The sequence below is a fragment of the Panthera leo genome, chromosome A2 (genome assembly GCF_018350215.1).
Source record: "Panthera leo isolate Ple1 chromosome A2, P.leo_Ple1_pat1.1, whole genome shotgun sequence".
Taxonomy (NCBI): Eukaryota; Metazoa; Chordata; class Mammalia; order Carnivora; family Felidae; genus Panthera; species Panthera leo.
In genome coordinates this window covers 2149196-2221284 of record NC_056680.1, presented here as the reverse complement: position 1 = coordinate 2221284, position 72089 = coordinate 2149196, and the positions used below count along the sequence as shown (strand labels likewise).

At 46.5% G+C, this 72089-nt stretch overlaps 1 protein-coding gene across 1 annotated transcript; it reads left to right on the top strand.

Annotated features, from left to right (window-relative positions):
* The first annotated feature begins 15222 nt into the window (after positions 1 to 15222).
* Positions 15223 to 61740, top strand: LOC122213773 (zinc finger protein 77-like). The gene is made up of 5 exons (XM_042928008.1): positions 15223 to 15300; positions 20817 to 20943; positions 23935 to 23992; positions 57407 to 58041; positions 61715 to 61740. Exons 1-5 carry the CDS (start codon positions 15298 to 15300, stop codon positions 61738 to 61740), a joined length of 849 nt encoding a protein of 282 aa, XP_042783942.1. The 5' UTR covers positions 15223 to 15297.
* Positions 61741 to 72089: the final 10349 nt, after the last annotated feature.

Here is a 72089-nt window from a genome sequence, read left to right as displayed (position 1 = left end):
CGCTGGGTCATGAGACCTCCCCAAGATCGTTCTTCAAAGGCATTTCTGACCAAGAGACCGGCTTTACGTTGTTAGTGGTTTTGTCCCTCGGTGCTGGGGAGGATGTGTCTTGGTTCTGTGTCTCACGTTAGAGAGGGAAGGTGCACGGCAGTGGAAACCAGTTAGGGCCCCGCGAAGGAAAGCTGGAGAAACTCTCTAGCACTTCCCACCCCGTCTGTATCTATCAAGCTGATAAGCATCGGAGGGGCGGCCGGCTGGCTCGGTCAGTAGAGCACACAGCTCTTGATCTCAGGGTTGTGAGTTCAAGCCCCACGTTGGGTGTAGCGATTACTTAAAAATAAAATCTTAAGAGACAGAGAGAGATGGTAAGTATGGGGAATCATCTAATTATTAGGTACATCATTTTCACAAAAGTTTGACAGGCAACAATATAGACACCTTAGAATAAATATACAAAACTAAGTAGCTTAGCTTGGCAATTCTACATTATGTGAATAATATTCTTTTTTTAAATAATTATTTGTTTCTCTAATTTTTTTTTGAATCTTTATTTTTTATTTTTGAGAGAGAGACAGAGTGCCAGCGGGGGAGGGGCAGAGAGAGAGGAAGACACAGAATCCGAAGCAGCTCCAGGCTCTGAGCTGTCAGCACAGAACCCGACACGTGGCTCGAACCCATGGACTGTGAGATCACGACCTTAGCCGAAGACAGGCTCCCAACCGACTGAGCTACCCAGGAGCCTCAAAACGATTATTTGTTTTTGAGAGAGAGAGAAAGTGTGAGCAGGGGAGGGACAGAGAGAGAGGGAGAGCGAGAATCCCAAGCAGACTCTGTCCTGTCAGCACAGAGCCCAATGCTGGGATTGATCCCATAAACCATGAGATCATGACCTGTGCCGAAACCAGAGTCAGATGCTTAACTGACTGAATGAACCAGGCGCCCCAACAGGTGAATATTCTAAACCGGACCCTAGGTCTGAAAGTACTCAACTGAAGTGTTTATTGTCACTTACTCAGACTTCGGGGAGAAAGGTCTTATTTATAAAAGCAAACCCGGAGTCCTGGATGCATCCTGGAAGTCTCTTGGAGAAGCAGCATAGAAGGTAGGACAGTGGAGGGGTGCCGGGCATGTGACTCTTGATCCCAGGGTTGTGAGTTTGGGCCCCATATTGAGCATAGGAATTGCTTAAATTATTATTAAAAAGAAAACAATAGTGGGTCCTGTAGGAGCACAAGAACCAACTCAGGGGACTGGGGCAGATGTAGTGCAAATAATGCAAAGCAGTAGCTGATGAAATTGTTTGCGATAATGGCAAAACTTGAAAGTTTATTATTTATTTAAGTTCTCTCTGTCTCCAACGTGGCTCTCAAACTAATCACTCCAAGATCAAGAGTCCCATGGGGGTGCCTGGGTGGCTCAGTCAGTTAAGCATCCGACTTCGACTTGGGTCATGATCTCACGGTTCGTGGGTTCGAGCCCCGCATCGGGCTCTGTGCTGACAGCTCGGAGCCTGGAGCCTGCTTCGGATTCTGTGTCTCCCTCTCTCGCTGCCCCTCCCCTGCCTGCATTCTCTCTCTCTCAAAAGTAAATAAGCATTAAAATAAAATTCTTTCAAAAAAGAAAAAAAAAGGGTCCTGTGGCTGCTCCAACCCTGCCAGCCAGGCGCCCCAAAAGACATTTTAAAATGGTATTGTTAGCGGCGCCTGGGAGGCTCAGTCAGTTGAGTGTCCAACTCTTGATTTTGGCTCAGGTCATGGTCTCACAATTTCGTGAGTTCAGGCCCCACATCAGGCTCTGCACACCGACTGCACGAAGCCTGCTTGGCATCGTCTCTGTCTCTGTCTCTGTCTCGCCCCCACCCCCCATACCCTGCTCTCTCTGTCTCTCTCTCTGTCTCAAAATAAATAAACTTAAAAAAAAAGAAAGTGGTACTGTTATTCCAAAAGAACTGTTTGGAACCAAATGTGTTATCAAATGCAGCCTATAGAGCTGCATTTTTAGAAACTACTGCGTAAGAATCCCGTGTCAGTGAAGAGTTCAGATGAAAGAAAGACTTCTTTAAATTCTGAACGTCTTACCTCTTAGGAGAAAGCCCGTGAAAATGACTGTATCACAGGGCCGTGATGAGGGGGTTTCTGAAAGGCCACAACTCGAAGAAGAGATTCCCCTCTTTTGTAACAGTTTGGGAAAGGTGGACAAGGGCATGTTCTTTCCACGAAGGACAGAGAAGAAGCAACGATGAGAAAAAGGAACCCAGGCGAGGCTGAACGTCTCAGGAGGGCTGCGACCCAGATGTTGCCTGCTGCCTTTTGGGGAAAGCTGTACCAGCTATTGGTCTAAATGTGTGGTTTTACCCTTGGCTGAGGAGAGAGAGAAACAGTGTGAGTGGGGGAGGGGCAGAGAGAGAGGGAGACACAGGATCCGAAGCAGGTTCCAGGCTCCGAGCTGTCAGCACAGAGCCCGACGTGGGGCTCGAACTCACAGACTGTGAGATCGTGACCTGAGCTGAAGTGAGACGCTTAACCGACAGCCACCCGGGCGCCCCCACTTTGATCCTTTTTAAAACACCAATCAATAAGCTATGAAAAATCTTTATTGTGTAGAGGGGTGGCATGTTCAATGCCATAGGGCGTCCAAAGGATGTGTCGGCATTAACCAGCCATGAGGGGTTTTGTCTGGATCCAAATGTGGTCCAGTTCCAAGATCGAGTGCCCCGAGTATTGATCCTGAGTTTGAGCAGACTGCAGATTTTTGAGACTTTATGTCCCTTTAAACCCCAGAGCTTAACAGGTAGATAATGTCTTCCATTGGAGGGAAGCAGAGAATGGAATTCTCTCCATAGTGTAACAAAGGAGAGAGGCAGGAAACTGTCTATCCTCCAGATCAGCTTTAGGGGCTTAGGAAGTCAGACGCTCTGTGGGTCCCTGGGGCACGACTGTCCGGTGTATTTCTGTGCCTCCAAGTGAGAGCAAAAACTCGCTACACTTACCAACTGGAATACGAAAATCCACTGCATAGATAAGTCTCAGTGAAAAGTTTGCTCTCAGTGGCAGTGGGCGTCTATAGCCAATGGGGGTTGGGATCGACAGTGTGGAGGGAAGATGTTACTTATTGCCGAGACGTCTTGGACAGATGTCCAAGGTCAGCCACTGGATTTTCTGCTAAGTAAGATGGGTGTTACAGGGAGTGGTGCGGGGGGTCATGAGACACTGAGGCTTTCAGTCCGCCATCGGCTTGATGCCCGAGAGGGCTTCCTTATTTATAGGGTATGGACTAATTCTGGGAAGAGGTGTTTTTTTGTTGTTTTATTTTATTTTTTTTTGTTTTGTTTTTTGTTTTTGAGAGAGACTGCAAGTGGGCGAGGGGCAGAGAGAGGGAAACAGAGAGAGAGCGAGGCTTGAGCTCTCCTGATGTGGGACTCGAACTCACGAACAGTGAGATCATGACCCGAGTCAAAGTCAGATTCTGCGCCAATGACCGAGCCACCCAGGCAGCCTTTAAAAAAATTTTGTTTAATAAGACTTTCTTTTAAAATTTATTTACTTTTAAAATTTATTTTGAGGGGTGCCTGGGTGGCTCAGTCGGTTGAGTGTCCAACTTCGGCTCAGGTCATGATCTCGCTGTCTGTGAGTTGAAGCCCTGCGTCAGGCTCTGTGGGCACAGAGCCTGGAGCCGGTTTCAGATTCTGTGTCTCCCTCTCTCTCTGCCCCTTCCCCACTCATGCTGACGCACGCTCTCTTTCTCTCTGCAAAAATAAGTGAACTTAAAGAATGAAAAATAGAATAAAATTTATTTTGAGAGAGAGAGAGAGAGCATGAGCAGGGAGGGGCAGGGAGAGAATCCCAAGCAGGCTCCCCGCTGTCAGCACAGAGCTGGGTGTGGGGCTCCATCCCAAGAACTGAGATCATGACCTGAGCCAAAATCAAAAATCAAGAGTCAGACGCTTAAACGGCTGAACCACCGCCCCCCCCCCCCCCCCCCCCGCCCAGGCGCCCCTGGGAAGAGGTTTTGAAGGATCTGGTTGAGTCTTGATGGGAGGTCACTGGATTCTGCCAATGTCAGTTGAGGATTTTGCCCAGAAAGAGCATGGTAGCTGATCCACCGGGAACAAATGACCGGTGTTCTTAGACTCTGCTCTAGTGTCTCAGAGACAGAGCATAGAAGAGAGGACCTGGGCTCCCTTATTTCCTCTCATTGGCTATTTTGATTACTACTGCCCAATTCCAGAATTACTTGCCCATTTTGAGGAAATGAAATTCTGGGATTTTACCTTTCTTGGAAGACTCAGCCTAAGACGTGAATAGGGGAGGAGAAAGGAAGGAGAAGAGGGTATTTCTCAAAGCGCCTAGACAAGGAATAGGCTGACAGGCAGGAACCTGCTGAGATATTTTAGAGACGACACCCCCCCCCCCCTCCATAGTGGAGCTGTTTTTTAGCCCTTCCAGGCAGGGGCTGCGTTACAGCAGGGGGCTGGGCACCAAGAATGTACTGGTGTCGACAAGGATAGGGATCCCTTCCCAATGTGGAGGTGGTTCTGATGGGGGAGGATGGGGCAAGCTGAGGGCAAGGTACAGGTTGCCACATGCACACACACACACACACACACACACACACACACACACACCAGGTGAGATATGTGAGACATTCCTCGGACACTCCTGGCTACCCACGAACAAAGGAAAGGGGTTTAAGTGCTTGCCATGGCAATGTGGGAAACTAAGGCAAACGAAAAATTAAATTCCCTTACTGCCTACAGCTCATTGACAAGTCCTTGAAACTGGCAGAGCGACCTCCTTCTAGGAGCTCAGCTGCCTCCATGAGGACACTTTGCTGGGAGCAAAAGGGAATCTGGGCTTAACATTATCCCGACCTCGTGGACCCTGTCAGTCTACTCCCTTTATCTCACCTCCCCCAAGGTACATGCTGGCAATCGTCCGCCAAGCCTGTGGACCCCTGATATACATCTGAAGGGTCTCATGACTGAGGTTTTATTAAATGGTAATAAATGGTGTTTTCCCTAGCAGCAGCCAGCCCCTCAAGGTCCTGGAAACCTTGCTTCCAAAATACCTTAGAGACTTACTCTATCCCTGACCCCCTGCCAACCTGAGGGCGTATAATGAGTCACCCGTCACAACCCCAGTGTGGCTCTTCCTGCCCATGGGTCCTGTTCCCGTGCTTTAATAAAATCATCTTTTGACCCCAGAGATGTGTTCAGGAATTCTTTCTTCGCTGTCGGCTCCGGACCACCCCACCATCACCCCAAAACTTCAGTGCCACAAGCTGATTGAGAGGGAGGACTGAGAACAGCCCCTGTGGGAACCCTGGAGCCCCGTCGCTGGGAACGAGGAGGGTGTGGGAAGGGCTGGCTGGAGGGACACAGGGGGTGGAGTGCTTACATTTGTAACAAACTTTTTCCCCAACACCCTGGCTCTTTGCAATAATTGCAGAAAGCAGAGTTTTTTGTTTTCATCATTTTGTGTAGGGGCTTCCATTTGCCGTAAGTGGAAATTGAGAACGTATTCGTATTCGTCTTTCTTCAAGTGAGGAGCGTGTCCGTGAAATTACCTGAGTCTGGGATGGTCACAGTTTCTCATTCCACGCTGGTTTCTTTTGCCTAAATGAGAAAGAATTCAGTTGTGCTCATGCATAAACAGAGTTATGAGCTACCCAGGTACATTCAGTAACGAAAGTTCAACCAGAATTTTCTTGAAAGGCAATTTGGAGTCCATTGTAATCATCATGAAAAGGTTCATCAGGTTGTGATGTGCAAGGCTGAGTTTTGTTCCCCTCCCCAGGCTTAAGGGAAGAGGGCATCGCTCAGTATTTCCAGTGAATGTTCTAGCATCCTGGCCAACATGTAGGTGTCTGATTCCCCAGTACTCTTTAGGGTGTTCCCACTGGGCTAGCTTCATCCAGTGTTTGGCCTGGCCGTCTCCAGCAAGCATGTGATCCAACTGGTATAAATCTGAGAAACCAGGGTGGTGAGTTTGAATAACTGTTAAATTCTTCAGCAAACCACTGGGGATCCTCAGTCGCTTTGGGAAAGTCTAACTCTGGCTCCCTGTTCAGCCTCTGACCATCAGGCTTTACCTTAGGCTTTATTTGGACCCCCACGGGGGCATGTTTTAACAGGTTCAGGAGAGCAAGGACTGGGGAGAGAATCAGAGGAAAAGGACCTTCACTGAAAGGATTAGGAGGAGGGTGGGGGTACACAGGTGGCAGGGAGGGAGCAGAGGGAAGAGAGGAAGGGGGCACTGATGGCCTGGTCTGCACTGGAAGAGGCGCCCACGTGTCTGGAGACAAAGAAGATGGGGAAGGAGACGGAGACTCGGAAGCCATTTTGACACCTTTCAGTGGTTTGTCTCTGATCATTTAGAAACAGTGTTTTGCAGAGAAGGGAATTTACATCTTGGTAGTGTTTGGAAGCTTCCAAATACCCATTGAAGTAGACATCCCATCTTGATGGGGTTTTGGGGTGATGGTGGGGGTCCAGAGCCAATGGCCAAGAAAGAATTCTTGAGGCATCTTTGGTGCAAAAAGGTGCTATTAGTAAAGCACGGGGACAGGACCTGTGGGCAGAGGCACTGTGTCGTTAGTGTGGGGGGTGACCTGGGACTTGGGGGAGGTAGAGAAGGAAAGTTTCCAAAAGGACTTTAATATGCTAAAGAGGACTCCTAAGATAGCAGGGGCCTTGCTGTGGTCAAGCTAAGGTGGTTTTCCCTCTTGTAAGGCTTAACATGAAGACAAGACAGTTGAGAGTTAATTGGAGGAATGTTTTACTCTGCCTGTCTCAATATTTGCCAACGGGCCACAGGTTACAAAGAAATTTAATTAGAAAAAAAAATTTTTTTAATGTTCATTTATTTTTGAGAGAGAGAGTGTGAGCAGGGGAGGGATAAAGAGAGAGGGAGACACAGAATCTGAAGCAGACTCCAGGCTCCGAGCTGTCGGCACAACAGAGCCCCACGCAGGGCTTGAACCCACAAACCATGAGATCATGACCTGAGCCGAAGTCGGACATTTAACCGACTGAGCCACCCAGGCGCCCCAAGAGGTTTAATTTTATTTAAATTTTTATCTGGCGTTTGTTCCCCACATCACCATGGAGTGGGAGGGTGATGTTAGGGCTTCAGGAAATTGAGTCTATGGGTTTCTGCTGGTTAGACGCTATTGATAAGATTGCCTTGTTCCTTGTAATTTACTAGGACATTTATGAGCTGATGGAGACTCACGTCCTGCACGACTGTGCTCTCCATCAGTTGACCATTGGGTTTTTTCCCCCCCTTTCTTTTGTTCTTGGGCAGCCAGGATTGCCTGAGGAATGTCACACAGATCCCACGCTGGGGCGTGGGGGAGGGAGTTTGCCGGGTCTCAGCTTGCTTTGCGCCCCCTCATCAATCTGGTTTTGGCAATTTCAGAGCCAAAGGTGTCCAATTCAACTTTGTTAAGAATCCATCTGGGGAGATCAGAAGTCTCTAATAATGGCCATTGATGTTCTAAGTTACTTCTAATGAAGTTAGTTAGAAATGTGTTATGAGGATGAAAAAATGCTCAACTTCACTCATCATCAGGAAAATACAAATCAAAACCACCATGAGATACCCCCTCACACCTGTCAGAATGGCCAACAGTAACAACTCAGGCAACAACAGATGTTGGCGAGGATGCGGAGAGAGAGGATCTCTTTTGCACTGTTGGTGGGAATGCAAGCTGGTGCGGCCACTCTGGAAAACAGTATGGAGGTTCCTCAAATAATTAAAAATGGAACTACCCTACGACCCAGCCATTGCACTACGAGGCATTTACCCAAGGGATACAGGTGTGCTGTTTCGAAGGGACACATGCACCCCAGTGTTTATAGCAGCACTATCGACAAAGTATGGAAAGAGCCCGAATGTCCATCAATAGATGAATGGATAAAGAAGATGTGGTACATATATACAATGGGGTATTACTCGGCAGTCAAAAAGAATGAAATCTTGCCATTTGCAACTACGTGGGTGGAACTGGAGGGGATTATGCTAAGTGAAATTAGAGAAAGACAAAAATCATATGACTTCACTCATATGAGGACTTGAAGAGAAAAACAGATGAACATAAGGGAAGGGAAACAAAAATCATATAAAAACAGGGAGGGGGACAAAACAGAAGAGACTCGTAAATATGGAGAACAAACTGAGGGTTGCTGGAGGGGTTGTGGGAGGGGGGATGGGCTAAATGGGGAAGGGGCACTAAGGAGGACCCTTGCTGAGATGAGCACTGGGTATTATGCATAGAGGATGTATCACTACATTCTCTTCCTGAAATCATTGTTGCACTACGTGTTAACTTGGATTTAAAGTTTAAAAAATAAGTTAAAAAAAAAAAAAGAAATGTGTGTGAGGAGAGACCATAATTTTTTAAATATAAAACCAGAGGGCGGGGTGCCTGGGTGGCTCAGTCAGTTAAGCATGTGACTTCAGCTCAGGTCATGATCTCACGGTTTGTGGGTTCAAGCCCCGCGTGGGGCTCTGTTGTGCTGACAGCTCAGAGCCTGGAGTCTGCTTCAGATTCTGTGTCTCCCTGTCTCTCTGCCCCTCCCCTGCTCACGCTTTGTCTCTGTCTGTCTCTCAAAAATGAATAAATGTTAAAAAAAATTTTTTTAAAAACCCAGAAGGTATGACACAATGGGTCTTGAGGGATGCTCTTCAAGTATTTTGATGACTGGGATCCTTAGCTTTTTCTTTAGAACAGAAAGAGAAATTCCTAAATACCACTGTTTCAACAGGAACAGGTTGGTTCCAGAAGGACTTGGTCAAAGACCTACCCAGGAACAGTCTGCGCCCACATGATGCAGAGAGGAAAGGCGAAAAGAACTGTAGATACAATTAAACTTCCTTATGGCTTGTAGCCCATTGAGAAATACTTCAGGCTGGCGGAGTAGGACTTTCCTCCAGGAATGCCCAACTGTCTTAATCCCTTGCTAGAGATAAATAAATAAATAAATAAATACCAAAACAAAAACACAAACACACAAAAACAAAACCCCAACAAAAACCTTAGTTTGACAATAGCTAGGCCTCCAGGATCCTGTAAGCTTCTTTAACGTATTAAAACGGGTTTGGATGGGAATGCAAGCTGGTGCAGCCACTCTGGAAAACAGTCTGGAGGTTCCTCAAAAAACTAAAAATAGAACTGCCTTACGACCCAACAATTGCACTACTCGGTATTTATCCAAGGGATACGGGTATGCTGTGTTGAAGGGGTACATGCACCCCAATGTTTATAGCAGTGCTATCGACGATAGCCAAAGTATGGAAAGAGCCCAAATGTCCATCGATGGGTGAATGGCTAAAGAAGATGTGGTGTACACACACACACACACACACACACACACAGTGCAGTATTACTCAGCGATCAAAGAGTATGAAGTCTTGCCATTTGCAATTGCGTGGATGGAACTGGGCGGGGGGTGTTATGCTAAGTGAAATTAGTCAGAGAAAGACAAAAATCATATGACTTCACTCATATGAGGACCTTAAGATACGAAAGAGATGAACATAAGGGAAGGGAAACAAAAATAATGTAAAAGCAGGGAGGGGGACAAACCATACAGAGACTCTTAAATATGGAGAACAAACAGAAGGTTACTGGAGGGGTTGTGGGAGGGGGGAATGGGCCAAACGGGGAAGGGGCACTAAGGAATCTACTCCTGAAATCATTGTTGCGCTGTACGCTAATTTGGATGTAAATTTTAAAAAATAAATAATAAAATAAATAAAATAAAATGGGTTTGGAAACTTCCTCTGTCTTTCCCTCCCCGAACTGCAAAGGATAATCAATTGCCCCTCGCAATTGCACTGCAGCTCTATCTGCCCACAGGTCCTGTCCCCACGCTTTACAAACCACTTTTTTTTGCACTAAAAACATCTCCAGAATTCTTTTTTTCTTTGTTTCTTTTTTTTTGAGAGACAGCGAGACAGAGCGTGAGGGGTGAAGGAACAGAGAGAGAGAGGGAGACACAGAATCCGAAGCTCTGGGCTCTTGACCTCTCTCTCACTCCTGAGCCCCACTTCCCATCACATCTTGCTGAGGACTTGGGACAGAAGGCCAGCACACTGCCAACGGGCTCAGTTTCTGACACCGAGTAAGGTTGACCTTCAGCATCGCGTATTCCACCCGCAAAAAAGTGGGTTTATTGGCACTAGCAAGAATTGCAAATCAGGATGCGCCAGAATTGGCAAATGCAGGCGCAAGTTCAGAGAGGAAAGGGGAGGATGCTCTTTTACAGGTAAGGGGGCGGCGGGGGGGGGGGGGGGGGGGGGGGAGGGGGAGGACGGTGGGGGCGGAGTTGGGGGCGGCTGTTATAAAGAAAAAAATCCTTGGGGGCAAACCGGTGGTTAGACGATGGTGGCTTCTCATTGGCTGCGCTGTGTCCGTCTCTCATTGGCCGGACTGTTGCTGGGCAGAGGAAAGCTTTCTCACGCGGGCGGGGGCAGTAAAGTTGTGTGCGCCCGCGCCTCTTTCGTGTGGCGTCTACAGCTGCCCGGGGATTGGATGGGGAGCGCCCCCTGCTGGCCTCCTGCCTTCATTGTGGAGGGTTCGCTTTTGTATTCATTTTCTTTCTGGTGTGATTTTTCCTTAATTCTTTTGCGGCTCCCACCTTTTGGTTCTAGAAACGCCTTAGTCGTTCCTAATGATGCTTATGTAATGGCCTTGGACAAAGAACACCGGGAGTCGCCCTCTTGCAGGTTGAGATTGGGGAAGGGGGAGGGGCGCCTGGGTGGCTCCCTCCTTTAAGCATCTGACTTCAGCTCAGGTCATGATCTCATGGTTTGTGAGTTCGAGCCCCGCGAGGGTCTCTGTGCTGACAGCTCGGAGCCTGGAGCCTGCTTCGGATTCTGTGTCTCCCTCTCTCTCTGCGCCCCGCCCCCCCCCCATGCTGTCTCTCTCTGCCTCTCAATAATAAATAAATGTTAAAAAAAAATTTTTTTTTTAAACATTGGGGAATGGGGAGACAGACACGCACCTTCCCTGCTTGCCTGCGAACAACCAGAACAGTGTTGTTGGTGAGGTGAGTCTTAGAGGTGGTGGGAATGAGTTCTTACACGGAGCTCCAGGCATAACTGCCTTGAGGAAACTGCTAATTTCTGGAAATGCTGCTTCCCACTGTGTGTTTTCCAAAGAGCTCTTAAATGTTTACATGAAAATTGATACCAGAATTGGAAACCTGTCCTTCCCCCCTTACTTATTCTTGCTAGGACTAGTGCTGACTATGCCGAACAGGACGTTTCTTCCCGTGATGGGTGGGTAATTGATTGGTAATGCCCCACCCAGTGGTGTCTCCTTGTGTGATGCCAGTGGAGGAAAAATGGGCCATGCCTTTCTCTTTTATTCAGATCACTCATGGTTCTGTTGATGTGCCCCCAGATGACACAGATCAGTTCCTTTTTTTTTTTTTTTTTTTAATTTTTAAAAATGTTTATTTATTTTTGAGAGAGACAGAGACAGAATGTGAGTGGGTTAGGGGCAGAGAGAGAGGGAGGCACAGAATCCGAAGCAGGCTCCAGGCTCCGAGCTGTCAGCACAGAGTCTGACGTGGGGCTCGAACTCACAAGCTGCAAGATCATGACCTGAGCCGAAGTTGGACGCTCAACCGACTGAGCCACCCAGGCGCCCCAAAGAGGTATTTTGATATAACTCTCTGCCAGTTGAAGGTGAAGAGGGTGTCATTTGTTAATATACAGGTCATATTTAAACACAGTTCAGAAGACTATTCTGGGAAACATGCATAGCATCTTCTATCTGGGTAAACTTATATCAGAGATACAGGTACAGGAGGTTGGTGGGAATAGGAAAGTGAAAGAGTAAAATAGTGATTTCAGGTAACACTGGAAGCTGATACCTAAATTCATGACAAGGTATATGCAGTACAAACACACACATACTCTGGGTTCAGTATTGTACGCCCACATTTCCTGTCTACGTGGAACCTCAAAATACAGCCTTATCTAGAAATAAGGTGTTTGCACATTTAAGGAAGATGAGGCCACACTGGATTAGGCTAGGTCTTGACCCAGTGATGGGTGTCCTTATAAGACGGGGAAATTGGGACACAGAGGCCTGCGCTGAAGACAGGGCTTGACCATGTGAGACAGAAGCAGGGATTGGCATGATGTGTCTACCTGCCAAGGAATGCAAAGGGTTGTGGGCAACCCCCAGAAGCTGGGAGGGAGGCCTGGGGCAGATCGTCCTTCAGAGCCTCCAGTAGGAACCAACCTTGCAGACAACTTGATCTCAGGCTTCCAGGCGCCTCATTTGTGACACCACGAACGTTTGTCTGGCACTGTGTTACGGCAGCCCCATATAATGAATGCATTCTGGAGGAGGGAGGGGACCTTGGATTCAAAGGATACCAGAAGCCAGTGTCGCTGCAGAGGAGTGAGAGGGGCGGGGGGAGGAGGAACAACAGACATGAGAGGAGTGGATGGGGTGGTTTCCATGCCCTGGTTGACCAAGAAGTCTCGCTTTGATGGTGGGTGGTGTGGATGCCCAACATGAGCCGATCGGGCAGCCTCACAGGATCCCTCTGTTGCCATGACGACGGGCACTAGGCTGGTGATGTCCGCCACGATGGTGGCTCATGCTGGGCTGTAGCAGTGGCAGTGACGTGGAGGTTGGAGTGCAGATAGAATTTGAGTTGGAGCCATGAGAATTTCCCGGTTTGCAGGTGGGCTGAGAACGAGATTCAAGGAAATGTTCCAATGTGTCAATACTTAACAAATAGTTGGATCGCATCAGTAGAACTCCATCAATACTATAACCAAGTTTTTCTTGGAACGTCACAAATCCCACTTCAGAATTTTATACATAAGAACAAGTGTTCGATCATGGACATGCTTTTCTATATAATGAGGCAGAGGGAATTACCCCAAATTGAGCAGCCATCAAGAATTTGTGTGTTGGAAGCATAATGGTGAAGGTACGGACGTATAGAAGTATATTTGCATAACAATCAAAGATCATCAGTTAAACCAGAAACTCCTTCATGGCCTATCGCGTTAAACAACTGTCTAGGGACATGTGTGCTACCAGAGCATCTCAGTTCCAGGCCTTGGAAACATCTCTGCCGAGAATCCCCAGCCCTGAGGGGCCTGTCCTGGGGACCTGAGAGTGAAAGAAATCCAGGGAGAAATCCTCATGAACTTGTATTCGGTAAGATTTCTTAACTGTGACCTGATAATCACAGGGAACACAAGAAAAAGTAGGTAAACGAAGCTTCCGCAAGATGAAAATCTTTTGCACATCAAAGGTCCCTAACAAGAGATTATAAGGACACCCATAAAATGGGAGAACGTCCTTGTAAATCGCATGTATGATAAGACTTTATCCTGCAGAATACACAAAACCCTCCTATCTGAATGACAAAAACTCATCGCCATCAGAAAGGGAGCAAAACCTTGATCAGACATTTCTCTTAAGATGACGCACAAATGTCTAATAGACACCTGAACCGATCCTCCCATCAGGACGATGCGAGTCAGAACCACGATGAGATGCCACTTCCCACTCACGAGGACGGCTAGGAGCCAGAATCCAGAAAAGAAGCGGCGGCCAGGATGTGGAGAAAGCGGAACCCTGTGCTTGGCTGGTGGGAGTGTCAGGGCAGCTGACGTGGAAAACGTTTGGTGGTTCCTCAAGAAGTGAAACACAGAACTGCAGTGTGACCCAAGTGTTCCAGTCCTACGTAGACGGAAACACTCAGGTGTGTGCCCACGAATGCCAGGTGCAAAACTGTGCAGACCCCGCAAAAGAGGGAAACGTCCCAAGTGTCCCCCAGTGCGTGGATGGATGAACAGGGTGCGGCGTATCCACAGGACGGACGGTGATTCAGCCCCAGAGAGGAATGAAGGACAGACACAGCATGCACGTGAACGTATGGTGACAATGTTATACCACGTGGAAGACACCAGCCACACCAGGCCACATGGTGTGAGTCACTTACCTTAAATAGGCAGAGTGGGCAAATCCGTAGAGACACGAAGTATTTCAACAGTGCCCAGGAGGCATGATTTCCTGGCTATTGTGGCCTTTAAATTTGTTTCGGAAAATGGAGATATAATTCACATCCCATAGGGCTCACACTTGTCAGAGTAAAACTCAGTGTTCTTTTTTTTTTTTTTTTTGTATGTTCTCAGAGCTGTCCCACATCCATGCATCACCTGAAGAAGGAAATGGAACCTTTACATTTCTCATTTACAGGGTCTGATTACAAACTGGATGGGCTGTGACTTTCCTTGCAGAATATAACGCAAACCTGAGGGTTGTAACGTGTCACACCTGTGGCTGTGGGCCGCTGGGGCCGCGGGGTCCCACGTCCCTTGGTGGCTGAGGCCCCAGGGCACTTTTTATTGACCTGAGGCGGGAGAAGTGGAGGTCGGTTCAGAGGGCGGGGCCTCACGCTTTCAAAGGGCCAGGTCAACACCCAAGGAGGTCTATTTCCCCTTAGGTGAGCTCACACAGTGAGCTCTTCTGTCTCTCTCTCTCTCTTTTTTTTTTTTTTAATTTTTAATGTTCATTTATTTTTGGAAGACAGAGAGCACAAGCGGGGGAGGGACAGAGAGAGAGGGAGACACCGCATCTGAAGCAGGCTGCAGGCTCTGAGCCACCCAGGCACCCCGTCGGTGAGCTGTTCTTAAACACAGGGGACAAGTGCACCGTCACCCTGTAGGGGCCATGGACTGAAGGCTCATCGGGTCCCTCTGTTCTGTCGCGTCCCGACGCGACGCTGGACAAGGGAGGCTAGTCGGAAACTGAACCAGATTCCTGACACAGAAGAAGGAGGCAGGCGGCTCAGCCGGCCCGGAGCGCATTCTGCGGAGAGCCGATCCTGGCAGGCGGATTGGACACGTGTCTACCGCCAGCCTGTCACTCAGGGGGCAGGAGGCGGGACTGCGGGGGGGGGGTGGGGGATCTGCCCAATTTGCGGCCACAATGGGCGGTGCCAGGATTACCCTCCAATCACAACGTGAAGGGCCGAAGGCTGTCCTATCACGGCGCGGAAGCGAAGTGGCTCGGTAATGTCCAATCAGGATCGGGGGAGTTATCTTCGGAACACCATCCAATCAGGTCGCAGGGACTGAAGGATCGCCCAATCAGGGCCCGGTACCTGTACACCACCCAATCAGGCCCGAGCGAGAGCCCGGTGGGTGTGGCTCTCCGCCGGGGCGGCTGGCGCAGTCGGATCCTGCGCTGCCACGGTTTCGGGTGTGCGCGGCGTAGGAGGACGCCCCGAGGGCGCGGAGCGGGGGCCCCGAGATGGTGAGTGCGCGGGCCGGAGGGGCGGATGGGACCAGCCGGACCTTAGTGGAAGCGGCCGCGGCGGGGTGTCCCCGTCCCTAGGGTTGGCACCTGGGTCCTGGACGGATGGAACTGGGAAGGAAGGCTGGGGGAGGGGGGAGGCCTGGGATTCGGGGAGCGTGTGCGACGACCTGACTAAGCAGGAGTTTGCTCCTCTTGGGGGGACAGTAGAGACTGTCCGGGTGAGTTCTCTCGTAAAGGAAACTATTTGCAGCCATAAGGAGGCCGCAGGGAATAGCTTCCGAATCCGCGACTCCCCAGAGGGGGGGGGGGGTCTTTTATGGAGGGTGACGATGAATATTCAGAAAGGGGAGCTCTGTCGGGGGCAGTCTAGGCGGGCGTGAGGTTGCTCGGACCGAGCTGCAAGACGTGCCCAGAAAGCACGCGTGCAGCGTGACGGTCACGGAGCCAGAGCTGCTCCCGGGGGCTGAGACTTGGACGTTAGAATCCAGCGGAGGTAAGTGTGGGACGTGGGGCCGGGGCTGAGCGCGCGCTGAGGGAGCAGGTGCGCGCGCACGGGGTCCTGGGCTGCGATCTCGGGTAAGAAATTCAGGGTTTTCTCACTTTGGAAACCGCGCGGAGAGTTTCACGGGTTTGGCTGTTTCCTGGCCTGGTGCAGACTGTCAGTCTTTGCTTCCACGCTGTTCCCTTCAAGTCGTAAATGGCTGAGATTGCTTTTTTGTTTTTCCATTTCTTTGTAATTCTGACGCGGACCAGAAAGTTCTGCAAGGGGTGTACTGGGCAAATAGAGCCGGAGAGGCGTAGATCACGGAATGGAGCTGGGGTCCTAAAACGATTGCTTTTCTGGGCACCCCCTAAACCCGCTGAGCTTATAGCGGGACCCACGGTGGACCTGTCACCCAACCAACCTGAGTTCTCTGCTTGGTGAGTCAGAAAGTGCTCCACACTGAGCAGTCCCAGGAAGAAAACTTTATTAGCAGCAGATACAGAGATCAGTAGATCACAGGGAATAACTTCCAAAGCCCTGACCCCCCGGAGGGAGGGTGGATGGGCTCTTCTGGTTTAGGGCTGGATGGGTATTCCCATGGGGAAGCCTCCTCGTCCTGTGTGGGGTGGGAAGAAGGGGTGCTGCGGGTGGGCCTTAGGGCAGCAGACCTGTCCCCAGGGAGTATGTCATGTACAGGAGGCTGTGCTCCTCCCCCAGTGGAGACTTCAGTGTGATAATGAGGTAAAGGTAGTTGGTGGTCATTCCAGAGGTCCCTCCAGGTCCCTCTGCACAGGCAGGAATCAGAGGCTCCTCAAACTGGCTGGGGAGGTTGGGGCCCTGGAGGTCTGGTGAGGGCAGTGGGTCTGCTCCAGGGGCGGGTTCCTGTCATTTGCCTGAGTTAAAAGGACAGCTGGAAAGGACAGCTTAGGAAAACGTGGGGCAAAGTTCTGTGAGTACAAGCTCATCAGCTTGAGGTCTAGCTGGTGACAGACTTGGGAGATGACCTCAAATCTGCACCTGGCTGAGGACAGTTTATTACAATCAGTTCCAACAGGGACCAGGTCCCATCTCAGGGACCCTCCAGTGAAAGAGAACGAGGCTTGACTGTTCTGCAGGAGGGGGATGGGCAGGAAGGCCCAGTGTCAGGATCCCACCCTTGTGGTGGAGGAAGGCCTCATTGGCTCAGGTCCCCAGGGCCTTGTTCCTCAGCTCAGTGGATGTTCAGAGGGTGGGCCACCTGCAGTTCAGGGATCTGTGGGGAGGACAGCAGCCTGGGTAAAGTTTGGGTAGGAAAGGGGTGGTTGTGGATAGTTGGTCAAACCAGGTTCAAAGGAAAAATACAAATTGAGTAAGGAGAGACATGTATTGACAACAATGATTGCAAAGGTGGGGGAGGGGATTGTTGCACTAGGGGCAGGGACCTTGCAGGGGACAGGGGCTGCTGCTGCCAGCAGTGTGGCCTTGTCTCCAGGGTAAATGCCTTGTAAGTCCTTCTGCGCTGGGGGGACATTGCATATTGTAGCTCGTGAATAAGTTACACGTCAGCAGGAAACGGGGTGCAGAGTGTGAACCACATGTCGGTTCTGGGTCCCATCACTTGTGACTTCATGGCGTCCAGCTCGAGTGTGTCACATGGGGTCCCCTGGACGTCACACGTTGGTTTATCTGCTTCCCTCAGGGCTGAACATTTCTCATGTGTGCGATTCCCTCTTCTGTGGAAGAGTTTCCAGCATGTTGTGACCTGTAACTCACATGTCTTCTTCCTGATCTTCTGTTTCCTTCACGTCCTGGGGACATTCAGGCTGTTTCATTTCAGCGTGTTGTGTTTTCCCCACGTCAGGGTGTATCCTTTCTCTGGGTTGTCTGCGTGGATGGACCCTTCACGTTGTTAGTAGACTTGAACTTCCCCGTCTCTTCCTGTGTACATGACCGTCTTTTGTTCCGTGAGAAAACTACATCACGCAGGTCATAATCACACATGCTGGAACTCTCTCTCCATGTGTTCCTCTTGTTTCCGCGATAGATAAATTCACAACACTCAGTTATTGTCTGTGAAGCTGATGATTCCTTTTCCTCCACAGATGTCTAGTCTTTCCTGGCCCTGTGTGTCCTAGTGTCTCCATCTCGGCCACTGGCCTTGGGCACCTGCCTGGTAAACATCCACTTGCTGAAACCAGGGGTGCATGATGTCTCCCCTTAACGATATATTATGGGAATCGATAGCAAATGGGAGATACTTGTTGTGGGAGATAAGGGCATCCCCACATGTGTCATCCAGTCCAAGATCAGGAATGTGATCCCATCTATTATTTCCACAAGTCCATAGTTAATCCCATGGAGTGGGGTATACTCTGGGTTTTAAGGAGTGATTTTCCTTACACATTCATGCAGAATTGGTCAAGGTGATAGTTGAGTCATGCATTTGGGGAGTCCTTCCCATTTTCCAGCTGTTGAAATAATCCTGTGTCCCTGGGGTCTTATTATTTTCCCGACAGAGTAACAAGCATGGAGATTCTCTATCATGAGCTGCTGTGGAAATTTCTCTAAATTTCACCTCAAGTTGTCTAGCATTGGTATTCAGAATTTTAAGAAAAACAGTTTTAATTTTTAATGACTTTAGGTCATGACAAAGGAAGATTCAAAACCTTAGTATGGAGATCTATAGCCAGGTATTTGAGGAACCAGAAGAATTCAGGATCTAATCTGGTTTATAAGAAATAGTATCAAATTCCAATATCTCCAAAGAGGTGGTTTTGAATCATAATTATTTTCTCTCTGAATTCACTCCTATTTCCAAAGATAGCCAAATCAAGACTGATGGTTTGTAAAACAAGTTCAGTTTTAACAATCATCGCCTAGTTACTTACAAAAGCTCAGGAAGAACAGTGATTGGCCAAATAGGTTTTTCAGGAAGCTTGCTTTGCTCAAAATTGTTATCAGGAATCTCTGGATTGAACTTTTTTATAGCCCCTTGAGGCCAGAAGACAAGCCAAATATTTGTCACCAGACTTGTCTGCAAGACCTGTAGATTTATGTGATTTCTTCTTCTCAAGGTCCCAAAACCATCCTGAGGTTTCCGGCACCTGCCAGGAGTTGACTTGACTCACCTGGTAAGGCTGCTGGGAACTCTGTCAGCAAGGCATCAGGCCAGTATTTCCAGGGGGGTTGACTGGCTCCACAAAGTCCACCTTAATTCCTTCAAGCTGTCTGGTTAGTTCTGGGTCTATGCAGGTCTGTCTCACATCCGACATTCCTGTCAAATCTTTGGTGAAATAACCAATGTGTCCAATGGTGTCTTGTTACAAGGAGAACAGATTCTCACTGTACTTAAGCAAAAAGGAGGGGAGGACTCAGCACTCAGATGTGTAGGAATGTGTTTGCTTGTAGGTCAAGATGGCAGCTGCATACATGGGAACTAAGGAGTTAAGGGGGGAATCTGACAGAAGCAAGGCTGCCGAGACTCAGCCAGCATCAGGAAAGGGTCCCAGCTGAGTCCTTCACATGTGCGGATTCACCACGGCCGAGCTGCCGTTGCCATATTTGCCACTCGTTGGGAATAGACCTTGGGAACAGAGTGGAGAGGAGAGGAAAGGGATCATTCGCCCATACAGGCCCGAATGGTCTGACCTTGTTCACCCTCAGACCCATAGACCATACCAGGGACCCCTTGGATAGAGAACTTTGGCTGCCTGGTGAGTAATATGGTTGTACCTGCCAAAGGGCGAAAAGAAAGGAGAAGGAGTCAAGGATCCCCCCTGAAGGACAAGAGGGGAAATCCCTCATCCTGTTGGGCAAGGAGTGCCCCATAGACGCCCCCTGGGACTTGGGATCCTCACCAAGGAGGAACCTCAGGTGGAGGTTGTCAGGTGCCCAGAGAACACTAGAGTCAGGCCACCAAGGGAAACTCCCAAGAAATTCCTAGGAAATCCCAGGAGAGGCCAAGTACAGCAGAGGGTCCTTGTGAAGGGCAACAAATGTGGGGTGAGCCGATCAGGGGGAGGCCCGCAGCTCAGGGGGTGAGAGAATTCCCCCCCAAGGCAGAACAGAGGAGATAGAAGTTTACTGAATACCCTGCAAGGGAGCAGCGGGCAGGACGGCAAAGAAGAGACCGTCTGCCGGGAGGCGGTGCTGGGGGCTACAGTTATGGGGTCACGAGGGAGCAGGAGAACCTTTGGAATGCTCCCTGTGTGGGACCTGTGCCCGGTTGTAAGTATGCAGGGGTTAGTTAGGGCCTGTGGCCATTTCGAGGCAGGTCACTCAGGAGCCCGTGTGCATTCAGCTGTGTGCTCACTGTGCCCTTTGCTGCGTATCTTTCCATCACTCAGGCCTGTTGCCTAAAAACGGTCCATACACTGTGATTCTTCCTCCTGTGTTAACGTGAGCGGTGGCTGTGTCCCCATCAATCCCTCAGGGACTCTTCCTTCTGGTGCCCTTTTCCTTGAATTCTGGGCCCTGGGTTAAAAGTTTGAGCGGCCCTGCTGACTTCCACGTTTCTTAAGGCCCCGGACTCGTCTTACACATCAGGTGTGCCAGGCGCCCGGGCCCTGGCCTGTGTCGGTGCCCAGAGCCCACCTAATCCGGGGAAAGGGTCGTGTCCGCCTCTTCGGAAGAGAGGGGACTCCAGCAGGCTCTTGCCCTTGTTCCTTCCAGGGCGAGAGCTGCTCCCATCAAGCAGCCCTGGAATCTGAGTGTCCACAGCATCCTGACATTCTGGTTCCAGTTCTTGGAGCCGATGATGAGGCATAATCGTCTTAGAGCAAGCCAAGCGTGTGTCCTCCGGTCTGTGTGTTGTCCGAGCGAATATTTCACTTTTCAGTCTGTACAGTACTGGTCTGCTCAGATCTGTCTCAGTGTAAATATCCCAGTAAATGGGGTGTGTGTAAGTCCATGTCAGCTGTTGTCCTCACCCTCTGTTGTGACTCAGGGGTCCTAGGAATGGAGTGCAGCTCCCCGCCTGTCACCCTTCATCCTCCCACACACGTGGGTGATGATGGAGCTTTGCAGCAATAGAGTGTGTGGTATGTTTCAGGCCTCTGTGGTCTTTGAGGATGTGGCTGTGAAGTTCACCCCAGAAGAGTGGGCTTTGCTGGATCGTGGTCAGAGGAAGCTCTACAGAGATGTGATGCTGGAGACCTGCAGGAATCTGTCCTCCGTGGGTAAGGATGGCTCCATACCTTCCCTGGTCTTTTCAGGAGGAGGAAGAAAAGCTCAATATTTGCAAATCACATGAGACTGTCCATAGAATATCCTTAGGACTTTACCAAATACTACTAGAACTAATACATGGATTTAGTAACGTTGCAGAACACAAATTAATATTCCAAAATCTGTTCCATTTCTATATTTACTACCAGAACAGCAGAGAAATTAAGAAGACAAACCCATATTCAGTTACTTCAAAAACTACAGGATACTGTCCTAAAAGTAACCAAGGAAGTTGAAAGATTTGTACTCTGGCAGGTATAAAACATTTAATGAAAGACATTGAAGATGACACAATAAAGGGAATGCCACACCTTTGTCATGGATAGTATGGACCAACTGTTTTGCAAATGCCTATACCATGAAAAGCGCTCTACATATTCAGTGCAATCCCTATCAATATATTGGTAGTAGTTTTCAAAGAACTATAGCAAGAAATTCTAAATTCTGTGTGGAACAGAAAAGATTCCAAATAACCAAAGCAGTTTTGAGAAGGCATACCAAAGCTGAATAAAACAGTCCCAGATTTCAAACTATACTCAACAAAACAGGATAGTACTGGCACAAATCCAGACACCAACATCAAGGCAACAGAATAGAGAGTCCAGAAATGAACCCGTGTTTATACGGTTAAAGAGTCTCTAAAGAAGGAGCAGAGAATATACAATGGGGAAAAGACTGTCTCTTCAATAAGTGGTGTTGGGAAAATGAGGCAGCTACTTGTAAGGAGGTGAAACTGGGCCAGCTTCGTACCCCTTACATGAAAGGAAACTCAATATGGATTAAACACCTCGGTGTAGGACCTGAACCCATACACAGCTTAAGACAAAACAGAGGTGCTAAACTCATGGACATCAGCCTTAGCAGTATTTTTGTGGACTCATCCCTTCAGGTAAGGGAAACAAAAGGAAAAATAAAAAATTGAAAGGGGAACATAGCAAACATAACAGACATTTTCCCACAGAAAATAATAGAGGTGGCCACTTGGCACATGAAAGGCTGCTCAGTATCACTAATCCTCAGGGAAATGCACATCAAAACCACCATGAGCTGTCCCCTCACAGCAGCCGGAATGGCTAGTGTCAAAAAGACAGGAAATACGAGTGTTGGTGAGGATGTGGAGAAAAGGAAACTCCTCGTCTGTGGGGTTTAAATGGGTGCAACCAGCTTGGCAAACAGTTTGGAATTTCCACAATAAAATGAAACACAACAGTACCATGTAGTCCATAATTCCGCTTCTGGCTAGTTCACCAAAGAAAAAAAGCCAGCACGATAAGACGTGTGCACCCTCTGGTTCACCGGACTGTTACTCGCCGTACTCAACATAGGGAAGCAATGCAGGTGTCCTTCAACAGATGAATGGATAATGAAGATGTTGTATCTTCATACAAGGGACTATCCCTCAGTAATACAAAAGGGACGAATTTGTGACGTTTGTGACAACATGGATGGACCTAGAGAGTATTACACCAAGTAAATAAGTCAGACAGAGAGACAAACAAAACAGGTTACTTATATGTGGAATCTAAATGACAAAATGAACAGACAACAGAAAATAGGAACAGACTTAAAACCGTAGACAACAAATTGGTGTTTGTGGGATTGGAATGGGATTGAGAGACAGGTGAAATCATGGAGGGGATTGAGAAGGACAGATTTGCACTTAATTGAATAAGTCATGGGAAGGAAAAGTAGAGCACAGGGAATATGGTCAATAATTTTGTAGTTTTGTATAGTGACAACAATTACACTTCTTATGGTGAGCATTTTGTAATGTATGGAATCGTTGAACCCCCATGTTGCACACCTGACACGAATATATAGGTCAGTATGCTTCTACCAAAAAATGAGTGAGTGAATGAATGAATGAATGAATGAATAATAAAAAGTCCCACAATTATCAGTCATCATGACTGTGAAGACCAAAGTTAGGCCCATCTTCCAGATTGCTTGTTGCCCTTCAGATCCTCCCTTCTGCTGAGCTCTTTTCAGGGTCAGGGCAGCAGCCACACACACACCATCTAATCTCCTAATGGCAGCTGGGGCAGTGCAGGCAGCCTCCACTGAGGGCCCATGTGCCTTCAGAACAGGCCAACCGTCAGGTGGACCAGGTTCTGGAGAAGGGATTGGCGTTTGGACACATCCATTAGAAACGTGACTCAGTCTTTGTTTGAGCAGGGTGATGTCTGCCAGTCACCTGTCCTCCCTGTTGGACTTTTCATCCACCGTAGCTCACGTGGCCAGTCTTTCTGTCTTCCTGTAGAGGCAGGGTGTGGATGTGTGTATCTTGCCCAGTTCCTTCCTAACTGCCTCTTCTAATAAGTCTTATCTCCACATTAGTCTGCATCTTGTTTGAAATATTTCTGAATGAATGGGCTGCAGGTTCAGACACTTTCTCTATTATTGCCAAAGTCCCATGTCCCAAAGGTCCTCAGAAGTTTTTAGTCCCATGACTGTTCTTCGTGATGAAGTTCATTTACATTTCGGGATTAGTATGAATAGAAGTAGACATATGGTCTGTTTTTTAACCCTATGCATCAGGTCATTTCCACGAAATTCAACTAGGCTCCCAATTCTTTTTTTTTTTTTAATTTTTAAAATGTTTTTATTTATTTTTGAGACAGAGAGAGACAGAGCATGAGCAGGGGAGAGGCAGAGAGAGAGGGAGACACAGAATCTGAAGCAGGCTCCAGGCTCCAAGCTGTCAGCACAGAGCCCGACATGGGGCTCGAACTCATAGACTGTGAGACCATGACCTGAGCTGGTCAGACGCCTAACCGACCGAGCCACCCAGGTGCCCCCTAGGCTCCCAATTCTTATAGTTTCTCCCAGTCAAGGTAAAATGAATGGATCAAAGACTTAGCAGAATTCTTTGCAGAATAAGCCTCTGAGTGAAGAGAAAATACTAATGTTTACAAAAAATGATTCCTGTTCTGTGTTTGTAGAGAAGCAGAAATTTCACAGCAATGGAGATCTGACCCGAAAGCAAGAAGGGCTTTTGAGGTGAGTGACACTTGTAAGGGAGTAAGGGAGGATGTTGGGAGGATGTTGGCGATTGTGAGACTGACCTGAAATTAGAGAGCAGCTGTAAACCTAGCACAACAATGGTGTAGTCAAAATTTTCACAAGAAATTTTTATAAATTTATTCTAGGTATTGATCATGTGAAAAAACATTGCGTTGGAAAAAATGGTCAGAGAAAACTATATGTACGAATCCCAAAGTGTTATGACTCTGTTTGAGTTGTCAGCCAGAGATTATGGCATAAGCATGATGGGTTTTAGGCTTTTACCATTTTGTAACCATGCAGACAGTGCCACAAACATCACTATTCATTGACAGTGGCCATTATATAGTGCAATAATGATTAACAAACATCAATAGATCATTAATTAATAAAGAGATAGTTTCTAATCATCATTTCCTAACCATGTACCTTCCTATTTTGAACAGAAGTCCTTTGGTGGAGAGTGTCTGTGAACGTATTGAAGGAGATCAATGTGGAGAAACCCTGAACCCAATTACAAGTCTTACTGTGCATGAGGGGTGTCCTACTGGAGGCAAATCCTGTGAATGCACTAAGTGTAGAGAAGCCTTTGCAGATGGTTCCTTCCTAGAGAAGCCGCGAAGACCTCACCCACGACTCAAACCTAGTCCTGGTGAGGAGTGTGGGCAGGCTTGCAGCTCTGTTACGAGCCTCAACACTCATGTGGACACAGACCTTGTAGAGAAACCCTGTGAGGGTCAGGTCACCGGGAGAGCATCGGAGACATATGCGAAGAGTCTCCGTAGTAAAAAGTCTATAGAGTGCAAGAAATGTGGGAAAACTTTCACTTGCACAGCTTCCTTTAAACGTCATGTGCAAGGTCACTGTGGACAGAGAGTCCATGTGTGTGACACGTGTGGGAAAACCTTCGTGTATCACTGCTACCTTACACGTCATGTGAGAATTCACACTGGGGTGAGACCCTATGAATGTCAGGAGTGTGGGAGAGCCTTCGGGTATAAGTCAAGCCTGCAAAACCATGTCAGGACCCACGCTCGGGAGAAACCCTATAAATATCAGCCGGGTGGGAAAGCCTTCCCTGGTCAGCATTCCTTTCGAATACCTGAGAGAAAACACACAGGGTATGCACCCTTTGAATGTAAGGAGTGTGGCAAAATTTTCAAGAAACGTCTACATTTTGAATGTCACATGACCACACACAATGTAGTGAAACCCTATGAATGTCTGGAGTGTGGCAGAGCCTTTAGGCATCACTCAGACCTGCGAGTTCATATGAGGACACACACTGGGGAAAGACCCTATGAATGTAAGGGATGTGGGAAATCCTTCCGGAAGTATCATCATATTAAACGTCACATGGTTATTCACAGTATAGTGAAACCCTATGAATGTAAGGAATGTGACAGGGGCTTTGGGGATCAAACACACCTGAGAATACATATGAGGACACACACTGGGGAAAGACCGTATGAATGTAAGCAGTGTGGGAAAGCCTTCAGATATCAGTGGAATCTGCGAGGACATGTGACAACACACACCAGGGAGAGACCCTATGAATGTCCGGAGTGTGGGAAAGCCTTCAGGTATAAGTCATGCCTACAAGAACATGTGACAACACACACGGGGGAGAAACCCTATGAATGTCAGGAGTGTGGGAAAGCCTTCAGGTATAAGTCGTGCCTGCGAGAACATATGAGGAGACACACTGGGGAGAGACCCAATAAATGTCAGCACTGTGGGAAAGCCTTCCTTCGTCACTACACCCTCGTACTACATATTATGAGAAGACACTCAGGGGATGGACACTTGGAATGTAAGGAGTGTGGGGAAACTTTCAGGAAGCATCGACCTTTTGAACGTCACATGACCACACACAATGTAGTGAAACCCTATGAATGCGAGGAGTGTGGCAAAACCTTCAGGTATCACAGAGACCTAAGGATACATGTGCGGACCCACACTGAGGAAAAACCCTTTAAATGTCAGCACTGTGGGAAAGCCTTCCCATCTCCTTCAAACCTGGGAGTACATATGAGGACACACTCTGGAGGGAGATCTTACGAATGTCAGCGGTGTGGGAATGCCTTTACCTCTCCTGCTAGCCTGCGAGCCCATATGAGGACACACGCTGCGGAGAGACCTTTTGAGTGTATCGAGTGTGGGAAAGCTTTCAATCAGCTGCAAATTTTTCAAAGTCATTTGAAAACACACAGCACCATTAAATCCTATGAATGTAAGAAGTGTGGGAAGGTGTACAAGTTCTCCTCGTCTCTTCGAGCGCATATGAAGAAACACCCTGGGGAGAGACCTTGACAGATCACTGCTTCCTTCAAGAACATGTGAGGCTGCACAGTGGACAGTAAGCCTCTGTATGCAAGGACTCTGCTAAGACCTTCCAGTGTCCCAAAGTCCTGGGCAGAACCTTATGAATGACTGCTGTGTGGGAAAGCCCTCAGTTGTCCCTCTTCCCTTCGAGGACCCATGTGAACTTAAGCACCATGGAAAAGCCTTTGGGTATCCCAGGAGTCTGTGAGCACAGACACACTGTGGCATAGCATTTATTCTCCCTTAAATTCTTACTGAAAATGCGAGCCAGTACAATGGAGATGATCCTGAATGGACACAATTTTGGGAAAACTTCAGGTATAGAACTTCATGTATTTTGTTCATGAAAATTCAGGCGGGAGAGAAATATTTTCATTATTGTGAATATGGTTTTGAGTTTCCAGGTGCCTCTTCCTTGATTGGGATCCCAAGTGTATGAATTCCTAGTTCGTGTCACTGATGTTAACACTGATGGTTTTAAGTGGCCTTCTTTGTCCTCTACATCTGTGTGACCTAGATGTTGTTACCTCAGACTTGAAGTAATCACACGGTTATGTACATGTCTCTTTCCCATTACAATGTCTTTTGGACCCATAGGTGATAAAAATGTGTCTATTGCTGGTGTGTACATATAACTTTATATACTTTTACAAAGAAAATTTATTGAGTTATACATTCCAAAATGTTCTTGTTACATTATCATGATATGAGACTTGTATTTTCGAAAGTTCTTTTCTGTCCTCTGTTGTGAAACTGGAATATTCTCATTTTGTGTCTACTCTACTTTTCTGTCCTTATTATTGGGTGATATATTTTCATATCAATTCTGTCTTTTTATTCAGTTTTTTGAAAATTTTAAGAAATGTTTATTTTTGAGAGCAAGAGAGTACACACATGGGGGAGGGGCAGAGAGAGAAAGGGAGATATACAAACAGGCGCCAGGTTCTGAGCTGTAAATGCAGAGCCCAGTGTGGGGCCCGAACCCATGAACTGTAAGATTGTGACCTGAGCTGAAGTCATAGGCTTAACCGACTGAGTCAACCAGGTGCCCATTTTTCTTCAATTTTCAAAGTTGATACTGGTTTTGTGTTTCTGGGAGTCATTATTAGTGTCTTCGGTTGATTTTCTTCTAAATTATGACTTAGAAGAACACCCCTTTGAACCATAACTCAGGTTTGCTTTTTTTTTTTTTTTTTTCCACGAGCAGTGACTGTGGTGGAAATACCACTGGGGTGCTTTCCTCTGGCCCCGAGGAGGTAAAGTGTGGAATGACCAGTACCCTTAATATCAGCCACATCAGCCAGCCAAAGTATGCCATCTGATAAATTCTGGACATAGGAGCCTCTTCATTTTTATCCTTATTAGAGATAAAAACACTTCATTGTTTCCATAACATTCTGCAGTTCTGAGGTGCCCCAAAGACATTCCAGCTATGGGACGAAATGTTTTTGGTGGTACCCTTGGCTATGTATTTGGTCATGCAATGGTGCATAACATCCTGTTGGGCTGGACGTCGAAGGGAAAAGTATTGCTGCTTCGGTGCCTTTAAAAGGATTTGTAGGGTATGTGATTGACTAGGTCAATAGAGCACGGTATTCTTGGTCTTGGATTGTGGGTTTGAGCCCCACATTGTGTGTAGAGGTGAGGTAAGCAAATAATAAAATGGAATCTTAATGGGCAACTGGGTGGCTCAGTCGTTTTAAGCGTCTGATTTCAGCTTAGGTCATGATCTCACAGCTCGTGAGTTTGAGCCCCGCATTGCGCTCTGTGCTGACAGCTCAGAGCCTGGAGCCTGCTTTGGGTTCTGTGTCTCCCTCTCTCTTTGTTTCTGTCCCACTAGCACTCTGTCTCTGTCTCTCAAAAATAAAACGTGAAAAAATGAAAAGAAAATAATAAAATGGAATCTTAATTGGAAAAAAAAAAAAAAAGGATTTGCAAAAGTATGGCCAAGGTAATATGATCCTCTCTGGCTATAGGTTTGGTCCTGGTGTTCTTTGGAGGTCTTTCACAAAGTCATTATCCTAGAGTTATTAATGTACTACAGTCATGTTAACGACAGTCTTGCGTATGCAAGGATTTAAAAAATTGACCTGAAGGGAAACAACCATACAATCATAATGTACCTGGTATTATGACCAAAAATGCATGAGACTTTCAACTAAGAATTGTCTCATGAGAACTAGCCAGACAGATTTAACACCCCATAAGTGGAAACGCATATTTTGATAAAATCTCTCAGCCAATGAAAAGTAAAGAGAATTACATTCATTAGTATACATGTGGTTTAAAAATGATTAACGAGTTTTCTTCTGGGCAACATGCATACAAACTTGTGTTTGACTAAACAAATGCACACCGTTTTTAATCACAATATAAAAAGTGAACAGTTACTGAATTCTTGGCTTGAAGTAAGAGAAATCTCCCACATCCCGCCTGAGATATGAGGAAGGTGCTCATTTCTCACATGGAAGGATACAACAGCACAGACACTCAACAGGGCAGTAGAGGGTCAGAGTCCCATGTGGTTTTTAGCTGTGCCATTATATCTGTTGTCCTGGAATCAAGATGTCTGGCCTTCCACAATCACTGAGAGAATGGGTGCTTGCTATACAAATGATATGTTACACATACTCAAGACTGTCATTAAGGAAGAGGGAGTCAAAGCACCAGAGAAATTCAAGAAGCGTGACAGTTTAAATCAGTGGCTCGGGGGACACAGTGGGGCTGGGTGGAAAACTCAAAGCTGTGGCTTTCTGACCATGGCATCTGATCCATATTTGGGGGGGGGGGGGTCATAGAGACATGAGTGGAAGGCAAGACTGCTAAGAAAATAGGAGGGGAAAAGGTTAGTGTTTGGTTTGGTACATGCTTGATTAACAGGCTGCTAGTAAGAAATTTGGGCTGCAGGTTGTTGGCAAATAAGCCCCTATGCATTTGTCCATCTGTATGGTGACCCCAACACTAGACTAGGGCATCTTCACCTCTACTTTCAATACTCAGGCCACCAGTGAGTTGTCACCTAGAACCACGAATATGGGGATTCTGGGAAAAGTGGCTGTTAGCCTTATCCACAATGAAATAATTCAGCAGAACCATAATTATCTACGTAATTTTATTGACCTTTCACAGTCGCATGGAAAAATGGAGTACAGTGAAGGGACAAAAGGAAAAGGTATATGGAGATTATGTATTTCTTACAAATACATATAGTCTGAAATGGGTATATTTTAGAGAGATAGCTGTATATATGGTCAAAAGATCTAGGAAAACAAAGCAGTAAAATAATGATTTCAGGTAACACTGGAAGTCAATACCTAAATTCATGACAAGGTATATGCAGTACAAACATACACATACTCGGTTCAGTATTGTACCCCCCACATTTCATATCCACGTGGAACCTCAGAATACAGCCTTATCTAGAAATAAACTGTTTGCACATGTAAGGAAGATGAAGCCACACTGGATTAGGGTAGGTCTTCCCCCCAGTGATGGATGTCCTTATAAAACCTGGAAATTTGGACACAGAGGCCTGCACTGAAGACAGAGCTTGACCATGTGAGACAGAAGCAGGGATTGGCATGATGTGTCTACCGGCCAAGGAATGCATAGGGTTGTTGGCAACCACCAGAAGTGGGTCAGATTGTCCCTTAGAGCCTCCAGAAGGAACCAATCTTGCAGACAACTTGATCTCAAGCTTCCAGCCACCTCAGTTGTGACACCACAAATGTCTGTCCTCTCAGCCGCCCAGTGTGTGGCGCTGTTACAGCAGCCCCAGGAGAGGAATGCATTCTGAAGCAGGGAGGGGACCTTGGATATCCGAGGGACAGCTGGAAGCCACTGTGCCTACAGCAGAGTGAGGGGGCAGGATAGGGTGGGTCGCATGCACTGGCTGACCAGGAATACTGACTTTGGTGGTGGGTGGTGTGGACCTTCATGAAGAGCTGTTGGGCCACCCTCACAGGACCCCACCGTTACCATGACAACAGCAGGACGGTGACGTTGCAAAAGCTGGTGGGTCACACTGGGCTGGCAGCAGTGGCAATGATGTGGAGGTTCGTGCGCAAAGAGAATTTGAAGTTGGAGCCATCAGAGTTGCCTGGTTTAGAGGTGGGCTGAGAGAGAGTCAAAGGAGACTCCATTGTTTTGTTCAGGAACAACTGGTATGATGGCGATGCATCCACTGAGATGTGGGTCCTCACGTGGACAAGGTCTTGGTGGAGCAGGAGGCGATCACTCTGTGGCCGTCGAGATGGAGTTGAAATAGTGCAAACGAAAGGAGAGGACAGGTGCGTGGGGGCTCCGTGGGTTGGGTGTCCGACTTCAGCTCAGGTCACGATCTCGTGGTTTGTGGGTTCGAGCCCCCCACGTCGGGCTCTGTGCTGACAGCTCGGAGCCTGGAGCCTGCTTTGGATGCTGTGTCTCCCTCTCTCTCTGCCCCTCCCCGACTCATGCTCTGTTTGTCTCTTGTCTCTCATAAATGAATAAAGGTTAAAATTTTTTTTTGTAAATGGAGAGGATAATGTCTTCAAAATGTTAATGGATTAAAAAAATAAAACATTGAAAAAATGTTAAATCATTTTTCTGTAATTCAAAACAAATTTGCATAGGAAGTTATTGGGATCTTTGGTTTCATGTGGATAAACTGGGGACCACTGAAACAGCTGCAAGTCGTTGAATCAAGTCAGGAAAATTGCTGAGCCTACAAGGGCAACACAGTTTAATACGAATGAGTGAAGTGTAAAGTGCAGAAGTCCAAGCATTTTGGGGTGCCTGGGTCAGTCAGTTCCCATCAAGTCCAACTCTTGATTTTGATTCCAGTGGTGATCTCACGAGATCAAGCTCCGCATTGGGCTCTGCATTGACAGCATGGAACCTGCTTGGGATTCTCTCCCTCCCTCTCATTTTGACCCACCCCTGTTGCTGCTGTCTCTCTGTCTCTCAAAATAAATAAACATTAAAAAGAAAGAAGTCCAAACATTGAAACAAAAGAGATTTGATTTAAAATGGTACAAGCCTTTTGATTCTGCTTACATGCAATATGAACCTGGAGAAATTGTGCACACAGGTGATGAAAGTAAGGAAGCAAAAGGAAATGAAGTGTTCAATGCTGAGTTGTTGGAGCCCACAGGGAGGCAGGGTGCGTTTTTGGTCAGAACACCAATTCAAGTAGGATGTGGGATGCGGTGGCCACCTTTCTTGTTCATGTTGTGATGTCATTAATGCTCGTTGTTTAAATTTTATGTTAGGTGCATGTTTTGTGCATTTTTGTTCATGTATAATTTCCAGTAGAATGCTCAAAATCAATGACCGCTACTCACCCCAGTGCCACATTAAAAAAAAAAAAAAAACTATGTAAAATTATCTAAGTAGGCAGAGAAAAAGTATTTTATAGTATTCAATATTCATGCATGACAAATATTCTTAGTCATTTAGGAATACATAAGAACTTTCAAGTCATTCCGAAGGACATCTCCAAATACGGTTTATGAAGGAATACATATGTATGTGTTACGAGTCACTTGTTGAGTAGAATTGTATACACCTCACGAATTCCCAGCACTGCAGTCCCCTTGAACAGCATTGTAGATCTCCCAGCCAGCGCCAGGACAGGCGGGTGTAAGGATTACAGTCAAAAAGAAGGAACATGTCTTGTTTCCTACCCAAAGGAATGTGTATACAGAACATCACCAACATATCAGGGTAACCAGAGAAAAAATAATTAGAAGGTATTCAGGATGACCTTACATTTCTGCTTCTATTCACTATGAAAAAGCAAGTTTGAAAAATGACAGCCAGTACAAATGAGAAATGAAGTTACTATTCACAAATCAAAACAACTCTCATGAAGAGGAGAGAACCTTTTGTAAAAAGTGTACAAATATTAGTCTTTGAGGTCAAGACACCAAAACAAATGCAAATGTGGAGCATGTTCTAAGGAATGAGAAGCAGTGTTGCCACCATATCAATACGGAAAGAGGAGCTGAGTCATGACAATTCCATCAGTACTATAACCAAGCTTTTCTTCGCACTTCACAAATGATACTTTTAAGTTTTATAAATAGGAACAAATGTTCAATAATAGCCATCCTTTTCTATACAATGCACTGCAAGGACTTAGCCTAGAATGATCAATCATCAAGAACTTGTATGTTGGAAAATAATGATGAAGGTATGGATATATAGAAGTACATTCACATGGGAATCAAAGGTCATCATTTAAATCAGAAACTCCATTACCTTAAACTCCATGGCCTTGCACATTAAACTGTCTAGGGACATGTGTGTTATCAGAGCATCTCAGTTCCACGCCTTGGAAACATCTCTGCTGAGAATTCCCAGCCCTGGGGGCCTCTCCTGGGGAACCCAAGAGTGATAGAAACACAGGAAGAAATCTTCATCAACTTGCATTCAGTAAGGTTTCTTAACTGTGACAGGATAACCACAGGGATCACAAGAAACAGTAGGTAAATGAGGCTTCAGCAGGATGAAAGTCTTTTGTGCATCAAAGGTCATTACCGAGAGATTGAAAGGACACCCATAAAATGGGAGAACATCCTTGTAAGTGGCATGTATAAGATTTTATCCTGCAGAATACACAAAGAACCCCTATATCTGAATAACAAAAACTTGACCCAATTAGAGAATGAGGAAAACCTTCAATAGACATTTCTTAAGATGACGCACAAATGTCTAATAGACACATGAAACGATCCTCCCATCAGGACGATGCGAGTCAGAACCACGATGAGATGCCACTTCCCACTCACGAGGACGGCTAGGAGCCAGAATCCAGAAAAGAAGCGGCGGCCAGGATGTGGAGAAAGCGGAACCCTGTGCTTGGCTGGTGGGAGTGTCAGGGCAGCTGACGTGGAAAACGTTTGGTGGTTCCTCAAGAAGTGAAACACAGAACTGCAGTGTGACCCAAGTGTTCCAGTCCTACATAAACTGAAACAGACACTCAGATGTGTGTACAGGAATGCCAGGAGCAAAACTGTGCAGACCCCGCAAAAGAGGGAAACGTCCCAAGTGTCCCCCAATGCGTGGATGGATGAACAGGGTGCAGCATAGACACAGGACGGACGGTGATTCACCCCCAGAAAGGAATGAAGGACAGACACGTTCTGCAATATGAGTGAATCTTGAAACAATTATGCTGCATGAAAGACACCAGACACACCAGGCCCCATAGTGTGAGTCTATTCATATAAAATATGCTGAATAGACAAATCTGTAGAGACATAAAGTATTTCAGTGGTGGCTGGGAGCATGGTTTCATGGTTATTTTGGCTTTTAAATTTGTTTTGAAAAATGAACGCACACTTTTAATTAAAATGTTTTTTTGAAAGTTTTACATTAAACATTTTTTAAAATGTTTTATTTACTTTTGAGGGAGAGTGCCCAAGTCGGGGAGGGACAGAGAGGCAGGTGAATAGAAGATCTGAAGCAGGTTCTGTGCTGACAGCAGCAAGCCAGATGGGGGTTTCAAACTCACAAACTGAGATCATGGTCTGAGCTGATGTGGGAAGCTCAACCAACCGAGCTGCCCCGGTGCTCCTGTGCTCACACTTTTAAAAGTAAAATTCAGGTGTTCTTTTATTTTGTATGTTCGCAGAGCTGTCCCACATGAATACACCATCTGAGGAAGGAAATAGAGCCTGGTTGGTTCCACATTCACAGGGACTGACTACAAACTCCCATCTGCCGGGTCTTTCCTTGCAGAATATAACGCACACCTGGTGTCACACCTGTGGCTGTTCCTGGCTGGGACCACAGGGTTCCACGTCCCATGGAGGGGGGCACGTCAAAGGGTCAGGTCAAAACCCAGGGAGACCTTGCCTTCCAGGTGGTGACGTCACCATTCACTGAATTGTTCTTAAACACAGGGGACAAAGGGCACCATCACCCTGCCCCCTGCACCTCGAACACAAGCATCAACTAGCCCTTCTGTTTAGTCACGTGCCCATCCGGCGCTGGACAAGGGAGACTTCGCGGAGAAACTGAGTCAGACTCCCGGGACAGGAGGATGCAGGCGGGTGAGCGGGCCAGGAGCGCATTCTGCAACCTAGGGGCACAGGGATCGGACCGTGTGTATTGCCAGCCTGCCACTCAGGGAGCAGGAGGCAGGACTGGGGATGGGGATTGGGCACCTGCTCAATGTGGGGCCCCAGGGGCCCGGAATTACCGTCCAATCAGAACACAAAGGCCCGTTTGGAACACCATCCAATGAGGTCGCAGGACCTGAAGTATTGCCCAATCCGGGCAGGAGGGCCCGGGAACCATCCAATCAGGCCCGGGGGCGGGTGCAATCCCACCTCATGGACGTGAATCCGCGTTCCCCGCGGGCTCAGGCTCCCCTTTGCAGTGCTCGCACACGCCCGGGGCCGCAGTGTCGAGTGGAGGACGCCTGGAGACCCCGGAGCAGAGCCTCGAGATGATGAGTCCGGCCCAAGTGAGACCCGGAGGGGCTCGTTCCCACCGGCTGGAACCCCCGGAAGGGGCCGCGGGCCCGGGTCTCCCAGACCCTGTGGCTCCCATTCCGAGTCTCCACTTCTGGTCGTGCAGTGGTGTTCCAGCGTCTGTCTCGTCTCCTTGAGTGTCCCGGGTTCCTGACCCGAGTCTCCTCTCTAGGCCGTGGGGTGCGTTCCCTAGTCCTGTCCCTTTCCTGGTGCATGTCCTGTGGATCCCCATCCGATTCTCTGCCATGGGCCGCGGGATGCCGTCCTGGCCTGCTGTCCCCTCTCCTCCTTGAGTCCCCGGGTTGCGCCCAGATGTTATGCCACAGGGTGTGGTCCTAGCCCGTGTCCCCTCTCCTCCTTGATGTCTGACAGGATGTGTCCAGATGTTCTGCAGTGGGCCACTGGGTGCAGTCCTGGCATCCTGGCCTCTCCCCTTGAGGAGACCCCCAGGGTCCTGTCCCAACTCTTTGCCTTGGGCCAGGGATGGTGTGGGTGTTCGGTGTCTCATCACATGCCCACATGTGTTCCCGGGATTTTCCATCCTGAGTCTCTGCTCTAGATTGCGGGTGGGTTCCTGGTGTCCTGTCCCTTCTCCACCTGTGGGTCCCAGGGTCCCATCTCAAGACTCTGCTGTGGGTGGGGGGTGGGTGTCCATAGTCCCATCAAATCCCTATCTGACGGTTTCCCTGTGATCAGCTGAGTCCTACCTGGTGAAAGGAGTCAGGACCACCACCTCCAGGGGTAGTAAAGCTTGGAATGAGGATCAGGGGACTCACAGTGGTCCCGGGAGAGAAACTCAGATCGAACTAGGCTGAGGACACTTTAGTGCAAAGTGCTAACAAGAACCAAGTGTAGTCTCAGGGATCCTCCAGCATCTTCAGTGAAATGGGACCAGGTTTTGCTTTTCTGTGTGGCAGAGATGAGCAAGAAAGCCCATTGTCAGGATCGGGCCCCTGTGGTGAAGGAAGGCTTTGTTGGCTCAGAGTGTGGGCCACCCACAGTTCAGGGGCCTGTGGGGAGGACAGTGGCCTGGGTAAAGTTTTGGTAGGAAAGGGGTGTTGTTGGACAGAGTCAAATGAAGAATCTGAATTGAGTAAGGAGAGTCCTGTATTGAGAGGAATGATTGCATAGGCTGGGTGTGGGGGGGGGGGGGATAGGCACTGTTGCACTGGGGGCAGGGGCCCCCAGTAGTGGGAGTGGGAGCAGAGTTGCTGTTGTGTTAGGGGCAGTGGCTGCATCAATGGGGAGAACATGGTGAGCATAAGACCTGCAAGTGTCTGAAGGGAGGAGAGGAGGAAGGAAAGGAGGCATAAGCAGGTGTGATGCTGACGTGATGGTTCCTTGAGGCCAGCCTGCTCCCCTGTCCCCAGGAGGGGCTGTGTGTGGCTCAGCCTGAGAGCAAGCCCACGTTCAGGGGTCTGGAGGAAGGAGAAAGCCAAAAAAAGTGGGACCAGCAAGCATTTTGTGCCCTTTGGTCAGCGGGACAAGCAGCTGAGCTAATCATGGGTGAGGCACAAAGTATGGATTTGAGGGAGGGTCTGCATGTGGCCCTGTCATGCATGAACAAGAGGGACTTCTCTGTGAGTCTTCTCCTGGTCTGATGGGGAAGAGGGGCCCTCTCTGCAGCTTGCTGAACACTGAGACAATTACCTGAGGCTATGTTGGACACTTAATTGACAGAGCTACCCACGCACCCCTAGATTACCTTTTTTTGGTTGTTGTTCTGTGAGAAAACTCTTCCATCACTCAGGTCATAATCACACATGTGATAAGTTCCTCTCTGTGTTCTATTTGATTCCATGACAGTTAAATCCACATTACTTTGTTAGTGTCCATGAAGTTGATGAGGGAAATGATTCATTTTTTTCTCTTAGTTAACCAGTCTTCTCTGGACCGTGTGTCCACGTGTCCCCATCTCTGCTGCTGCCCCATGGCACCTGTTGGGTGGACATCCACTTCCGAAAATCAGGGGAGCCTCTGCATGCATTCCCTTTTATCCATCAGGGTTTTTGACTGTCTGTGTGTTAATGCCAGTTGTTCCAGTTAGACCAAAATATAGCGAGGATCTATCTTTTTTTTTTTTTTGACCTCCAAAATGACAAGACAGAGGAATTCAACTCAAAAGAAAGAACAGGAAGAAGTCATGGCCAGGGATTTATTCAGTACAGGTACAAGTAAGATGTCTGAGCTAGAATTTAAAACAAAAATTATAAGGATATTAGCTGGGCTTTAAAAAAGCATGGAAGACACTAGAGAATCCCTTACGCCAGAGAAGAAAGAACTAAAAACAAGTCAGGCTGAAATTAAAGTTGCTGTATCTGAGATGCAAACTGAATGGAAGCCATGACAATGAGGATGGATGAAGCAGAGGAATGAATCAGTGATATAGACGACAAAATTATGGAAAGTAATGAAGCTGAAAGGAAGAGGGTAAGAAAGGCATTGAATCAAAAATGAAGACTTAGGGAACTAAGCAAGTCTTTAAAGCATATTAATATTCGTATCATAGGAGTCCCAGAAGATAAAGTGACAGAAGTGCTTTCTCTCTCTGTCTCTCTGTCTCTGTCTCTCTCTGTGTCAAAAAATAAGATGTGCTGTACACAACGGGATATTTCTCAGCCATCAAAAAGAATAAAATCTTGCCATTTGCAGTGACATGGATGGAACTAGATGTATTATGCTAAGCAAAATAGTCAGAGGAAGACAAATACCATCTGATTTCACTCATGTGGTTTTTAAGGAAGAAAGCAGATGAATATGTGGCATGAGGGGGAAAGAGAGAGGGAAACAAACCATAAGAAATGCTGAACTCTAGAGAACAAACCGAGGGTTGATGGAGGGAGGTGGTGGGGAATGGGCTACATGGATGATGGTTCTTATGGAGGACACTTGTGAGGAGCACTGGATATTGTATGTAAGTGAGGAATCACTGAATTCTACTCCTGAAACTAATATTGTACTGTATGTTAACTAATTAGAATTTAAATAAAAACATTTTTTTAATGAAATAGTGTTTTGTAAAGAGGCACACATAGTTTCTTGAAAATATTTGGAAGTCTGTACAGGTACCCATTAAAATGCGTACCAAATTCAGTGTTTCAGAATTATGACTTCCTAATCTAATTATCAATAAAACAGGTTTGGGGAGATTGGAAGTTCCCCATAAAGGCCACTGTAGTTTTAAATTACATTTGGTTCTATTGGTTCATTTTGTTAGAAATGCACATTAGGAGAGACCTTGGTTCCCAAACCTAAAACTGTCCAGGGTTCCAGTTGGGGGTTCCTGCACAGTGCTTTGATGACTGGAATCCATTTCTTAGTTGTTTTCTCTAGAAAAATAAAAGTTTCTAAACACTGGTTTCTACAGGAGTAGCCTCTTTGCAGAAGAAATCAGACTGAAGTCGAGTGCATTTCCAACAGGCACAGTTCCAAGGGGAACGGTCCGGTTCTGAAAGGTAGTCAGAATAAAAGCCAAATGGGTTCTTTCAGAAAGGACAAACCCATAAAACAGATCTGAAATAACCCTGGACAGCATAGTCACAGAGTGTGGCTGTGATCCGAGGACAAAACTTACATTCCATTTCAGGTTGTGGGAAACCATGAGCTCAGTGGGCTCTGTGAGACCTGCACCTGTTTGCTCACGAGCTCGGAGTGGTTTGGGTCTTCCCTGGGTCCACTCGTGATCACCAAGTAACGTTAGCCTTAAAAAGAAAACTGTCTTTGTGACCATCCTAGTGAGTGTAAATGGGTCTCTGCTTGTAGTTTGATGAGCATTTCCCTGATGACTGTCTAGCATCTTTTAATGAATCTATTGACCATTTGCATATCTTGTTTGTAGAAGTGTCTGCTGAAATGTTAGGTGTGGACTTTTCCTAGCTGCCCCTTACCTGGGTGAGGAAGTTCCCTTCTGTTCTTGATTGGCTAAGTATTTTTGTCAGAAAGGGTGGTGGGTTTAGTCAGATATCTTTTCTGTATCTGTTGACGTGATCATGGGGTTTTGTTTCTGTTCTGTTCATAAGGTTGATAACTGCTGTTTTCTTGCTGAACCAACCATTTTATTGGCAGATAAATCCCACTTGATCAAGTTGTAGAATCCATTTTACATATGACTAGATGTGGTATCAGATGAATTGGCTCATAGAGTAGGTTGGAAGTGTCTGTACGCAGTTGAATTTTGCATATGGATCCCTGATGATTGGTGACATTGAGCATTGTGTCATGTGCTTTTGGCCATTTGTATATATTCCTGGGGAAAATACACTTACATTCTTTGTCCATTATTTAGTTGTATTATTTGCCTTTATGTCTTTTTTTATTGTTGTTATATGAGTTTTAAAAAACCTGTTTAGGGGCACCTGGGTGGCTCAGTTGGTTAAGCGTCCGACTTCCGCTCAGGTCACGATCTCGAGGTCCGCGAGTTCGAGCCCTGCGTCGGGCTCTGGGCTGATGGCTTGGAGCCTGGAGCCTGCTTCTGATTCTGTGTCTCCCTCTCTCTCTGCCCCGCCCCCGTTCATGCTCTGTCTCTCTCTGTCTCAAAAATAAATAAACGTTAAAAAAAAATTGAATAAAAAACCTGTTTAGATCACAAACCCCATATCAGCTGTGTGACTAGCAAACCCACGCTGCAGCCCCAGAGGAAGGGGTGTTTCCTTCATTGTAACTGATGTAGCTGAGGTTCTGCATCCTTAGATTTTGAGAACATGTCTTTGTTAAGCAACTGCTGATAATTTTATCATAATTGTTTGCTCTTTATTTCAATGATGTGGTGTCCTGTCATATTGCTTCAAAGATATTCTGTGTGTGGGTTCTGATTCTTATTCAGTTCAGTTTTATGAGCTTGATGATATGATATCAAATACCTGTATTTTTGAAAACAACAACAAAAGACTTCTTTTCATGAATCTTGTTTAAGACCAAACTCATATTGCAAGAGTATCACAAAAATCACTGTAAGTTACAAAATAAAACAAAGAAATGGTGGGGCGCCTGGGTGGCTCGGCCTGTTAAGCATCCAACTTCAGCTCAGGTTATGATCTTGTGGTTTGTGAGTTTGAGCCCTGCATCGGTCTCTGTGCCGACACCTTGGATACTGGAGCCTGCTTTGGATTCTGTGTCTCCCTCTCTTTCTGCCCCTCACCATTCTCACTCTCTGTCTCTCTCTCAAAAATAAATAAACATTAAATTTTTTAAAAGGCCCCCTCAGAAATGGTCATGGCTAAAGATTTGATATGAGACGTCAATATAATGTAGCTGACAAGGAAATCTGGTTAATTCTGTGACACCTAGCATTTTAATAATTAGAATGTCAAGCGATGACATTATACCATGGCATATTAAAACTTTATGGATTATATGTAATTTCTAAAACAGTTATGGCATTTACCAGTGAGGGAAAGCTTTCAGCCAGTTGCAGAGTTTTCAAAGTCATTTGAAAACACACAGCACGATTAAACCCTGTGAATGTAAGAAGTGTGAGAAGGTGTACAAGTTCTCATCTGTTCGAGTTCATATGAAGAAACACCCTGGGGAGAGAACTTGACAAATCACCGCTCCCTTCAAGAACACGTGAGGTTGGGGGCACAAGGGTGACTCAGTCAGTCTCACTCGGTCTCTCCCTCTCAAAAATAAACATTAAAAAAGATTTTTAAAAATCCCAAATGACAATAAAATAAAATCTTTAAAGAAAATAAGGATTTGGAATAGCACACCCAAGCTAATATTTACCACTTTGATCTTTTTTAAAAGACTCATCAGTAAACTATGCAAAATCTTTACTGTTTAGAGGAGTGGCATGTAAATTGCCATGGGGAGTCAAAAGGGGACGTGTCAGCATTAAGCAGTCCTGAGGGGTTTTCTTTGGATCCAAATGAGGTCTGGTTCCACGATCAAGTGCCCTAAGCGTTGGTCCTGAGTTTGAGCAAACTGCAGATTTTTGAGGCTTTATGTCCCTTTAAAGCCAAAAGTTGCAACAGGTACACGATGTCTTCCACTGGGGGGAAACAGACAATGAAACTACCTGCGTACTGTAACTAAGTAGAGATGCGGAAGACTCTCTCTCCTCCAGATCAGCTTTAGTGGTTTGTGAAACGACAGGAAGACCGTCAGTCCCTGGGGCACGACTGTCCAGTGTATTTCTGTGCCTCCAAGAGAGAGCAAAATCTCGCTACACTTACCAACTGGAATAGGAAAATCCTCTGCATAGATAAGTCCCAGTGAAGAATTTGTTCTCAGGGGCAGTGGGTGTCTGTAGCCAGTGGGGGTTGGGAACAACGGTGTGGAGGGAAGATGTCATTGACTTCTGATGGGTCCAGGACGGACATCCACCGTCAGCCACTGGATGTCCTCACAATTAAAACAGAGGTGTTTCAAGGACTACCACAGGGCATCAACACCACCTGAGCCTTCTAATCTTCCATCATGGGCTTGATGCCCTGAACAGCCTCCATAGTTAGAGAGTATTTATCACATTGTGCCAAGAGGGCTTGGAAATTATAATGTTATCTTCATGGGAGATGCACTGTAGATTCTGCCAATATCAGTGGAGGATTTTGCCCATAAAGAGCATGGAAGCCGATCCAGTGGGAACAAATGACCTGTGTTCCCACCCCCTGCTGTAGTGCATCAAAGACAGAGCATAGAAGAGAGGACCCGGGGTCACATATTTCCTTGGTTGGAATTTTGATTACTACCTCCAAATTCTAGAATTATTTGGCCATGTTGAGGGAATCAAAATCTGGCAAGACACTTTTATAAGAAATATCAGCCCCATAAATGAATAGAGAAGTAGAATAGAGAAGGACAGGGTGAGTATCTCTCAAAGGGCCTAGACAAAAGGCTCAGAGGCAGGAACCTGTTGTGATATTTTAGGGTCCCCCCACTCCCCCACTATTGAAACACTTTTAGTCCTTCCAGTCAGGAGCTGTGTTACAGCCGGGGGTTGGGCACCAAGAGTGTAAGACAGAGACTCATTCCCAGTGTGGAGGTGATTCCACAAGCTGAGTCAGAGGGAGGACTGGGAAGAACCCCTATGATTCCCTGGAGCCCTGTCACTGGGGATGAGGAGGACATTGGAAAGGCCGGTTGGAGGGATACAGATGGGCCGACTGCTTATGTTTGTAAACAAGCTTTTCTCCAACATCCCGGCTCTTTGTAATGATAGCAGAAACTACGTGTTTTTAAAATTTTGTTTAGAGAGCTTTCATACGCTGTCAGTAAAAATTGAGAATTTTCTTGAAACGCACTTTGGAGTCCGTTGTCATCATCCTGGAAATGCTCATCAGGTTGTGATGTGCAAGGCTGAGTTTTGTTCCCCTCCCCAGGCTTAAGGGAAGAGGGCATCGCTCAGTATTTCCAGTGAATGTTCTGGCATCCTGGCCAACATGTAGGTGTCTGATTCCCCAGTACTCTTTAGGGTGTTCCCACTGGGCTAGCTTCATCCAGTGTTTGGCCTGGCCATCTCCAGCAAGCATGTGATCCAACTGGTATAAATCTGAGAAACCAGGGTGGTGAGTTTGAATAACTGTTAAATTCTTCAGCAAACCACTGGGGATCCTCAGTCGCTTTGGGAAAGTCTAACTCTGGCTCCCTGTTCAGCCTCTGACCATCAGGCTTTATCTTAGGCTTTATTTGGACCCCCACAGGGGCGTGTTTTAACAGGTTCAGGAGAGCAAGGACTGGGGAGAGAATCAGAGGAAAAGGACCTTCACTGAAAGGATTAGGAGGAGGGTGGGGGTACACAGGTGGCAGGGAGGGAGCAGAGGGAAGAGAGGAAGGGGGCACTGATGGCCTGGTCTGCACTGGAAGAGGCGCCCACGTGTCTGGAGACAAAGAAGATGGGGAAGGAGACGGAGACTCGGAAGCCATTTAACACCTTTCAGTGGTTTGTCTCTGATCATTTAGAAACAGTGTTTTGCAGAGAAGGGAATTTACATTCTGATAGTGTTTGGAAGCTTCCAAATACCCATTAAAGTAGGCATCCCATCTGTTTTTGACAATTATAGGGTCATGACTGTCCAATTCAATTTTGATAAGAGTCATCTAGGGGAGATAATTCCTGCTGAAGTGAGTTAGAACTTTAGTTAGAAATTCACGTGGGGAGAGACCACAGTTTTTAAGCACAAAACCTGAGGGGACCACTGAATGGGGGCTGAAGGACTCACAAATTTTGATGACTGGGGTCCAATTCCACAGCTTTTTCTTTAGAACGAAAAGAGCATATCCTAAGAAACCCTGTTTCAACAGGAAAAGACTGGTTCCAAAAAGACATGGTCCCAAGGCCCACACAGTTCCAGGTAGGAACAGTCTGAGTCCACACAGGAGTAGGTCTGAAGGCCAGCAGACTTCTCATGGGCACAGCTTTTGATGCCAAGTAGGTCAACCTTAATTGTCTGGCATTTTACAAGCAAAACCGGATTTATTGGGAATAGCAAGGATTGCAAATCAGGACACACAAGAAACGGCAAAACCGTGGGCAAGTTCAGAGGAGAAAGGAGAGGATGCTCTTTTATAGGGAACAGGAGAATTGGGGTGGAGAATTGGGGTGGGTTGTTGTAAAGAAAAGGCCCATTGGGACAAAAGGGGTGGGGTGGGGGTTTGAAGATGGTGCCTCCTCATCGGCTGGTCTGTGACTGACTCTCATTGGCGGGGCTGTGACCGCCTCTCATCAGCTGGGCTGTGATCCCCTCTCAGCTGGTCTGTGTCTATCTCTCAATGGCTGGTGTGCCTCTGTCTCATTGGCTGGAGTGTTGCTGGTCGGAGGAAAGTTTCGTCCACTGCCACTGCTGTTTTCATCTGCAGGGTCCACAACTGACCAGGGTTGGACGGGAAAGAGGTTTCTGCTGGCCTCATGCCTTCATTTTAGGAAGGGTTCCCTTTTGTATTTTCACAAGACTTCTAAACTTTGACTTTTTATTTCTGTTGTGGTTTTCTCTAATTCCTTTACAACTATCCTTTATCTCTAATTCCTTACAACTATCACCTTTTGTTTGTAAAAATGGCATTGTCACTCCTAATGTTGAAAACCTAATTGGTGCTTATGTAATGACCTTGGACAAAGAACACCAGGAGTCACGATCTTGCAGCTCAAGAGTGTGGGAAGGGGAGCCAGACACACGCGTATTTCTTGCTTGTCGGTAAACAACGAGAAGAAATAGTGTTCACAAAGCCAATGAGAACGACAAACACAGCCTCAGGCAGCGGAATCTGGCCTGGCGCTCAGTACTGGGCTGTGGCTTTCTCTCCTTGAGCAGAAACCATGTCACCTCGCCCTCAGACAAGGCACTTTCATTTCCCCCACCTGTCCTCCCATGAGGCACTTCCTTGTCTGTGATGAGTCAAGGCACTTGAAAACCTTGTTATGGTCATGTGTGTAAACAGGGTAGAAAATAGAGTCTGGGGTGGGTGGGGGGCATCTGGGTGGCTCAGTTGGTTGAGCGTCCAGCTCTTGATTTCTGCTCACATCATAATCCCAAGGTCATGGGATCGAGGCCCATTTCAGATTCATCACGGAGTGTGCAGCCTGTTAAGATTCTGTCTATCTCTCCCTCTGTTCCTTTCCCCTCTTCACAGTTTCTCTCCCTCTAAGAGCAAAAATTAAAAACATTTCAAAGAGCTTGCTATGTTGGAAGCATAATGATGACAGTATTGAGTATCAAATTATACTCAGATTGGAATCAAAAGTCATCACTTAAGATAGAAAATGAGTTACCATAAACTTCATGTTTTTTCACATTAAACAACTGTCTAGGGACATGTGCGTTATCAGAGCATCTCAGTTCCAGGCCACGGAAACAGTTCTGTTGAAAATCCCCAGCCCTGAAGGGGCCTGTCCTGGATAATCTGAGAGTGATAGAAACTCAGGGAGAAATCTTGATGAACTTGCATTCGGTAAGGTTTCTTAACTGACAGGATAATCACAGGGAACACAAGAAAAAGTAGGTAAATGAGGCTTCAGCAAGATCAAAGTCTTTGGTGTCATTATCGAGATTGAATGGACACCCATAGATGGGAGAACGTCCTTGTAAATCGCACGTATGATAAGATTTTATCCTGCAGAATACACAAAGAACTCCTATCTGAATGACAAAAACTCATCCCCGTCAGAAAGGGAGCAAAACCTTGATCAGCCATTTCTCTTAAGATGACGCACAAATGTCTAATAGACACGTGAAACGATCCTCCCATCAGGACGATGCGAGTCAGAACCATGATGAGATGGAAAAAAGATTGGTGGTTCCTCAAAAAGTGAAACACAGAACCGCAGTGTGACCCAAGTGTTCCAGTCCTACGTAAACGGAAACAGGTGTGTGCACACGAATGCCAGGTGCAAAACTGTGCAGACCCCACAAAAGAGGGAAACGTCCCAAGTGTCCCCCAGTGTGTGGATGGATGAACAGGGTGCGGCGTATCCACAGGAGGGACGGTGATTCAGCCCCAGAGAGGAATGAAGGGCAGACACAGCATGCACGTGAACGTATGGTGACAATGTTATACCACGTGGAAGACACCAGCCACACCAGGCCACATGGTGTGAGTCACTTACCTTAAATAGGCAGAGTGGGCAAATCCGCAGAGACACGAAGTATTTCAACAGTGCCCAGGAGGCATGATTTCCTGGCTATTGTGGCCTTTAAATTTGTTTCGGAAAATGGAGATATAATTCACATACCATAGGGCTCACACTTGTAAGACTAAAACTCAGTGTTCTTTTTTCTTTTTTTTTTGTATGTTCTCATAACTGTCCCACATCAATACACCACCTGAAGAAGGAAACGGAGCGTTTACATTTCTCATTTACCGGGTCTGATTACAAACTGCATCTGCCGTGACTTTCCTTGCAGAATATAACGCACACCTGAGGGTTGTAACGTGTAAGGCCCACCTGTGGCTGTGGGCCGCTGGGACCACGGGGTCCCATGTCCCTTGCTGGCTGAGGCCCCAGGGCAGGTTTGATTGCCCTGAGGCCTGAGAAGTGGATGTTGATTCAGAGGGCGGGGCCTCACGCTTTCAAAGGGCCAGGTCAAAACCCAGGGAGACCTATCTCCCCCTAGGTGAAGTCACAGATCAGTGAGCTTTCTTCTGTCTCTTTTATTTTAATTTTTTAAATATTCTTTTATTTTTGAGAGACAGAGGCAGAGCGCAAGCGGGGGAGGGGCAGTGAGAGAGAGACACACACAATCCCAGGCAAGCTGCAGGCTCTGAGCCACCCAGGCGCCGCGTCACTGAGCTGTTCTTAAAGACAGCGGACAGGAGGGGCGCCTGGGTGGCGCAGTCGGTTAAGCGTCCGACTTCAGCCAGGTCACGATCTCGCGGTCCGTGAGTTCGAGCCCCGCGTCAGGCTCTGGGCTGATGGCTCGGAGCCTGGAGCCTGTTTCCGATTCTGTGTCTCCCTCTCTCACTGCCCCTCCCCCGTTCATGCTCTGTCTCTCTCTGTCCCAAAAATACTTTAAAAAAAAAAAAGTTGAAAAAAAGACAGCGGACAGGTGCACCATCATCGGATGTGGACCAGAAACACAAGCGTCACCAGGCTCTTTTGTTTGTCGCATCCCATCCGCCCCTGGACTAGGGAGGCTCCGCAGAGGAAGTGAGTCGGCTTCTCGGGACAGTATAGGAGGCAGGCGGGTCAGGCCACCTGGAGCGCATTCTGCTGAGTGAGACCTCCCCAAAGAGGGATCGGACACGTGTGTACCGCCAGCCTGTCACTCAGGGGCTAGGAGGCGGGGCCTGGGGGGGATCTGCCCAATTTGTGGTCACAGGGGCGGTGCCAGGACTACCCTCCAATCAGAACGGGAAGGGCCGAAGGCTGTCCTATCACGGTGAGGAAGCGAGGTGGCTTGGTAACGTCCAATTGGGTTGTGGGGGATTATTTTCGGAACCCATCCAATCAGGTTACAGGGACTAAAGGATCGCCCAATCAGGAGCCGGGGCCTGTACACCATCCAATCAGGCCCAAGCGAGAGCCCGGTGGGTGTGGCTTTCAGCCGGGGCGGCTGTTGCAGTGGGATCCTGAGCTGCCGAGGTTGAGGGTGTGCGCGGCGTAGGAGGACGCCCCGAGGGCGCGGAGCAGGGCCCCAAGATGGTGAGTGCACGGGCCGGAGGGGCGGATGGGACCAGCCGGACCTTGGTGGAAGCGGCCGCGGCGGGGTGTCCCCGTCCCTAGGGTTGGCACCTGGGTCCTGGACGGATGGAACTGGGAAGGAAGGCTGGGGGAGGGGGGAGGCCTGGGATTCGGGGAGCGTGTGCGACGACCTAAGCAGGAGTTTGCTCCTCGGTGGGGGACAGGTAGAGACTGTCCGGTGAGTTGTCTCATAAAGGAAACTATTTGTAGCCATAAGGCGGCCTCAGGAAATAGCCTCTGAATCCGCGACTCCCTAGTGGGGACGGGGCGGTGGGGGTGGGGGGGAGCTTTGTCGGGGGCAGTCTAGGCGGGCGTGAGGTTGCTCGGACCGAGCTGCAAGACGTGCCCAGAAAGCACGCGTGCAGTGTGACGGTCACGGAGCCAGAGCTGCTCCCGGGGGCTGAGACTTGGACGTTAGAATCCAGCGGAGGTAAGTGTGGGACGTGGGGCCGGGGCTGAGCGCGCGCTGAGGGAGCAGGTGCGCGCGCACGGGGTCCTGGGCTGCGATCTCGGGTAAGAAATGCAGGGTTTTCTCACTTTGGAAACCGCGCGGAGAGTTTCACGGGTTTGGCTGTTTCCTGGCCTGGTGCAGACTGTCAGTCTTTGCTTCCACGCTGTTCCCTTCAAGTCGTAAGTGGCTGAGATTGGTTTTTTGTTTTTCCATTTCTTTGTGATTCTGACCCGGACCAGGAAGTTCTGCAAGGGGTGTACTGGGCAATTAGAGCCGGAGAGGCGTAGATCACGGAATGGAGCTGGGGTCCTAAAACGATTGCTTTTCTGGGCACCCCCTAAACCCGCTGAGCTTATAGGGGGACCCACGGTGGACCTGTCACCCAACCAACCTGACTCCTGTGCTCCGATGTGGGAAACAAAGGAGGCTGTGGGCACAGTACAAGCAGACAGCCCACCCCCCCACTCCCAGCAGGTGGGGTATGTGTGACATTCCTCAGGCACCTTTAGCCGCCCAAGAATGAAGGAAAGAGAAAAACAAATGGTTAACTGATTGAGATCACAGTCTCCAGGATGTGAGTTGCCATCAGCTTACAAAAGTCTCAGGAAATTACAAGGAAAAAGAGAAATCTCCAGGAACCTACATCGACAGGGGGGACACTGAGCATAAGATCCCGGAGTGTCTCAAGAGTCCTATAAAAGGAAAGAAACCAGGCATGAGCAGGTGTAGTGCTGACGTGGAGGTTCCCTGAGACCAGCCTGTCCCCTGTCCCCCAGGAGGGGCTGTGTGTGGCTCAGGCTGAGAGCAAGCCCACGTTCAGGGGTCTGGAGGAAGGAGAGAAGCCAAAGCAAAGTGGGACCAGCCAGCATTTTGTGCCCCTTGGTCACGGGGACAAGCAGCTGAGCTGATCACAGATAAGGCACGAAGTGTGGGTGTGGGGGGGGGGGGGTCTGCGCGTGGCCCTGTCGTGGGTGAACCAGGGGGACTTCCTGTGAGTCTTCTGGTCTGACGGGGGAGGGGCCCTCGTGCAGCCTGCTGTTTTCCAGACCCCAGCAGGGTGGGGGAGGGAGTGCCTTTCCCTTCCACTGAGGTTTTCCTGGGAGCACAGGGCTCAGGTAGGCGTCTGCATGTCACCTGTCACCTGTGAGCAGGACCTGTCACCCTGTCCAGCTCAGCACTGATGGCTCTGTCCTCTGCCAGCCTCTTGTTGAGCAGGTGTAAAATGCCCGAGTTCTTTCTGCCTCCTTTCTTCCCCTTCAGGCGAGAGGGTGGTAAATGTGTCAGGTCGTTCCTGTCCCTGCTGACTCGGGTTACTGGGGGCTTTATCCAGAGAGCGTCCCCTGGGGAAAAGTGTCTCAGGACAGAACTGTCCTTCTCCATTAGGGTTGGGGGGGGGGGTCTGCAGGGGGCTCCACACCTTCATGCAGGTGGGTGGAGTCATGGGTCAGAGGATTCATCCAAATGCTGGTGACGGTTCCACGCAGGGTCCAGAGCTGGAAAACTGTCTTCCTGATCTGTCCCCTGGGAATTGCCGGTGTCAGAGACGCACACAAATTCTGTGAACTGAGACGGGTTCAATTCTAACGGTACCAGGTCCCTGTTCTCTGAAAGGGATAAACAGCTTCCATTCTTGTGAAACCACACAGGGGCCCTAGAGCCGCCCCTCCCACTGTGGCCTTGACCTCAGGGTGGAAGCCGTGATGCTGCACCTGGTTGTCCACACAGCAGCTTGGGGTCCCGTGTCATTCAGATGACCCAAGTTGCTGGAAGCTGGGGCCTCCTCTGGGCTGGGGACCGGCCACCCCCAAAGGTGGGCCTGGTGGGAGGCGAGGGAAGGTGCGGTGGGGTCTCGCTCACCTGCAGGTGGCCTCCAGCCCCTGGGATCAGTGGGGACCAGTGGGGAAGGGGCTGGGGCCGCCCTGGGGTGTCTCCCGAGGACTGGTGTTGGCATCGTCCAAGGGGTTGTGGGGTTAAGTGGGATCTGTGGAAACAGGAAGATGTGCAGGTCAGACTGAGGGAAGGCTCCTCGGGGTCAAGTGCCATTGGAAGGGTCATGAACACAGAGCGTGTAGGGGTCAGATCCTAAACTGGGAGGGTTTCCTCTCTGGTGAGAATTGTGGCCCCAGAGGAGGGGGTGCAGGGCGTGTGGAGCTCAGAGTCCAGTCCCCAGGGGTCTCTGGTCCCCTCCTTCCATCCCAGAGGACCGGTGTCAGCAGGGAGAGCTTGGCGCTCATGGGGGGACTGGGTGTCACCCTGTGCACTGGGGTGTCATGTGTGGTGTGGGCGCCGTGGGTGACCAGTCTGAGCGGCTCCTGCTCTGGTGCTCGGCCCGTTGTTTCTGGAGAGGCTCTCGCTGCCCTGGGCATCCAGTGTGGGTGACACTTAGGACTTTTGTCCCTTGGCCATACCTCTTTGTGCTGGCAGCTTTCCGTGTCGTCACCCCCCAGCAGGCGTCACTCGACCTGATCTCTGTTGCGGGGCGAGAGGGGAATGTCAGCAGTGCCACCGGTGATGTGTGGCTGCCCAGGGCTCGTCTGTGCCTCTCGGGCGGGTGCTTGGGGCTCAGTGTGTCCGGTGAAGCCCTCCGTCCCGGGATGGTGGGGCGCGGGGTCTCCAGTTCATGTTTTCCTTTTGTGGGCTTTGCTGTGCCGGCAGTGTGGCCTTGTCTCCAGGGTAAGTGCCTCGTAAGTCCTTCTGCACTGGGGGGACATTGCATGTTGTAGCTCGTAAGTTACACGTTAGCAGGAAACGGGGTGCGGAGTGTGAACCACGTGTCGGTTTTGGGTCCCGTCACTTGCGACTTCATGGCGTCCAGCTCGAGTGTGTGACGCGGGGTCTCCTGGGCGTCACACGTTGGTTTATCTGATTCCCCCGGGGCTGAGCATTTCTCACGTGTGGGTTCCCTCTTCCGTGGAAGCGTTTCCAGCGTGTTGTGACCTGTAACTCACATGTCTTCTTCCTGATGATCTGTTTCCTTCACGTCCTGGGGACATTCAGGCTGTTTCATTTCTGCCTGCTGTGTTTTCTCCAGGTCAGGGTGTATCCTTTCTCTGGGTTGTCTGCGTGGATGCACCCTTTGCGTTGTTAGTAGACTTGTCCTTCCCCGTCTCTTCCTGTGTAGACGACCGTCTTTTGTTCTGTGGGAAAACTCCTCCATCGCTCAGGTCTGATCACACGTGCTGGAACTTTCTGTCCGTGTGTTCCTCTTGTTTCCAGTTAAATCCACCAGACTCGGTTATTGCCCGTGAATCTGATGGTCCCTTTTACCCTTTAGAAAACCAGTCTTCCCTGGCCCCCTGTGTCCTGGTGTCCCTGTCTCTGCCACCGCCCTGCGGCACTTGCCGTGTGGACATCCACTTGCCTAAATCAGGGGCGACTGATGTCTCCCCTTAACTATATCCTCATTACGGGAATTGATGGCAAGTGGGAGATACTTGTCCTGGGAGATAAGAGCATCCCCAAGTGCATCCTCCAGTCCAAGATAAGGAATGTGATCCCATCCGGTATTTCCACAAGTTCGTAGTTAAGCCTATGGAGTGGGGTACGCTGTGGTTTAAGGAGCGATTTTGAGATCCCAGTCTCACAGGATCGGTCAAGGTGATAGTTGAGTCATGCAGTTGTTGGGGAGTCCTTCCCATTTTCCAGCTGATCACAAAATCCTGTGTCCATGGGGTCCTGTCATTATCCCTCTAGAGACACAAGCATGGAGATTGTGTCTACATGAGCCGTAGGGTGGTTTCTCTGAAGCTGACCTCAAGTTGTTCAGGATCGGTTTTCAGGACTTGAGGAAAAAGGGCAGATTGGTTTTTAATGACTTTAACTCAAGAGAATGGACGATGGGACCCCTAGTTTGGAGAATGGTAGCCTGAAATTTGAGGAAACCAGATGAATTCAGGACCTAGTCTGGTTTATAAGAAATAGTATCAAAGTCTAATACCTACAAAAATGTGTTACTGACACATAATTTTTTTCTCTCTGCATTCACTCTTATTTCCAGAGATAGCCAAATCAAAAACAATTCATTTGTAAAACAAGTCCAGTTTTAACAAAATGGCCTACTTACTTACAAAAGTTCAGCAAAAACAGTGATTGCCCATTTCAGGGTTTGTTTGTTTGTTTCTTTCTTTTTGAGAGCTTGGTTTGCTTAAAATTTTTATAAGGAATTTCTAGATTGAACTTTTCATAGCCCCTTGAGGCCAGAAGACAAGTCAAATATTTTCTCATTAATATTAATAATTAATTAATTAATTAATTAATATTAATATTAAAATATTAATATATTTTAATTTTTAAAAAATGTTTATTTGAGAGAGAGAGAGAGTCAGAGCATTAGCAGGGGAGGGGCAGAGAGAGAGGGAAACAGAATCTGAAACAGGCTCCAGGCTCTGAGCTGTCAGCACAGAGCCCGATATGGGGCTTAGACCCACAAACCGTGTGATCGTGACCTGAGTCAAAGTCGGACGCTTAGCCGACTGAGCCACCCAGGTGCCCCTCAAATATTTTCATTAGACTTGTCTTCAAGACCTGTAGATTTATGTGATTTCCTCTTCTCAAGGTCCCCAAACTATCCTGAGGTTTCCTGCACCTGCCTGGTGTTGACTTTCTTTACTCACCTGGTAAAGCTGCTGGAACTCTGTCAGCAAGGCATCAGGCAAGTATTTCCAGGAGGTTTGATTGGTTCCAGTAAGTCTACCTTAATTCCTTCATGCTGTCTGCTTATTCTGAGTCTATGCAGGTCTCTGTCAAATCTAACATTCCAGTCAGAGCCTTAGTAAAATAACCAATGTGTCCAATGGTGTCCTATTACAAGGAGAATACGTTCTCATTGAACTTATGCAAAAGGAGGGGAGGACTCAGCACTCAGATGTGTAGGAATGTGTTTGCTTGTAGGTCAAGATGGCAGCTGCATACATGGGAACTAAGGAGTTAAGGGGGGAATCTGACAGAAGCAAGGCTGCCGAGACTCAGCCAGCATCAGGAAGGGGTCCCAGCTGAGTCCTTCACATGTGCAGATTTACCACGGCCGAGCTGCCATTGCCATATTTGCCACTCGTTGGGAATAGACCTTGGGAACAGAGTGGAGAGGAGAGGAAAGGGGTCATCTGGCCTTACAGGTCCAAATGGTCCAAACTTGTTCACCCTCAGACCTACAGACCATACTGGGGAGCCCCTGAGATAGAGAAATTTGCTGCCTGGTGAGTAAATATGGTTGCACCTGCCAAAGGGCAAAAAGAAAGTGGCGGGAGTCAGGGATCCCCCTGAAGGGCAAGAGGGGAAATCCCTCAGCCTGTTGGGCAAGGGCAGTGCCATAGACACCCCCTGGGACCGGGGATCCTCACCAAGGAGGAACCTCAGGTGGAGGTTGTCAGCTGCCCAGAGAACACTAGAGTCAGTTCACCAAGGGAAACTCCCAGAAAATTCCTAGAAAATCCCAGGCGAGGCCCTGTACAGCAGAGGGTCCCTGTGAAGGCCATCAAATGTGGGGTGACCTGATCAGGGGGAGGCCCGCAGGTCAGGTGGTGAGAGAATTCCCCCAAGGCAGAACAGAGGAGATGGAAGTTTACTGAATACCCTGCGAGGGAGCAGCGGGCAGGATGGCAAAGGAGAGACCGTCTGCCGGGAGGCGGTGCTGGGGGGCTACAGTTATGGGGTCACGAGGGAGCATGGGAACCTTTGGAATGCTCCCTCTGTGGGACCTGTGCCCGGTTGTAAGTCGCAGGGGTTAGTTAGGGCCTGTGGCCGTTTCGAGGCAGGTCACTCAGGAGCCCGTGTGCATTCAGCTGTGTGCTCACTGCGCCCTTTGCTGCGTATCTTTCCATCACTCAGGCCTGTTGCCTAAAAACGGTCCATACACTGTGATTCTTCCTCCTGTGTTAACGTGAGCGGTGGCTGTGTCCCCATCAATCCCTCAGGGACTCTTCCTTCTGGTGCCCTTTTCCTTGAATTCTGGGCCCTGGGTTAAAAGTTTGAGCGGCCCTGCTGACTTCCAAGTCTCTTAAGGCCCTGGACTCGTCTTACACATCAGGTGTGCCAGGCGCCCGGGCCCTGGCCTGTGTCCGTGCCCAGAGCCCACCTAATCCGGGGAAACGGTCGTGTCTGCCTCTGTCGGAAGAGAGGGGACTCCACCAGGCTTCGTGCCCTTGTTCCTTCCAGGGCGAGAGCTGCTCCCATCAAGCAGCCCTGGAATCTGAGTGTCCACAGCATCCTGACATTCTGGTTGCAGTTCTTGGAGCTGATGATGAGGCATAATCGTCTTTGAGCAAGCCAAGCGTGTGTCCTCCGGTCTGTGTGTTATCTGAGTGAATATTTCATGTTTCAATCTGTACAGTATTGATCTGTACAGATCTGTCTCAGTGTAAATAACCCAGTAAATGGGGTGTGTGTAAGTCCATGTCAGCTGTTGTCCTCACCCTCTGTTGTGACTCCGGGGTCCTAGGAATGGAGTCAGCTCCCTGCCTGTCACCCACACTCTTCATTCTCTAACCCACACCCTTCATTCTCCCACACACGTGGGTGCAAATGGCGCTTTGCAGCAATAGAGTGTATGGTATGTTTCAGGCCTCTGTGGTCTTTGAGGATGTGGCTGTGAACTTCACCCCGGAAGAGTGGGCTTTGCTGGATCATGGTCAGAGGAACCTCTTTAAAGATGTGATTCTGGAGACCTGCAGGAACCTGTCCTCTGTGGGTAAGGATGGCTCCATACCTTCCCTGGTCTTTTCAGGAAGAGGAAGAAAAGGTCAATATTTGCAAATTATATGAAACTGTACATAGAATATCATTAAGGCTTCACTAATTAGTGTTAGAAGTAAGAAATGAATTTATAAAAGTTGCAGAACACAAATATTGTAGAATCTGTGCATTTGTCTATTTACTACCAAGATAGCTGAGAAATTAAGAAATCAAACCCATGTTCAAGTAGTTCAAAAACAATAAAATATTATGTTAAAAAGTAACCAAGGAAGTTGAAAGATCCATACTCTTGTAGGTATAAAACATTTAATAAATACATTGAACATGACACAGTAAAGGGAAAGCTATACCATTATCATGGATTATATGGACTAATTTTTTTGAAAATGCCTATACTATGAAAAGCACTGTATATATTCAGTGCAATCCCTATCAATCATTTCATGAATAGCATTTTTGAGAGGACTAATGCAAGAAATTCTAAAATTTGTATGAAAACAGAAAAGATTCCAAATAAAGCTATTTTGAGAAGGCATACCAAAGCTGAAGATATAACAATCCCAGATTTCAAACTACACTCAACAAAATAGTATAGTACTGGCACAAACCCAGACACTAACATCAAGGCAACAGAATAGAGAGTCCAGAAAGAAACCCAGGTTAAAAAAAATTTTTTTTTTAACGTTTATTTTTGAGACAGAGACAGAGCATGAACGGGGGAGGGCCAGAGAGAGGGAGACACAGAGTCCGAAACAGGCTCCAGGCTCCGAGCTGTCAGCACAGAGCCCTACGCGGGGCTCGAACTCATAGACTGTGAGATCATGACCTTAGCCGAAGCTGGTCACTCAACCGACTGAGCCACCCAGGCGCCCCAAGAAACCCAAGTTTATATGGTAAAATAATCTACAAGGAAGGATCTGAGACTGTACAATGGGGAAAAGACTGTCTCTTCAATAAGTGGTGTTGGGAGAATGAGACAGCTACCTGCAAGGAGGTGAAACTGGGCAGCTTTGTACCCCTTACCTGAAAGGAAACTCAGTATGGATTAAACACCTCAGTGTAGGACTTGAACCCATACTCAGCTTAAGACAAAACAGAGGTGCTAAACTCATGGACATCAGCCTTAGCAGTATTTTTGTGGAATCATCCCTTCAGGTAAGGGAAACAAAAGGAAAAATAAAAAATTGAAAGAGGAACATAATACACATTTTCTCACAGAAAATATACAGATGGCCTCTTGGCACATGAAAAGCTGCTCAGTATCACTAATCCTCAAGGAAATGCAAATTAAAACCAGGTGAGCTAATGGCTAGTATGAAAGGAACAGGAAGTACAAGTGTTGGTGAGGATGTGGAGAAAGGGAAATGCCTCATTGGTGGGATTTCAATGGGTGCAGCCAGCTTGTCAAACAGTATGGAGTTTCCACAACAAAAGGAAACACAACAATACCGTATGGTCCATAATTTCACTTGTGGGTAGTTCACCAAAGGTAAAAAACAGGACAGTCAGATATGTGCAGCCCCACGTTCACTGTGCTCAAGATACCTTAGCAACACAGGAGTCCTTCAACAGATGAATGGATAATGAAGATGTGGTATCTACATACAAGGGACTGTCCCTCAGTAATATAAAAGGGACAAATTCTTGATGTTTGTGACACCATGGATGGAGCTAGAGAGTATTATACCAAGTAAATAAGTCCGATAGAGACAAACAAAACACGTTACTTATATGTGGAATCTAAATGACAAAATGAACAAACAACAGAAAATAGGGACAGTCTTAAAATTCTAGGGAACAAATTGGTGTTTGTGAGATTGGAATGGGATTGAGAGACAGGTGAAATCATGGAGGGGATTGAGAAGAACAGATTTGCACTTGTTGAATAAATAAGTTACCAGAAGGAAAAGTAGAGCACAGGGAATATGGTCAATAATTGTATAGTTGTGTATAATGACAGCAATTACACTTTTTATGGTGAGCATTTTGTAATGTATGCAATTGTTGAATCCCCATGTTGCACACCTGACACGAATATATAGGTCAGTATGATTCTACCAAAATATGAGTGAGTGAATGAATGAATGAATGAATGAATAAAAAGTCCCACAATTATCAGTCATCATGACTGTGAAGACGAAAGTTAGGCCCACCTTCCAGATTGCTTGTTGTCCTTCAAACCCTCCCTCCTGCTGAGCTCTTCTCAGGGGCAGGGCAGCAAGCACACACACCATCTAATCTCCTAATGGCAGCTGAGCAGCTCAGGCAGGCTCCACCGAAGGCCTCTGTGCCCTCAGACTGGCCAACCCTCGGTTGGACCAGGTTCTGGAGAAGGGATTGGCGTTTGGATGCATCCATTAGAAATATGGCTCAGGCTTTGTATGAGCAGGGTGATGTTTGCCATTCACCTGTCCTCCCTGTTGGACTTTTTATCCATCGTAGCCCACGTGGCCAGTCTTTCTGTCTTCCTGTAGAGGTAGGGTGTGGATGTGTGTGTCTTGCCCAGTTCCTTCCTACTTGGCTCTTCTGATAATTCTTATCTCCACATTAGTCTGCATCTAGTTTGAAGTATTTCTGGATGAACGTGCTGCCATTTCAGACACTTTATTATCGTCAAAGTCCCAAGTCACAAGGGTCCTCAGAAATTTGGTCCATGACCATTCTTCCTCATGAAGTTCATTTCCATTTCGGGATCAGTATATGAATAGAAGCAGACATATGGCCTGTTTTTTAACCTTACGCATCAGGTCATTTCCACGAAATTCAACTAGGCTCCCAATTCTTGTAGTTTCTCCCAGTGAAGGTAAAATGAGTGGAATTCTTTGCAGAATGAGCCTCTGAGTGAAGAGAAAATACTAATGTTTACAAAAAATGATTCCCGTTCTGTGTTTGTAGAGAAGCAGAAATTTCACAGCAGTGGAGATCTGACCCAAATGCAGGAAGGGCTTTTGAGGTGAGTGACACTTGTAAGGGAGGAATGGGGAATGTTGGCGATTGTGAGACTAGCCTGAAAGTAGAGAACAGGTGTAAACCTAGCACAACAATCGTGTAGTCAAAACTTTCACAAAACGAAGTTTTTATAAATGCATTCTAGGTATTGATCATCTGAAAAACCGTTGCGTTGTTAAAAATGGTCAGGGAAAACTATAGGTAAGAAACCCTGAACGTTATGACTCTGTTTGAGTCCTCAGGAGAACAGTAAGCTTGAACCATCTTGCAATCATGCAGACAGTGCCACAACCATACTCAGTCATTGAAAATGTCCATTATGTAGTCCAATAATAATTAATAAGCATCAGTAGATCATTAATTATTAAAGAGATCACTTCTAATCACTATTCCCTTACCATGTATCTTCCTATTTTGAACAGCAGTCCTTTGTTGGAGAGTGTCTGTGAACGTTTTGAAGGAGATCAATGTGGAGAAACCCTGAACCCGATTACAAGTCTTACTGTGCATGAGGGGTGTCCTACTGGAGGCAAATCCTGTGAATGTGCTAAGTGTAGGGAAACCTTCGCAGATGGTTTTTTCCTAGGGAATCTGCAAAGATCTCACCCAGGACTCAAACCTAGTCCCTGTGAGGAATGTTGCCCAGCCTGCAGCTCCATCACGAGCCTCAGCACTCATGTGGATGCAGACCTTGTAGAGAAATCCTATGAAGGTCAGGACACCGGGAGAGCATCGGAGACATACGCAAAGAGTCTGAGTAGTAAAAAATCTCTACAGTGCAAGAAATGTGGAAAAGCTTTCACTTGCATTTCTTCTTTTCAGGGTCACGTGCAAAATGACCGTGTACAGAGGGTCCATACATGTGACATGTGTGGGAAAACCTTCTTATATCACTCCTTCCTTACACGTCATATGAGAACTCACACTGGGGCTAGAACCTCTCAATGTCAGGAGTGTGGGAGAGCGTTTGGGTATAAGTCAAGCCTGCAAAAACATGTGAGGACCCACGCTCGGGAGAAACCCTATAAATATCAGCCGTGTGGGAAAGCCTTCCCTGGTCAGCACACCTTTCTTGTACCTGGGAGAAGACCTACAGGGGATGGATCCTGGGAATGTAAAGAATGTGGGACAACTTTCAAGATACGTCTACATTTTGAATGTCACATGACCACACACAATGTAGTGAAACCCTATGAATGTGGGGAGTGTGGCAAAGCTTTCAGGCATCACCCAAACCTGCGAGTACATATGAGGACACACACTGGGGAAAGACCCTATGAATGTAAGGAGTGTGGGAAATCTTTCCAGAGGTATGGTCATATTAAACGTCACATGACCACTCACAGTACATTGAAAACCTATGAATGTAAGGAGTGTGGCAGATCCTTTCGGGATCAATCATACCTGCGAGTACATATGAGGACACACACTGGGGAAAGGCCCTTTGAATGTCAGCAGTGTGGAAGAGCCTTCCGGAATCACACAGACCTGCGAGTGCATATGAGGAGACACACTGGAGAAAGACCGTATGGATGTCAGCAATGTGGGAAAACCTTCAGATATCATTGGAATCTGCGAAATCATGTGAAGATACACACGGAGGAGAGACCCTATGAATGTCAGGAGTGTGGGAAAACGTTCAGGTATAAGTCATGCCTGCGAGAACATATGAGGACGCACACTGGGGAAAGACCGTATGAATGTCAGGTGTGTAGGAAAACCTTCAGATATCATTGGAATCTGCGAGAACATGTGACAATACACACAGGGGAGAGACCCTATGAATGTCAGGTGTGTGGGAAAACCTTCAGGTATAACTCATGCCTACGAGACCATGTGAGGACACACACTGGCGAGCAACGCTATAAATGTGTGCATTGTGGAAAAGCCTTCAGTCGTAAGTGCACCCTTGTAGTACATACTGTGAGAAATCACGCAGGGGTGGAAACTTGGAATGTAAGGAGTGAGGGGAAGCTTTCAGGAAACATCGACCTCTGAACATTACAGGACCACACACAAGGCAGTGAAACCCTATTAGTGTCAGGAATGTATCAGAGCCTTCATGTATCACACTGATCTATGGATACATACGCAGACACAAACTGGGGAAAAACCCTGTAAATGTCAACACTGTGGGAAAGTCTTCACATCTCCTTGAAACTTGGGAGCACATATGAGGACACATGCTTGGGAGAGATCCAATGAGTGTCAGCAGTGTGGGAATACCTTCAGGTGCCCGTCACTGTGGAAGTACACATACGGACACATGTTGGGGAGAGACCTTTTGAGTATATAGAGTGTGGGAAAGTTGTCAGTTAGCTGCAAAATGTTCAAGGTCATTTGAAAACACACAGCGCAACTAAACCCTATGAATGCAAGAGGTGTGGGAAGGCATACAGGTTCTTCTCATCTCTTCAAGTGCATGTGAAGAAACACCCTGGGGACAGATCTTGACAAATCACCGATCCCTTCAAGAACACACCAGGCTGCACAGTGGACAGTAAGCCTTTGTATGTAAGGACTCTGGTAAGACCTTTGAGTGTCCCAGAGACCTGCATGTACATGTGATGACCCTCAGTGGGCAGAACCTTACGAATGACTGCTCTGTGGGAAAGCCTTCAGTTGTCCCTCTTCCCTTCGAGGACACACATAAACTTAAGCACCATGGAAAAGCCTTCAGGTGTCCCAGGAATCTGTGAGCACAGACACACTATGGCATAGCATTTATCCTCCTTTAAATTCTTTTTTTTTTTTAATTTATTTTTGAGACAGAGAGAGACAGAGCATGAACAGGGGAGGGACAGGGAGAGAGGGAGACGCAGAATCTGAAGCAGGCTCCAGGCTCTGAGCTGTCAGCACAGAGCCCGACGCGGGGCTCGAACTCACAGCCTGTGAGATCATGACCTGAGCTGAAGTCGGATGCTTAACGCACTGAGCCACCCAGGCGCCCCTATCCTCCTTTAAATTCTTATTGAAAATGCGAGCCAGTACAATGGAGATGATCCTGAACGGACACAATTTTGGGAAAACTTCAGGTATAGAACTTCATGTATTTTGTTCATGAAAATTCAGGCGGAGAGAAATATTTTCATTGTTGTGATTATGCTTTTGAGTTTCCAGGTGCCTCTTCCTTGATTGGGACCCTAAGTGTATGAATTCCTAGTTCGTGTCACTGATATGAACACTGATGGTTTTAGGTGGCCTTCTTTGTCCTCTACATCTGTGTGACCTAGATGTTGTTACCTCAGACTTGAAGTAATCACACGGTTATGTACCACATGTCTCTTTCCCATTACAATGTCTTTTGGACTGGATGTGATAAAAAGGTGTCTGTTGCTGGTGTGTACATACAACTTTATATACTTCTACAAAAAGTCTTGGATTATACATTCCAAAAAGTTCCTGTTAAATTATCATGACATGAGACCCCTCATTGTTGAAAGTTATTTTCTGTCCTCTGTTGTGATACCGGAATAATCTGGTTTTGTGTCTGCTCTTCTTTTCAGTCTTTATTAATGAAAGATACATTTTCACATCACTTCTCTTTTTCTTCAGCTTAAAAATATTTTTTTAAATGTTTATTTGAGAGAGAGAGATAGAGTGAACAAGTGGGGGAGAGGCAGAAAGAGTGGGAGACCCAGAATCCAAAGCAGGCTCCAGGCTCTAAGCTGACAGCACAGAATCCAATGCAGGACTCAAAATCTATGAACTGTGAGATCTTGATCTGACCCAAGTCAGACACTTAACCATCTGAGCCACCCAGGTACCTATTTTTCATGAAGCTTAAAATTATGATATTGGTTTAGCTTTACTGGGACTAATTATTGGTGTCTTTGGTTGATTTTGTTGCAAATTATGACTTTGAAGGACATCCCTTTGCACCATGACTCAGTTTCGCCTTTTTGTTTCCATGAGCAGTGACTGGAGTGGAAATACAAGTGGGGTTCTTTCCTCTTTCCCCCAGGAGGTAAAGTCTGTTGTGGGTTGGGGACGGGTGTCCATCCTCCTGTCAAATCCCTGTCTCTGGGTTTCCCTGTGATCAGCTGAATCCTACCTGGTGAAAGGAGGGAGGACCACCACGTCCAGGGGTAGTAAATCTTGGACTGGAGATCAGGGGGCTCACCATGGTCCCGGTAGGTAAACTCAAATCGAACTAGGCTGAGGATACTTTAGTGCAAAGAACCAGGTGCAGTCTCAGAGATCCTCCAGCATCTTCGGTGAAATGGAACCAGGCTTTGCTTTTTTGTGTGACAGAGATGGAGCAAGAAAGCCCACTGTCCGGATCCAGCCCCTGTGGTGAAGGACAGATTTGTTGGCTCAGTTCCCCATGGCCTTGTTCCTCAACTCATGGATGCTCAGAGTGTGGGCCACCCACAGTTCAGGGGCCTGCGGAGAGGACAGTGGCCTGGATAAAGTTTGGGTAGGAAAGGGGTGTTGTTGGACAGTGTCAAATGAAGAATCCGAATTGAGTAAGGAGAGCCCTGTATTGAGCAGAATGATTGCATAGCCTGGGTGGGGGGATAGGCACTGTTGCACTGGGGGCAGGGGCCGTGTAGTGGGAGCAGAGTTGCTGTTGTATTAGGGGCAGTGACTACATCAGTGGGGAGAACACAATGAGCATAAGACCTGCAGGTGTCTGAAGGCAGGAAAGGAGTAAACAAACCAGGCATGAGCAGATGTGGTGCTGACATGGTGGTTCCCTGAGGCCAGCCTGTCCTCCTGTCCCCCAGGAGGGGCTGTGTGTGGCTCAGCCTGAGAGCAAGCCCATGTTAAGGGTCTGGAGGAAGGAGAAAAGCCAAACCAAAGTGGGACTAGCCAGGTTTTGTGCCCCTGTTCAGTGGGACAAACAGCTGAGCTAATCATGGATGAGCCACAACGTGTGGACTTGGGAGGTCTACACCTGGTCCTATCATGGGTGAACAGGGGGACTTCCTGTGAGTCTTCTCCTGGTCTGATGGGGGAGGGGCCCTCATACATCCTGCTGTTTTCCAGATCCAAACAGGGTGGGGGAGGGAGTGCCTTTCCCTTCCACTGAGGTTTTCCAGGGAGAACAGGGCTCAGGTAGGTGTCTGCATGTCACCTGTCACCTGTGAGTAGCACAGTCCCTGTCTAAGCACTGATGGCTTTCTTTTATGCCAGCCTCATGTTTAGCAGGTGTAAAGTTACTGAATTCTTTCTGCCTCCTTTCTTCCCCTTCAGGGCAGAGGGTAGTAAATGTGTCAGGTCTTTCCTGTTCTTGCTGACTCAGGTTAGTCTGAGACTTATCCAGAGAATGTTCACTGGGGAAAAGTGTCTCAGAACAAAAAATGCATGGATTTCCACACCTTCATGCCAAGTGGGTGTAGTCATGGATTAAAAGGATTGAACGAAACGCTAGTGACTGTTCCATGCAGAGTAGAGTTAAAAAAACCCACTTCCTGTTCATTGCTGGTGGTTGGAGATACATGCAAATTCTGTGAAGTGGGATGTATTCAGTCTGTCTTCCAAATTGCTATCATGTGGATAAAATTAAAAAGTAAGTTCTGAAAAGCATGGTTTCCTTTTTTTTTTTTTTTTTTAACCATAACATGCCTGAGAATTTACCTTCTTTCTTTTATCTTGAACACAGGGAGAAGCAGTGATGCTGCATGTTTTTCTTCATATGCTGGGATGAGGTCTTTATGTCCTTGAAATGACCCAGGGTGCTCAATTGCTCAATACAGGTCTCAAGTTTATCTTTTGCTTTTGTTGGCAGTCCTGCTTAGTGGTTTCGTGTCTCCAAAAGTAAATGCATGTAATTTTTACACATTGTGGTGATGGCATATTGTAGATTGAGGGAAAGTTAAAATTTATGAAGAAATGTGAATGCAGTGTGTGAATCACACATCAGTGCTGATTCCTTTCACTTGTGGCAATGGGTGTTAACTGGCTTTATTTTCTCCAGCTGAAGTATGTGACATGGGGTCTCCTTGATAGCACACATTTATTTTTCTAATTCCCCTGTGGCTCAGCATTTCTCATGTGTGGGGTTCCCTCTTCTGTGGAAGCATTTACAGTGTGTTGTCACCTGTAACTCACGTGTCTGCTTCCTGATGTCTTCTGTTTCCTTCACGTCCTGTGGACACTGATGCTGTTTCATTTCTATGTGTTGAAAATGTTTTCTCCAGGTCAGGGTGTATGATTTCTCTCTGTTGTCTGTGTGGATGGGCCTTTCACATTGTTAGTAGACTTGAAATTCCCCAACTATTCCTGTGTAGAGTACCTCCTTTTTAAAATATTTATTTATTTTAGAGGGAGAGAGAGAACATGTGCATGCCCTTGTACACGCCAACACCAGAGATGGACAGAAGGTGGGGGGGACAGAGAATCCAAAGTAGGCTCTGTGCTGACAGTAGAAAGTGATGTGGGGCTCAAACTCACGAACCCTGAGATCATGACCTTAGCCTATGTTGGACACTTAATTGACAGAGCTACTCATGTACCTCTAGATTACCTTCTGTTGTTCTGTGAGAAAACTCCTCCATCACTCAGATCATAATTACACATGCTAGAAGTTCCTTTCTGTGTGTTCTATTTGTTTCCATGACAGTTAAATCCACATGACTTGGTTAATGTCCATGAAGTTGATGAGAGAAATGAGTCCTTTCTTCCCTTAGATAACCAGTTTACCCTGGACCATGTGTCAAAATGTCCCCATCTCTGCTGCTGCCCTGTGATGACTGCTGGGTGTACATCCCCTTGTGAACCAGGGGTGCCTGGCTCTGTAGTCCCTTTTGTCCATCAGGGTTTTGTCTGTGTGTTAATGCTAGTTGTTCTAGTTAGACCAAGATACATCTAGGATTTAGCTTCCTTTTTTTTTTTTTTTTTTTTGACCTCCAAAATGACAAGACAGGAATTCAACTCAAAAGAAAGAACAGGAAGAAATCATCACAAGGGATTTATTCAGCACAAATACAAGTAAGATGTCTGAACTAGAATTTAAAACAACAATTATAAGGATATTAACTGGGCATGATAAAAGTCTAGAAGACACTAGAGAATCCCTCATTGCAGAAATGAAAGAACTAAAAACAAGTCAGACTGAAATAAAAAAATGCTCTATTAGAGATGGAAACTAGTTGAGATCCATGACAGTAAGGATGGATGAAGCAGAGGGATGAATCAGTGATATAGAAGACAAAATTATGGTAAGTAATGAAGCTGAAAGGAAGAGAGTAAGATAGGTATTGAATCACAAATGAACACTTAGGGAACTAAGCAAGTCCTTAAAGCATAATAATATTCCTATCAGGGGAGTCCCAGAAGATGAAGTGACAGAAGAAGGGGCAGAACAGTTATTTGAGCAAATTACAGCTAAAAAGTTTGCCTAATCTGGTGAAGAAAAAACAGACCTCAAAATGAAAGAAACGCAGAGAACACCCATTAAATTCAACAAAAGGAAGCCATCACCAAGACATATCATAGTCAAATTCACAAAATACACAGACAAGGAAAAAATCCTGAAAGCAGCAAGGGGGGAAAAAGTCCTTAACGTACAAGGGAAGACAGATCGGGTTCAAAGCAGGTCTGTCCACAGAAACTTGGCAGCCCACCAGGGAGTGGCTTGATATATTAAACATCCTGCATGGGAAAAAATGCAGCCAAGGATACTTTATCCAGCAATGCTATCATTCAGAATAGAAGGAGAGATAAAGATGTCCCCAGACAACCAAAAACTAAAGGATTTCGTGTCCACTAAACCAGCCCTGCAAGAAATATTAAAGGGGACTCTTTGGGGGAAAAAAAGACCAAAAGCAACAGACTAGAAATAAACAGAAAACGTCACCAGAAACACCAACTTTGCAGGAAACACAATAGCACTAAGTTCATATCTTTTAATCACTCTGAATGTAAATGGACTAAATGTCCCAATCAAAAGACATAGCGTATCAATGCATAAAAGAGAAGACCTATCTATATGCTGCCTACAAGAGACTTGCAGACAGAAAGGCACATGCTTGCAAGTGAGGAAATGCAGAACCATGTATCTTGCTAATGCACATCAAAAGAAAACTGTAGCATACTTAAATACCTATGTATCCAAGGATTTATATACATGCTTATAGCAGGCAACATAGATTTTATTTTTAAAATTGTATTTTTATTTATTTTGACAGAGAGAGAGAGCAAGCAGGGGAGGGACAGAGAGAGGGAGAGAGAATCCTAAGCAGACTCCACACTGCCAGTGCAGTGCCAAACGTAGTACTCAAACTCATGAACTGTGAGATCATGACCTGAGCTGAAGTTGAATGCTTAACTGAGTGAGCTGCCCAGGAGGCCTAGAGAAACTGGATTTTCAACCAAAAAACTAGGACAACAGATGAATAAGTGCATTACATCATAATTAAGGGGCTTATCCATCAAGAAGATCCATCAGTTATAAATATTTATGCCTGCAACTTGAAAGCAGCCAGAGACAGAAAACAATTAGTAGCAAATTAGTTGTTTGTAGTAAACTCATTAAGCGGCATCTGGGTGGCTCAGTCAGCTAAGTGTCTGACTTTGGCTCAGGTCATGATCTCACGATTTGTGAGTTTGAGCCCTGCATTGGGCTCCATGCTGACAGCTCAGAGCCCGGAGCCTGCTTTGGATTGTGTCTCCCTCTCTCTCTGCTCCTCCCCTGCTTGCACTCTGTCTCTCTCTCTGTCTCTCAAAAGTAAATAAACATTAAAAAAAATTTTTTTAAAGGCACTCATTGATAATATAATAATGGTAGGGGATTTTACCCACAAGTAGCAATGGGCAGATTAGATAAGAGAAAATGAACAAGGAAACAGTGGCTTGACACACCGGACTGGATGGACTTAACAGAAATATTCAGAACATTTCATCCTAATGCAGCAGAATACACGTTCTTCTCAAGTACACATGGAACATTCCAGGGTAGATCACAAATAAGCCGTCAAGAAGTACAAAAAGATTGTCAATGCTATGAAACTTGAAGTCAACCAGAAAAACATTTTGGTAAGGCCACAAATACATGGAGATTAAAGAACATCCTACTAAAGAATGAATGGTTTAACCAGGAAATTTAAGAAGAAATAAAAAATTACATGCAAGCAAATGAAAATGAAAACACGGTAGTCCAAAACACTTGGGATGCAGCAAAAGTGGGCCTAACAGGAAATTATAGTGCAATACAGGGCTATCTCAAGAATCAAGAAAAGCCTCAGATACACAACCTAACCTTATACCTAAATGTGCTAGAACAGGAACAGTAAATAAAGCCTAATGCTGATACAAGATGGGAAATAATAAAGATCAGAGGAGAAATAAATGATTTAGAAGCAACAACAAAAAATTAAACACATCAATGAAACTAAGAGCTGGTTCTTTGAAAGAGTTAATGAAATTGATAAGCCCCTAGCCAGACTTATCAAAACAAAAAGGGAAAAGACCTAAATAAGTAAAATCACGAATAAAAGAGATTATAACTAACACTACAGAAATACAAACAATTATAACAATACTATGAAAAAGTATATGCCAACAAACTGGACAACCTGGAAGAAATGAACAAATTCCTAGAAACATATAAACTACCAAAATTGAAACAGGAAGAAATAGACCCATTACTAGTAATTGAACTAGTAATAAAAATTCTCCAAACTGGGGGACCTGGTGGCTCAGTCAGTTAAGCATCTGACTCTTGGTTTTGGCTCGGGTCATGATCTCATGGTTTTGTGTGTTCAAGTCCCATGTGGGGCTCTGTGCTGCCAGTGTGGTACTTTCTTGGGATTCTCTGTTTCCCTCTCTCTCTCTGCCAGTCCCTCATTCATGCTGTCACATAGTGTCTCTCAAATAAATTTTAAAAGGTCAAACAAAAGAAACAAATGTCCAGAGCCAGGTGGAGTCCCAGGGGAATTCTAGCAGATATTTAAAGAAAAGTTAATGCCTATTCTTTTCAAACTGTTCCAAAACATAGAAATGGAAGGAAAACTTCCAAACTCATCCTATGAGGTCAGCATTACCTTGATTCCAAAGCCAAAGACCCCACTAGAAAGGAGAATGACAGGCTAATATCCCTGATGAACATGGAAGCAAAATTCCTCAACAAGATGCTAGCAAATTGAATACAACAGTACATTAAGGAATTATTTAACATGACCAAGTGGGATTTATTCCTGGGCTGCTGGGATGGTTCAATATCTTCAAATCAACCTATCTGATACACTACATTAATAAAAGAAAGGATAAGAACCATATGATCCTATCAGTAGATGCATTTGACAAAATATAGCATTCATTCTTGATAAAAACCATCGACAAAGTAGGTATAGATGGAACATACTTCACATCATAAAAGCTATTTATAAAAGACCCACAGCTAATACCATCTCATGTGGGAAAAACAGAGAGATTTATGTCTATGGTCAGGGTGAAGACAAGGATGTTCATTCTCGCCGTTACTCTTTAACCTAGTTCTGGAAGTCTTAGCCTCAACAATCAGACAACAAAAAGAGATAAAAGGCATCCAAATCAGCAAAGAATTGAAACTTTCACCATTTGTCCATGACATGATAATCTATGTAGAAACCTGAAAGAATGTCAAAAATATGAGACTATATGTATTCAGCAAAGTCACAGGATATAAAAAATGTACAGAAGTCTCTTGTATTTCTCTACACCACTAATGTAACAGCAGGAAAAGAAATCAAGGAATCTCTCCCATTTACAATTGCACCCGAACACTAAGATACCTAGGAATACTAACCAAAGAGGTAAAAGATCATACTCTGAAAACTACAGAAAAATTGTAAAAGAAATGGAAAAGGACAGAAATGGGAAAACATTCCATGCTCATGGATTGGAAGAACAAACATTGTGAAAATGTTGACACTACGCAAAGCAATCTGCACATTAATGCAGTTCCTATCAAAATACCATCAGCATTTTTCATAGAGAAAGAGCAAATAATCCTAAAATCTGTATAGAACCACAAAAGACCCTGAATAGCCAAAACAATCCTGAAAAAGAAAAGCAATGGTGGAGGCATCGCAATTCCAGACTTCAAGCTATGTTATAAAGCTGTAGTCATCAAAACAGTATGGTACTGGCACAAAAATAGACACTTAGATTGATGGAAGAGAATAGAAAATCCAGAAATGGACCCGCCACTCTATGGCTAACTAATCTTTGATAAAGCAGGGAACACTATCCAACGTGAAAAGACAGTTTCTTCAACAAATGGTGTTGGGAAAGCCAGAGAGCAACATGCAAAAGAATGAAAATGGGTCACTTTCTAACACCATACACAAAAATAAATTCAAAATGGAGGAAAGACCTAAATGTGAGACAGGAAACCATCGAAATTCTGGGGGAGAACAGAGGTAGCAACCTCTTTGACCTCGGCCGTAGCAGCTTCATGTTGGTGGGGGCAAGGGAAACAAAAGCAAACATGAACTTCTGGGACATCATCAAGATAAAAAGCTACCGCACAGTGAAGGAAACAAACAACAAAACTAAAAGACAGCTTAGGGAATGGGAGAAGAGATTTGCCAGCAACATATCTGATAAAGGGTTAGTATCCAAAATCTATAAGAACATAGCTAACTCAGCACACAAAAATCCCAAGTAACCCACTTAAGAAATGGACAGAAAACATGAACAGACATTTTTTCCAAAGAAGATGTATGGATAGCTATCAGACACCTAAAGAGATGCTCAACATCATTCATCATCAGGGAAATACAAATCAAAACCTCAGTGAAAGTGGCTCTTGGGTGGCTCAGTTGGTTAAGCATCCAAATTCAGCTCAGGTCACGATCTCACAGTTCATGAGTTCAAGTCCTAAGTCGAGCTACGGGCTGGCAGCTTGGAGCTCAGAGCCTGGAACCTGCTTTGGATTGTGTATGTGTCTCTCTCTCTGCCCCTTCCGCTTGCACTCTGTCTCTCTCAGGAATAAATAAACATTTAAAAAAATTAAAAAACCACGATGAGATACCATTTCACACATATCACAGTGGTTAAAATTAACAACACAAGAAACAACAAGTGTTGGGGAGGATGCCGAGAAAGGGGAGCCCTCCTGCACTGTTGGGAATGCAAATTGAAGCAGCCATCCTGGAAAACAGTATGGAGGTTCCTCAAAAAGTTAAAAATAGAACTACTCTTCAATCCATAAAGTATATTTATCCGACAGATACAAAAGTACAGATTCATAGAAGCACATGCACCTCACTGTTTATAGCAACATAATCAACAATAGCCGAACTATGGAGAGAGCCCTAGTGTGAACTGACTGATGAATGGATTAAGAAGATGTAGTATAGGGGCGCCTGGGTGGCTCAGTCGGTTGGGCTTCCGACTTCCGCTCGGGTCATGATCTCGCGGTCTGTGAGTTCGAGCCCCGCGTTGGGCTCTGTGCTGACAGCTCAGAGCCTGGAGCCTGTTTCAGATTCTGTGTCTCCCTCTCTCTCTGACCCTCCCCCGTTCATGCTCTGTCTCTCTCTGTCTCAAAGTAAATAAACGTTAAAAAAAAAATTAAAAAAAAAAAAGAAGATGTAGTATAGAGGCATCTGGAGGCTTAGTTGGTTAAGTGTCTGAGTCTTGGTTTGGGCTCAGGTCATGATCTTACAGTTCATGAGTTCGAGCACTGTATTGGGCTCTGTGCTGACAGTGCAGAGCCTGCTTGGGATTCTCTGTCTCCCTCTCTCTCTGCCCCTCCCCTGTTTGCTTTCTCTCTCTCTCAAAAAAAAAAAAAAAAAGATGTGGTAGATATATACAATGGAATATCACTCAGTTATCAAACAGAATGAAATCTTGCCATTTGCAGTGACGTGGATGGAGCTAGATGTATTATGCTAAGCAAAATAGTTACAGGAAGACAAATACCATGATTTCACTCATGCGGTTTTTAAGAACCAAAGCAGATGAATATATGGGAAGGTGGGGAAGACAGAGAGGGAAACAAACCATAAGAGACACTTAACTCTAGAGAACAAACTGAGGGTTGATGGAGGGAGGTGGGTGGGGAATGGGCTACGTGGGTGATGGTTCTTAAGGAGGACACTTGTGAGGAGCACTGGGTGTTGTATGTAAGTGAGGAATCACTGAATTCTCCTGAAATTAATATTGTACTGTATGTTAACCAACTAGAATTAAAAAAAAAAATTAACGAAACAGTCTTTTGTAAAGAGGCACACTTAGATTCCTGAAACTATTTGGAAGTATGTAGAGGTACCCATTAAAATGTGTATCAAATACAGTGCTTTAGAATTATGACTTTCTAACGTAATTTTCAATAAAACAGGTTTGGGGAGATTGGATATTCCCCATAAAGGATGTTGTAGTTCTAAATTATCTTTGGCTATGTTGGTTCATTTTGCTAGAAATGCACATTAGGAGAGACCTTGGTTTCCAAACCTAAAACTGTCCTGGGTCGCGGTTGGGGGTCCCTGCACAGTGCTTTGATGACTGAAATCCATTTCTGGGTTGTTTTTTCTAGAAAAATAAAAATTTCTTAACATTGGTTTCTACAGGAGTAGCCTCTTTGCAGAAGAAATCAGACTGAAGTCGAGTGCATTTCCATCAGGCACAGTTCCAAGGGGAACAGTCCGGTTCTGAAAGGTAGTCAGAATAAAAGCCAAATGGGTTCTTTCAGAAAGGACAAACCCATAAAACAGATCTGAAATAACCCTGGACAGCATAGTCACAGAGTGTGGCTGTGATCCCAGGACAAAACTTACATTCCATTTCAGGTTGTGAGAAACCATGAGCTCAGTGGGCTCTGTGAGACCTGCACCTGTTTGCTCACGAGCTCGGAGTGGTTTGGGTCTTCCCTGGGTCCACTCGTGATCACCAAGTAACGTTAGCCTTAAAAAGGAAACTGTCTTTGTGACCATGCTAGTGAGTGTAAATGGGTCTCTGCTTGTAGTTTGATGAGCATTTCCCTGATGACTGTCTAGCATCTTTTAATGAATCTATTGACCATTTGCATATCTTGTTTGTAGAAGGGTCTGCTGAAATGTTAGGTGTGGACTTTTCCTAGCTGCCCCTTACCTGGGTGAGGAAGTTCCCTTCTGTTCTTGATTGGCTAAGTATTTTTGCCAGAAAGGGTGGTGGGTTTAGTCAGATGTCTTTTCTGTCTGTTGACGTGATCATGGGGGTTTGTTTCTATTATTTGTGTTCATAAGGTTGATGACTGCTATTTTCTTGCTGAACCAACCATTTTATTCCCAGATAAATCCCACTTGGTCAAGTTGTGGAATCCTTTTTATATACGACTGGTTTTGGTACGGGGACCGACTGGCCTCATAGAGTAGGTCAGAAGTGTCTGAGCACACACACATAAGATTATTTTCTAAAGCTTTGCCGCCAGAAACTTTGTGTTTTTTAAATTTTAAGTCTTTATTTATTTTGAGAGAGAGAGAAAAAGCACGGTTGGGGGAGGGGCAGACAGAGAGGGAGAGAGAGAATCCTAAGCAGGCCTCCCACTGTCAGCGCATAGCCTGATGTGGGGCTCGAACTCATGAAACCTGAAATCATGACTGAGCCAAAGTCAGACGCTTAACTGACTGATGACCCAGGTGCTCCTGTTCCCCAAACTTTCTACAACATTCTTTTACACTCAGATTTTGTCCTCAGATTGTCATTTTAAGACAACCTCATTTTAAGACAAAATTACTTTCTACCTCAACAAAATGTATTCCCATCCCTTACGTCTTTCTTACCATCTCCTTCTTTACTATATGCAGACTTGTTTTCCTCATTTCCATCAGTCATAATTACATTGGTACAATTTTAACACTTAGAAACCTTGTTCTCCAGTAAAACTAATTGTAAACTGTCTATTACACCAGGATTCTTCAGATGACATACTTATGGCTACATCTTACAGTTTTTAGCAATGTGACTTTTTTGTCGAACAGTCTTATAGTGAGGTACAAAACTTGTTTTCCAGTTATCCTGATCATCTTTGGTTTCTCTGCAAGAAGAAGCCAAAAGCTCTTAAAACTTATGCTTGATAATTAACATGTCAGTATTTTATCTTCTTTAGAAAAGACTGCAGTGCTTAAGTGACTCAGTTGGTTAAGCATCTGACTTCGGCTCAGGTCATAATCTCACAGTTTGTGGGTCCGAGCCCCA

Bases quoted from the DNA above. Each gene is read 5' to 3' on its own strand.
- LOC122213773 (XM_042928008.1), top strand. The intron at 23,993-57,406 runs GTGAGTGACACT...TATTTTGAACAG, and splicing joins AAGCAAGAAGGGCTTTTGAG to CAGTCCTTTGTTGGAGAGTG. The intron at 58,042-61,714 runs GTCAGCACACCT...CCTGTCCCCCAG, and splicing joins GTGTGGGAAAGCCTTCCCTG to GAGGGGCTGTGTGTGGCTCA.